At 32.3% G+C, this 57,816-nt stretch overlaps 4 protein-coding genes and 1 pseudogene across 7 annotated transcripts; 2 read left to right on the top strand and 3 right to left on the bottom strand.

Moving 5' to 3' along the window:
* The first annotated feature begins 15,509 nt into the window (after positions 1–15,509).
* On the top strand, positions 15,510–33,307 carry LOC107427131 (phototropin-2). 2 transcript variants are annotated; one of them, XM_025077784.3, is made up of 24 exons: positions 15,510–15,832; positions 16,272–17,001; positions 18,253–18,435; positions 19,519–19,610; positions 19,684–19,969; positions 20,126–20,342; positions 21,267–21,337; positions 21,579–21,685; positions 21,931–21,980; positions 22,081–22,185; positions 22,666–22,725; positions 23,198–23,287; positions 24,494–24,633; positions 26,239–26,323; positions 26,552–26,632; positions 27,602–27,705; positions 28,511–28,560; positions 28,939–29,045; positions 29,538–29,660; positions 30,202–30,253; positions 31,549–31,661; positions 32,225–32,365; positions 32,574–32,693; positions 32,814–33,307. In XM_025077784.3, the coding sequence occupies exons 2-23, from the start codon at positions 16,319–16,321 to the stop codon at positions 32,688–32,690; spliced, it is 3,057 nt and encodes a 1,018-aa protein (XP_024933552.3). In that variant the 5' UTR covers positions 15,510–15,832; positions 16,272–16,318; the 3' UTR covers positions 32,691–32,693; positions 32,814–33,307. The 2 variants fall into 2 exon arrangements, with proteins under 2 accessions (XP_024933552.3, XP_015892965.3); XM_016037479.4 differs by having other exon boundaries at positions 15,513–15,832; positions 24,557–24,633.
* A 1,132-nt stretch (positions 33,308–34,439) lies between these two features.
* Positions 34,440–36,530, bottom strand: LOC107427122 (putative pentatricopeptide repeat-containing protein At5g40405). Its single transcript, XM_016037468.4, has one exon. It carries the CDS (start codon positions 36,347–36,349, stop codon positions 34,502–34,504), a length of 1,848 nt encoding a protein of 615 aa, XP_015892954.3. The 5' UTR covers positions 36,350–36,530; the 3' UTR covers positions 34,440–34,501.
* LOC112492961 (CBL-interacting serine/threonine-protein kinase 8-like) lies at positions 36,409–38,102 on the top strand. Of its 2 annotated transcripts, XM_025077786.3 has the most exons (5): positions 36,409–36,545; positions 37,118–37,230; positions 37,450–37,506; positions 37,598–37,672; positions 37,841–38,102. In XM_025077786.3, the coding sequence occupies exons 1-5, from the start codon at positions 36,527–36,529 to the stop codon at positions 37,940–37,942; spliced, it is 366 nt and encodes a 121-aa protein (XP_024933554.2). In that variant the 5' UTR covers positions 36,409–36,526; the 3' UTR covers positions 37,943–38,102. The 2 variants fall into 2 exon arrangements, with proteins under 2 accessions (XP_024933554.2, XP_060667621.1); XM_060811638.1 differs by lacking the exon at positions 36,409–36,545 and having other exon boundaries at positions 36,906–37,230.
* A 3,450-nt stretch (positions 38,103–41,552) lies between these two features.
* On the bottom strand, positions 41,553–44,532 carry LOC107427123 (putative pentatricopeptide repeat-containing protein At5g52630). 2 transcript variants are annotated; one of them, XM_016037470.4, is made up of 2 exons: positions 44,340–44,532; positions 41,553–43,962 (listed from the first exon to the last, which is right to left on the bottom strand). In XM_016037470.4, the coding sequence occupies exons 1-2, from the start codon at positions 44,433–44,435 to the stop codon at positions 41,785–41,787; spliced, it is 2,274 nt and encodes a 757-aa protein (XP_015892956.3). In that variant the 5' UTR covers positions 44,436–44,532; the 3' UTR covers positions 41,553–41,784. The 2 variants fall into 2 exon arrangements, with proteins under 2 accessions (XP_015892956.3, XP_015892955.3); XM_016037469.4 differs by having other exon boundaries at positions 41,553–43,983.
* Positions 44,533–50,810: 6,278 nt separating this feature from the next.
* On the bottom strand, positions 50,811–52,334 carry LOC132799414 (uncharacterized; annotated as a pseudogene).
* Positions 52,335–57,816: the final 5,482 nt, after the last annotated feature.

The raw sequence follows: 57,816 nt of genomic DNA on the forward strand, positions 1-57,816 counted from the left end.
TACTGTGCCAAAAGATTCAGAGGTTATATTAATACTTTTTTAATACACATATATTCCAATTTAATCATTTTTCTCCAATATAAATGCTCAATTAAATTAAAAGCTACTTCATTCCAGGAGAGGTTAGAATGAATATCCAACACTTGTTATATTTTATGGTGAATGTCCTTATCAATGAAGTTATTGAATTTCAAAATAAGTATGTCTTTTTTTTTTTTTTTTTGGGGCAAAATGTTTGAGTATTGGTATCTTTGTTTCGTTTTACTATTATTATTGTTTTCTTTTGAAGATTGTGGAGGTGATTGCAATTCTTAAAGGATAAGTCAAATATCTTCTTCATCTACTTATGTTGTATCTAATGACTTAGAAGGTGGAGAAGCTATTGTGAAAACTATCGAAGAGTTGGTGGAATCTATAGAGGTAAAAAAGCAATAAAACAATAATATGACAACATATTTTTAGCAATATTGCTTCTTCTTTTTTTTTAATAAAATCATTTTGTTACTTTTTAAAAAAAGTTTTTTGATCATTTTGTTACTTTTTTAAAAAAGTTTTTTGTATTTCTTTTTTTATATATAAAACTATTTTGTAATTTTTAAATAGATATTTGAATAAAATTGTCTCACCTACTAATCAAATGAACAGATTTTTCTTTTTACTACTATTATTCCAACCATATTGTTATAACTTTTAATTTTAGGTTGGTAGTTGATAGGTTCAGTAGTATTAAGTTTGTAAGTATAGAGGTCAACTTTTTTTTTTTTTTCCCTCTTTACTGGTTGAGTTGCATGTTTGTGATGCTGATAATTTTTGGTTTATTTAACTATTTCTTTTCATCATTTTAGTTCACAAATTAAGTAGCTTTGGAATTTTAGCATGCTTTATGTTTGTTTGACCAAGTTATAATTTTAATTTAGATAAGGAGGGAAAGAATTTTTTTGTATGTGTTTATTTGTATAGTTAGATTTTATACTTTTTTATAACCATTAACATGAATATGTACATGTACACAAAGTTTGATAACAAGTTTTTTGTCTCTCATTGTTTTCATCAACCATTGTCAACTTTTTACATTTCTCACTTGGTGATAAGTTTTAAATAATTCTTAATGTCAGGATCCGTCCAGAATTTCTTCCTCGGAACCCTAGACAAGCCCTGATCCCAGGGAAATACCACCGAACCTTCCAACGGAAAATCCGGCAGCACCTCCCCTAAGGGATTTACTTACCACAAATTTACCTGCATTGAAAACACACTTCAAAAATATCCCCTTATTCCTCCCACAATACTACAAATTGATTCCACAAATTGCAACACTTCAAAATAAAACAACAGGAGCAACCCAGTGCATTAAAAACAACTACATGTCCAATACAGTATACAGAGCATTATACAACAAATGTGGAATTTATAAAATGACGGATAAAGAAACAATACAAGACAGAGAGGAAAAAAGGGAAGAAAAACTTTTTGAACATTCGGCAACGAACTGAGACGTTGGGCTCGCCCCGGACAATCAACGTCTCCAACCTGGACCTAGGGGAACGGAATTTAAGAGTGTGAGATGCTAATCATCTCAGTGAGTGACCCTATCTACTGTACACCTTTAATATTAATAATATAAAAATAAAGGAATTTAATTAACCAGTACCGAACAATTAAATAAATAAATAAATAAGCAATTGAAGTAATATTTTCTCTCAAAACCCTCACTATTCACTCCGTTGGAAATGTTCCCCTTTTAAAACATTTTCACAAAACCCGATATTCGTACTTCCCGAAAACCAAGGGACCAAATAATTTAATAAACAACAAATAAATAAATAAATAAATAAATAAATACCCCAAATATATAATTAGAATATAATAAATTATAGTAAATAATTTTTTGAACACCTTTGGGGTTTAAAACAGTTTACACCGACGCACCACACCATATACCGGTGATGCCCTCCGATACCCAGTGTCCTGAGCACCGACTGGCGGGGGGTTAAAGAGAGAAACCTACAACGGTCACTTCGGCGTCCCGACAGTACCGCTGCTAAAACCATCAACCCGGCCAAGAAGGGGGGCGGCTGTGCGCAACAATAACCTTGCCTGCCCACGGTCCAATGGCAACTCACGGGTGAAGTAATAACCGCACGCTAAACCACATAATAACCGCATGCTACCACGTGTCCATACACCATACACCAGAACACCAATACTGTATGAGTGCGTCTAAAAATAAACAATAATAACCAACCGTACCGTTTTTCCAAAAACCACCGTGGGAAATACATTAAATTCTCACACTTACCATCCCACATATTTTTATTCAATAACCCGGTACGAAACATTGATAACCAACAAACCATAATTTTCTAGAAGTACGAGATGCAACCATAAAAATACCGTGGGCATAATTTATAAAATTTAAACTAATATTTTCGTAAAATATTTAACCCAATTATGCCCAAAAAATATTACTTAAAACCATGTACAATTAATACCGAAACATACTTTGCTCATGCATAATAAATAAATTAAACCACAGTAAAATAATAATCGGGAATTTCTTACTGACCCCAAAATTTCATTTAGCACCAATGGATAAATATATATATAAAATAATATTTTTCCCGATTATATTTAAAATACGCCATATGAGCACAATTTTACAGATACCAAATTAATACCACATAAATACAATTAATTACCCCAAAAATATTTTTAAAGGTGGGTCACTCACCTGGAGCACGCAATTAAACCATGATCCACCATGGGATCAATTCCACGACTCACCGGTGCTCCTAGAACAAAATTCACAGACAGTCAAATAAATTAATATTTTAATCGGGTAAATAATACCCGGTACCCAGGGGGTCAAAACACAAACGATAACCAAAATGGTTGAATAATATACCGAATCGAAGCTCGTGGGACGAGGATCACAAATTAGGTCTCCATCGACCCCAATTCTGCCGGAGGTGGTCAGAATTTGGCCAGAAAGTTTCAGCCGGTTTTCAATCCCTCGTATCTCGCACACCGCTTCGAATTTTTGAGATTGAAGGCCATTTTTGAACTCAAGGGACCCAAAATAGGGGGAGAGGAGGCTTAATTGGGACTGGGCTGGCCGAAAAACACAAGAAAAGAGGAGAGAGAAATTTTACCGGCGGGCGACTTCTCCAGCCCGATCGGCGCGCGTCCGGCGGCCGGTCACCGTGAAAATTGGCGGCTGAGCTCGCCTCCTCCCTCTGCTCGTCACTGGCCGGCCCGTGTACTGTATGGGTGGCCAGAATTTAAAAACATGGGAGAGAGAGAGAGATGGACGGGAGAGAAAGAAAGAAAGAAAGAAGGAAGAAGAAGAAGAAGAAGGAGAGGAACAGGATCAGGCCTTGTGGCCTTTTTTCCCACGTGGGGAAAAGAAAAGAAAAAGAAAAAGAAAAAGAAAAAGAAAAATAAATAAAATTAAAAATAATTAAACAATATTAATAATAATATTATTATTTAAAATAATAATAAAAATAATTTGATTTTACACATGGTTGACATGTGGCATTTCACCATGGTGACACATGGTCACCTTCATTAAGTCACACGTGGCACATCGTTATGCGTGTAAAAATAATATTAAAATAATACAGTATTTGAAAAACTTTACAGGTTCATAACTTTCAAACCACATGTCCAAATCGGACGTGCCGCTAGTCTACGGACTCGTATTGACGAGCACTTTACAACCATGCATGAGTCAAAGCTCAACCTTGCATGAATAAAAAGTCAACTCCGGCACCCCTTGGACAGTTTGGACCTTAACTTGTTTTGCTCATAACTTTCAAACCGTAGCTCCGTTTTCAACGTGCTACCAGTCTACGAACTCGTGCCAATGTGTACTCCGTAACGGTACCTCAGTCAACCTAGAATTACAACCAGATCAAAAAGTCAACTTTTAACCCCTTCGGTCAACGATCAACGGTCAACCTCGGTCAACGTGCAAAAATTCCGACATGGTTCGGGACGGGGTGTTACACTTAATCTCTACAATATAAGTTATGTAGGATGAGCTTGAAGCTATGCAAAATGCTATGAGAATGAGCTCCCTTGGCAAGTTGAATTTGTTACTTCAACACCTCCATTTCAAACCTGTGGATTTCCCCCCTCAAAGAGATTCAGAACTCCTCTAAATTATATGCTGCTAATTGGTAAAACCATTTATGTTTTTCAAACCCTATAGTTTGATTCTATTTGGAACATATAAGCCTTATAACTTTAAGTAATGCATAATTTTGCTGCATATCAATATAATTCTCAATTCGTTTGATAATTGGAGAAGTAATTCAGTATATATATATATATATATTCTTTTTTTTTTCCTTACACACACAAAAAAAAAAAATAATAATAATAATAATAATAACAATTTTTCTTTTTAGTTTTGTCTCTAAAAAATATAGTTTCTTGTCAACAGTACACAATAACAGAAGAAAAGTTCTTGTTATAATGCAAAGTACTTTGTTACAGTTTTCACCCATAATCACATGGATTTGGTTTTTACAACCTAACAAAACTATATGTATGGTCATTAGCCAACAAGTTTAAACAAAATAAATAACAAAATTACAACAAAATAATAATATTAAATTCATATTGTTGATCCTTTTTATTGTTCTTCTAAATTGCGTAAAGAGTATGATTTGATCTTTCAACTTGCCAAGTTAAATGATGAATTTCTATTATCAATATACCCAATTTTTCAAGTTTAAATTCTTCTTCTTTTGCCCTAATGAATTTACTACATCCTTTTTTCTATGACCCTAATGAATTTACTACATCCTTTTTCCTATGACAATTAAACATATATAATTAAAGTAATTGACAATAATGTATGATTTGTTCTCCATCTAAGTATTTTCAAAATTGACAATTTTGGTTCTTATCTATCTTTGACATTTTTGATTTCGTATATTGCCCACTAGAACATATCTACATCAATTAAACTTCACCAATGCTTGTTGACATTCTTACATAATTAAAATTCTACCATTGGCCATGTGATAAAATAATGAAATCGCAAGATTTACCATTTTACTAGACAATTGAAATGCAAAATCCTGAAGTTATACAACATGCTAATAATTTTGCCTTCTATAGATTACAATTCCATCCCATTTGACATAAACATTGAAAAGAAAAGTGGTAAAAGGAAATTTACAGCACAAAGGACAATTTAAACACCCAATTGGGTTAAGAGCCAAAAGAGTAATAATATGTTAAAGGTTTCATATGTTCTCAAACTATAGTATTTACAATTAACCAATTACAATATTGTGGACTCTCATATAGAAAGATTCAAAACATGAAAATAGCTCATAATATTAAAATGATGCCCAAATATTTATCAGGGCAGAATATGTATCATGCAACTATTGGTGCAAACTCCACTAAATAAAAGGTTCATGAATGGAAATTGTTTTTTTTTTTTTTTTTTTTTTTTTGGTGTAATGAATGGTATTGACTCAACTAGGAGGAATCTGTGAAGTAAAAGAAAATTGAAAAAGTTTGGTGGAATTTGTTTTTATGTCATAAAAGTCTATTGAAGAAAAGTTACATTGAAAGCTTTCTTAGGTTTTATTACCCTGCAACAAATTAATATAGGAATCAAATTGTGATAGCAACCCTATAATTTGTTTTTAACTCAATATATATATATATATATATATATATATATATATATATATATATATATATATATATATATATATTAATTTAAGCTACAACTACGTACATAAACTAAAAAGATTCATGTTATTTAGTGTCCATTTTCATTGCAAAGTCATCTCAACCGATTAATGCACCCATTTGCCACAAAATCATACACATTACAAAAATATAATTCACAATTCTAGAAGCCAAAAACAATCAATACATAGAAAGTCTCCTAAAACATAGTAATCAATTCAAAATATAAGCGAATTTAAGAGAAATGTCTATTTTCAAATGTTTAAAAAATTTTAAGAACTAAAGGTTATTAAATATAGAGCTTGAAGAAGAAAAAAAAAGTTGGAAACATGTTAATAGAAGAAACAATCAAATCAAATTTTGTTTTTTCAAAATAAATTTCCTACAATGAAAAAAGAAAAAATTCTAACAACCTATTATTACGTTCTTGTAAACCACTAGAAAGATATTTTAAAAAATTAAATACAAAACAAAAAAAATCAAAACCATGACAATGTGAAAATTCAATTTTAAAAAAGCATTACTAGCATTGCACAGAAGTTGAATCAATCATAAACCTAAGGAATTATATATATAAGTAAGAAAAAGTTAAGGAAATGACGGAATCTCAAAATGGTAAGAAAAATCATATTTATGAATCAGAAAATAATAAAATCCCACCCCAAAATATCTGATAGACATAAGTGGAGTCTCAATCTATCTATTGTTGATAAACAAAATGTCGTTGGTGGGGAGCCTCGCTTGATGGGCATTGCTATTCTCATCTTTGTGGGAAGCTCTACTCTAGTTTTCATGGGAAGTGATGGGGAGGTGGATGCCGAGGCCCTGGAACCAATGGGTAGGATGGTTATCAATGTGGGCAATACGGAAGTGGATGACAACACCGTGGAACTTTTGGGGATCTAGTGCGATAGGGATCGATGGCTTTCAATCTGGTGACTTGCAATAGGTAGTGATGGGAGTGAGGGATGAGAACAATGGAGATGAGAACCTTAGGTGATCGATACTAAAAATGAAGAAATAAAATCTAGACCAATGACCAAAATAAAGCTTTTAAATTTTCCACATTTTTTATCTGCATAGTTTTCTTTAGGATGTCTACACCATAGCCCTATTGTGTATATATATATATTCTTATACTATTTTGATATATTGGGATTACAACTATTTTGGTGTAAGTGATTGAAACCTACTCATTGATTACTTGTATTTGCTCCTTTATTTCTTACCTTCACAAATTTTTAGTAAGTTTTAGTGGGGGTTGGCTCTAGTAGAAGAGTGGACAAGCCTTGGAGTGGAATAGTGAAAGCTTGTTGGTTTATTTTTGAATTTTAGTCTCGTTTGTATTTTTGTTATATTTTGTGGGGATATTCTTTTTGTATTTGATTGGGTGTTCTATTTTAAGTACCAATGAGGTTATTTATAAGTTTTACTAGAAGTTTGATTGGAAATATTATGATGTGTTGTGTTAAGTTTAAGGCATGCTGTAATGAGGGATTTGATGACTTGTATTGTAAATTTACATGATTTTGAAGTTGTTGTAGTATTCAATTTCTATTAGTTTGACTAAGTTTTCTTCTAGGTGGAGGAATTTAATAATAATAATTTGATGAATAGTGCTAAATAAGATTGGTACTTGGATAAAGTTTGGCCATTTAATGGCATTAGAATAGTTTGGAAAGGTTTGGTCCTGACCCAAAAAAGAATAATAAAAAAAATATTTTTGAATCAAATTTTAGGACTAACTAAAAAATAAAAATTAAATTTTGTGGGCTCCAAATTTAGGCTTTAAGATTTAAACTTAGAACTTGAACCCAAAGTTTGAGCTTGAGGCTAGCTTAATACCCAAAGGGCTAGATACTAGGTTTTAGATTTGGAACATTGGCTCAACTCCCAATTTCTCTCAAACCTAAAAAAGCCCAACCCAAATTTGCTCAAGTTCAAATTTTAATGTTGGGCCTGATTGAACAGCCTAAATTTACACTCTGTCCCAGAAAAAAAAAAAAAAAACAAAAAAAAAAGAACCAAAACCCATCCATCTATTAACCAGCCCATATCCAAATGAAGTTGTCCATAAATATCATAGCATTCTCTTATCAAGGTGTCCTTTGGTAATGCAAATGTCTAGTTTGGATTACTTTTGGACTTGCACAATCGATTATTAAAGTGTCCTTTGGTAACATAGCTGATTTTTATTTTCTTTCTGTCTAGTTGTATGCAATTTGTTTATATGCAATGTTAGTTAGTAGTTTTTAAAATTTGTTAGACATCCAAGTTAACTAAAAAAAAAAAAAATACATAAATACTAAATTGAACACGACTTCAAATTATATTGATAGTTAGCTTTTGTTTATCTATAGTTGTTTAAGATATCTAGCAAACTATAATTGTTATTAGTTAGCATTGATATAGGTAAATTACACGCAATTAAATAGAAAAAATTAAAAATATTATATATATATATATATGAAACTAAAAATTAACCATATTATTAAACAACAACTAAGTAATAAAAAACTATTTAGATGTTTACTAAAGTTTAAACAATTTGATTCTTCAATAATCTACATATATCCTTGATGGTTGATTTTGAAAAGCAGAAAAAAATGTAGCTTTTTAATTCTAATTTTAAATTTTTGGCTTTTGATTTTGGCTTATTGAATTGTTTATTATGAACACACCAATTTTAGCCTTTATTAATGAAGCTAATATAATTTTATTTAATTTTTAGTTTATAATTATTGAGTTTTCATATATTAAATATTTTCTCCTTTTAAAATTGTTATGGTGCATAAGAAAATGTGTTAGATAATAAAATATTTAATAATATTACATATGTTATTAAAAATTAGAATAAATATATTTTACAATACTATTAGACATGGCAGTTGAGTTACGGAAGAGTTGGGGCCTAGAAAACCTAACTTGACCAAGTCAAGAATGGGTAACTTTAAATGGTATTCGAGTTGGATTCGAGTTTATTATCTTATAAGTCAAATGTATTGGGAAAAATATAATAAAAAATTTTTGAAAGATTTTTAAACATATAACAGACTAGGTCAGTCCAAATAACCTAGTTGGTCAAGTTAGATAAAATCTAGTGATTAAGAAACCGGGTCAAGTTTTTATCAAGGCGGATTTATAATCGGGTCAATCGAGTTTCCATGAATTTCCATGAACTTGGATAACCTAACCTAATTGTCATTCCTAAATATTATTAGTAGGAATATTGTTAAGCAAATCATAATAATCAACGTTCTTTTTTATTTTTATATACGATCCCAACAATTAAATATTATTATTTGTCAAATGCTTGATTATTGATGATTTTAAAACATAGAACAATTTTGAAAAAACAAATGATTTTTACAGTTTAGTACAATTAAAATTAATTCTTTCTAAAAACTAAAACAATACCAAAACAAAATTAAGATAGAAAAGAGAGGCATGACATTCTTTTTAGCCCTCCTCTTAAACTATCTCCATATATTTGCTTTACAACATGACAGTGAAGCTGAGCTTCAATGAAGACTGTAGATGAAAGATTGTTAATGAAAAATCAAAGTTAAAGACCATTAAAGATATATTCCTAATGTTAGGCTTAGAAAATCTCATTTGGAATACCAAAGTATGGCGTTTTTAACCTTATATATATATATAAATATATATATATATATAAATGAATGATTAAGCATAATTAACCTGTCTATAAAATTGCATGCATATAATTCTAATTACATGACTTTAAAAAAAAAAAACAAAAGTTAATTACATTTTACCATTTTAAACTATTATATTTTTTGTACTTTGCCTTGCCTTTTTAATAAAAAAAAAAGGTTGCTTTTGAACTAAATTTATTTTTATGTAAAAATAGTTCAATAATTTCGATGAAATTATTCATGTATAGATAAATTGCATTTTGATACTTTGAAATTTTAAAATTGTACAATTTCAACCTTGAATTTTTAATTTCTGTGAATTAAATTATAAAGTTCAAAATCATTGCGAAATTATCCAATTTCAAATGATGATATTAAAAGCTACGGTGTTGAGTCAAGATGACATCTTTTTAAAAAATTTTGAAAAAGTATATTTATTATTTTTCCTCTTTTGTATTTATGGTTTTTCATTTAAAATATTGTATACATTTCTTTTTTATTTAAATTAAAATACTCACAATCATAATCAAATAATTTTGGACCTAAAATTACATAAAAAATAAAATTAGAATTTTTGGTCTAATAAAAATAATTTTATTTGGCCAAAAATTAAAAATATTTTTTACACCCAAACAAAAAAAAAATTACCAAAATACAAAAAAAATTAGACCAAAACTTAAAAAATGAATATAATTTTTTAAAAAATAAAGTTTTTTTTGGCGAAAAAAAAATATGTTGGTTATTTTTTCATTTTATATTTATAGTTTGTTATTTGGAAAATTATATTCATTTTTTTATTTAAATTAAAATATCAATAATCATAATAAAATATTTTTGGATCTAAAATTAGATAAGAAAATAAAAATTAAAATAAAATTGGAATTTTGTTCTAAAAATAATATTGTTAGACCAAAAATTAAAAATAATTATACCAAAATACCCAAACAAAAATAAGACCAAAAATTAAAAAAAATTAAGAAAATTAAAAAAGTTACAAATTTTTTTTTTAAAAAAAATAGATGATTTTATAAACAAAAATGGAGGCCAAAAATGGAAGGATTAATTAATATACAAAATGGAAAAATGAAAAAAAAAATCAAAAATGGAAAAACGACCTCCATTTATTTTTGTAACTTTAAATTTTGGTCTAGTTTTTATTTTTTTTCATTTTTAATGGTTTATTTTTTGATCAAATTGTTAAAAATTTTTGAAAAAATTGAACAATAGACTATATTTTTATTTCCATATTCGTATGTTGGTCTATAATTCTTAAGGTCAAATGAAAATGTTTCTCAAAAATGGAAAAATTAGGTCCTTTGGTTTAATTTTTTTTAGGTTTTATGAAATGAAAAATAATAAAAATTATTTTTTATTTTTGAAAAAAATTATGGTAAAAATTAGACAAAAAAATTATTTTTTTTTTTAATTTTGGTCTAATTTTTATGTTGGTATTTTTTTTTTTTTGGGTTTGGGTATAAAAAATTATTTTTAATTTTTAGTCAAATGAAATTATTTTGATTAGAGAGAAATTCCAATTTTATTTTAATTTTTATTTTTGATCTAATTTTAGATCCACAAATATTTAATTATGATTGTGAGCATTTTAGTTTAAATAAAAAGGAATAGATATAATTTTTCAAATAAAAAAATCAAAAATATAGAACTAAAAAATAACAAATATATTTTTTATTTTTGAAAAATAATCATAATAAAAGTATAATGTCATACTAATGTTAGTAGGGTTAATTTTAACATCATTAGAAGTTGGATCAATTTGTCAAAGTTTTAAAAATTTAGAATTTAGTTCCTGCGAATCAAAAGTTTAAGAGTAATAAATAAATATCAAAATGCAATTTACCTTAAATAAATAAATAAATAAATAAATTTTCAATAAAATCTAATTAGTTGTGTGGCAAAAAAACAATAGTTTGAGAATAATTTTAGACTCTCTATAATTTGGGGATAAAATTCAAAACATATAATAATTTTGAATACTCATGTGTATCTAACCAAAAAAAGAAAAAAAAAACTATTTATATGAGAAATTATTTGCTATACCGTGTTCTCTACATCATAACAAAGATTATACACATAACTAGTAATTACTATTCATTATAAAAAAAAAAAAAAAAAACCACCAATATATTGTTGACAACTGAAAATGCATCATTGCACGCAACAAAATGTATTTCATACTAAAACAAATTTCATGTAAAAACATAGCATAAAAGGACATATAAAATATTGATATCATTACCATACCGTACATAGGTAATAGTGAAATACAGAGGAAAGGTGCTCATGATAGAGATTTTTTTGCTGGTTATCGTGTGGTGGATGAGACTAATCACGGGCACCACATAAATCTTGGTAGCCTCCCTGGTGAGACCGACAGATACACTCGTGTCCACGTGATTCTTTGGATACTCTTGCGGCTGCAAATACCGCCACGTGTTTGTTCTTACCCCGTGCAAGACGTTTACTGCTTGGAAATACCTTTGCAAAGAACTTTTTGCTTTTGTTGTCACACTGAACATTGAAAATTTAATCTTTCAAAATAAAAAAATTAAAAAAAGGCATAAAAATTTATTTGGTTACTTTAATTTTATGACATCACATTTAAAACTCATCATATTGGGTTTTTATTTTTGATTTGCTAATATATTGAGCATTCCATAAATTTAATAATTATGGTTTTTTAACTTTGAATATAATTAAAAGGTATGAATTACGATCTTTATATATCTTCATAAATTATATTGGATATTTAAAATTTTACTAAGTTATGTGAAATATTTTAGAAATAATTCTTTACTACTTGATATTAAAGAAATTAATAATGATTGGATAAATATGCACCAAATTAAAAATAAAATAACTTAAAATTGTACATTTTGAAATTAAAAGCACTAAAATGCAATTAATGAAAAATTTTCATACACAATCGTTTCACAGTAAATGTGCTGTAGCAGATCTTTTATAATAAGATATTCAATTATTTTAAAAAAACAGAAGATGTTCAATTTTTTTTGTTTTTGCATGTTGTACATTTTGATTTGATGTTTTATGAGATTAATAAATTATTAAAAGTCATACAGTTAACATGTCCCAACTCACAACTACCGTATGAAATATTTCCCGTTAAAAGGATGGCAAAAGAAAGAACCATGATTGAATCTGATTGGAAGCAAAACAGGCTTTACCCTTTTTGCGGTATACATTTATCTTCATGGTCCGTTCTTTTTGTTTTTTTGGTGATATCACCTTCGTGGTATCTTACTCCTTTTGTTCGATGATACGTGCATATGGTACGCAAAGTGTATCCAAACCTTTACTTTTGGGCTTTTCTTATTTTGATTGAATAACAAATATGAATTTTCTTATGACACGTATATAAATAGGGATACATATGGATTTTTTTATGATACGTACATCCGTATTATATATGAAAATAGATTAAATTAATAAATACAATAATGGTTTACCAAAAAAAAAAAAAAAGAAAGAAAAAGAATACAAAAATGCTTTTTGTCTTTTGATATATATATATATATATATATAGTTTTAATCTAGTGATATTATGGTATCACATATTAATGTGGCTAAAATTAAATGGTGATGAAGAAGAAAATGTACAAAATTTTCTATATTTGTTATAAAAAAATTAATCTTATTTATATACTAATTTAATTGGCTTTTATTAGTAGGTTTATTTATTTTATTGGATTTTTAGTATGAAAAACAAAAAAAAAAATTATTTTAAACTAATATTGCTATATATAATTTATCAACCTTTCTCAAAATAGCCAATGATAAAAATGAACTAGGTCCCACTAAATTATTACTATATGTATTTAATAGTTTTCCTATAGAGAATAACAAATTTATTATATAAAGTTAGACTTTATAAAATAGCTTTTTATTTTACTCTAAAATAGAAAAATTCACTCTAGAGACATATTACGTGATAGAATATTACTTGAAAAAATGTCTATTATAGAATTTTGATTTTTCAAAAATAATGTTTGATATTAAATTTTTATTTTATAAAGTAAACTCGATTATCTCTATAATAAAACCATGTATATATATATATAATGTAATTCATAAATATATCTATATATATATATATATATATATAGATACAAAGTAATTTAATCTGTTAATTGTGCCTAATTCTCACATAGAGTAAGAACAACCATATTAACTGTCAAAAGGTAAATAATGCTTTGCCACAAAATAAAAAAGTTCCGTTAATGCTTTTTTTAAATTATTTTTTATTTTTTAATATATTATTATATTACTAACTTATTCTAATTTATTCAAGTACGATAAATTAATAAATACAGAAAAATCTATATCCTACCCCAGTCGATTATATTATTTCTTATACTTTATCTAAACACTACAAACTTGCCACAATGTTTCCAGAATAAAAAAATAAAAATGCTTGTCACATTGTTTTGTGAACTATTAATTTCTTATCAATTAAATTCCATAATATATTTTAAGAGATGGATTTAATGAAACTAAACATACATAACTCATAACTTTATTTTGATTTTTTATCTTTTTGTTATCAAAGGTCCACTAACGAGGTGGCTCATTATCTGGCTAAATTTGTTCCTTCTTTCAGCGAGGTTATTGTTTGGCTAGAAGAGGCACCTCCATGGCTCTCAAAACTATTTCCAAAGGATATTTCTCCTTCAGTTTGTTTTGAATGAAAGTTGAATTTTATTATAAATCTCTATTTAAAAATTGACTTATTCTATTTTATTTTATTTTTTTAATTTTTTTTAACCTAAATCGAAATAGAAACAAAATACCTATTCATACATTTAAAAGTATGAATATGAAGGACTTATTATTAAATCAATCTCATTTATCTATATTTAAATAATATGAATAATTAATTTTACCAAATTTATTAGAGAAAAATCATGACTAAATTAAAGATAAAATAATAATAATAATAATTCTTGGGACAATATGAGTTTATAGTTTGGGGAGCAAAGTGGACAATGTAGTATCGTTTAGGGAAGTAAAATGTAGCTATTCGTAAGTATATAAAAAATTAGTTATACACATTTTATGTAACTTCAATTGTTAACTTTTTTTTTGGGTTATATTTTACAATTTTATTCAAAGGTTGTGATATGTTTAGGATTTCATGAAAAACCTTGTAAAAAAGATTTTATAATTTTATCAAAATTTCGAAAAAAATATCAAAATTCGTGATTGTAGTATCATTCGAAATATATTTATACATCCCAATCTTCATTGGTTGGGAAGGAAAGTTAAAATAACTTTTTTTTAAAACAAAAAATTAAATATTTTATAAATTTTTTTTTTTCACCCTTTCAATTTTACTTTAATTACATTTAGATTTTACGTTTTTCGAAAAAAATATTCCTTACTTCTCATATATAAGTTTTTATCAATAGATAATTAAAAAGTCAAATATTTTTACAATATTATTTAATTATAAAATAATAATTTTTAATTTTTGTTTGACTTGTCAAAATTAACAAATGAATATGTTTTGATAGATTTAAAAAATTAAAAAAATTAATGATAATTTTTAAAAAGATAAAATTCGAGTATAATCATGGCATAATAAATCCGTTATACATATCACACATTTTTTTTTTTTAATCAAGGTAAAAAGATTCGTACGTTAAAACGGTTGATTTATGACTAGATTCTTCTAGATGGGCCAGGTATATTTTACTCGTATCTTTTCCTTTTTTTTTTTTTTTTTTTGGTTCGTTTTTTGCTGAAATATTTCTTATTCCATGGTGCTTTGCAAAGCATGCAAACAAATTACAGCATGTGCTTTTACCGGTACTGGCAATGCCATGGACACTTGTCTGGTAGAAAGAGGACGAACGACCCCATAAAGTGATGGCGAAATTTATCTTCAAATAATACCCATTCGCTATTTTGTGGCCTCACAAATCCCTTCGTAGGGTCTCTAAGTCTGAAAATTCATTTATTAACCAGATGTGACTTCCAATGGTATTATAACTTGTTATGAAAGCAAAAATAAAATAAAATATAAATTGGATAATTTTCAAATCAAAACAAAATCCACGGCCACAATGTATACGTACAAAACCAACATCCACAAAAACGAAGGCTTTGATCAGAACCCAGTTTCTTAATCTTGTTGCGTGCACATATATATATATATATATATGCGCATTTAATGGGAAAATTGAGCGTTATCTTCATGTCTGTTTTCTTCCTCTCTTTCTTACAGCAGAATCCATGCCGGAAGGAACAGTACAAGAAGAAAGGCGTAATTAAGAATTCATTCTTTCTGTTGTTTTGCCATTTATGTTAAGCTTCTGTGGAATCACAACAATAGCTCTATTTCCTATAGACATGCTTTTCTGATCAAACCTTTGAGAAGTACTTAGCTCGCTTTACGAATTCCTTTTCCAAAGCAGGTCTCTTATTCATCTTTGAGTACAACATGTTCTTTTTTTTTTTTTTTTTGGGGTGGCTCATGCTTTTTCCATTTCTTATGCTTATTGAATTTCTAAGCTATAACGTTGAACTTTGAAGACTTTAGTGACTGAATATTTTCATCTCCTTTTATAGAAGTTGTAGTCATTTTTCTATCCCGAAGTAAGAGAAAGAGTCTATGAAATTCAAGTGCAAATGCAACAGAGCTAAAATTTCTCTATAGTTTTTCTTTATGTTGAAAATATTTTCTTCTTTTGTTATGAGATTTATAGATTGTGAGAAGCATTTTCCTCTAGATTGGAGACTTTTTGTTCTGATGGCCATTTGTACAAAGTGCTTATTATTTCAATTGGACCATTTTCCAATATGTCAAATAAAAACATGTCTTTTTATTTATTTATTTATTTATTTCCTTCCCAGGTGGTTTTTTCCTTTTTCAATTTTTACCAATTGGTTTGAATTTGAAAATGGAGAAACGGAGTAGGCCAATATCTAATAAAAACCATCAACTGGGCAGTGGAGATCAGAATAACAGAAGACCAATTGAAGTCTTTAAACTGCCAGAAAATGATGAAATTGGAAATCCCAGTAACAGGATTGATGGTGCTCTACTGGAAACTGGGTCATCGAGCACTTCAACCAATACCAGTAGAGAACCTGTCAACAAATGGATGGCATTTGACCAAAAAGCCCCCAAGAATTCCAAAAACACCAACACCACTCAAAACGCTGCTTTTTATGATCCAAATGCAAAGTCTGCCTCGACTGGTAGTAATAACCAAATTATAAGAGAGAAAGTGAGCATAGCAGAGAGGACTGCAGAATGGGGAATCGTTGTGAAGGCAGACGTGGTGGAGGCGACCATAGCGAGGTCATCCGGCGAAGGAGAGAAAATCAAGAGCTCGTCGGAGAGATTTGTTGCGGCGGCGGCTGCAGGGGGTTTGGAATCGACGAGGACGTCGGAGGAATCAAATTCGGATGGAGGAGGGTTTCCGAGAGTGTCACAGGAGCTGAAGGATGCATTGTCCACATTGCAGCAGACTTTTGTGGTGTCTGATGCCACAAAACCTGACTGTCCTATTATGTATGCTAGTAGTGGCTTCTTCAGCATGACTGGTTATTCCTCTAAGGAGGTCATTGGAAGGAACTGGTAAGCTCCTTATCTATTTGCTCATCGCAAATCTAGTCACATTTATTTATTTGTTTTTTAAATTGCTAAGTTATTATTATTATTATTATTATTATCTTTTGATAAATTGGAAAAAAGACCTTAACTCGAGGCCTAACCCAACACTAATTCACATCAAAATTAAATATATAAATATTTTCATCATTCACAATAATTTATTTGATATTTCCAATTGATCATATAAATTATATACTAATTTAATCAACCTTATTTGATCAAATTAAATATATATAAACATTGTTATTAAATTTTAAACGTAAATGATATTGAATGAGAATATTTGACATTAAAAATATGAAATGTCATTCCAGTAATATTATAGTTGTTTTACAATTTGATATATAAGACTTTATATAAAAAAATAATGTTAAAAACATTTAGGCACTCTAAACTATTATATGTTGTAATAATTTAGCCTTTCATCCTCCAAATAGTAGAGAAACTCATATTTCCCATATACTATTGTTTTCTGTCTTTTTTTTTTTTTTCAATTATATATCCTTCAACTAATTAATTTCATTAAACTAACTATATACAACTTTTATTATGTTCTATTTCATTTTTTTTTATTAGTGTGTGTATGCTTAATTTTATCAAATTTATTACAAAACAATCACATGATTGAATGAAAGCAAGGATGAAAGAATAATTTAGGGGGCAATGTAACTGTTTATTTTATATTTTATGTTTTATTATTATTATTCGGTGAAATATTATTATTATTATTTTTAATTGGAATGCAAAATGCGAAAAATGCAACAGCTTAGGACGGTAAACTGCAATAAACCATAAATAAATTAAAAAAGAAAGAAAGAAAGAAAGAAAGAAACCAAGCACTTATATTTTATTTTATTTTACTAAACTTAAAACGAAAAATGGCGCGGCTCATGCGCAAAGTTAACCTCTACATCCAACAGTAGTATCCAGTCCGGACTCAGTGAGCCAACATGATGGACTCGTTCACGGGTAATGTGGGGGACAGGGAGAGCGCGCCATGGTTGGCTCATGAGTTAGAGTTTGAAGCTCGTGATTTTTGGGCATTTGGTCACTGTAATCGTCAGTTTTATGTTGATCTTTGTTTGGGTTTCAAATTCAAACGTCAAGCTCCAAAAAGAAGAAAAAAATAAATAAAAAAGAAATTAATGCATCGAAAATGGTGGATTTGGAATTTGAAAATGGTAAGAAAATGAAGGTGGGTTGTTTTGGTTGCAGCCGATTTCTTCAGGGACCGGAAACTGATGGGAAAGAAGTGGAGAAAATAAGAGACGCGGTTAGAAATGGGAAAAGTTACAGTGGAAGGCTGTTGAACTACAAGAAGGATGGCACTCCTTTCTGGAATCTTCTCACTGTCTCTCCTATCAAAGATGATTTCGGAAACACCATCAAATTTATTGGGTCAGTCTTCTCTTTCTCTCTTTTCTATTTATTTTGGGAATTGCATTGCCTTTTTTTTTTTTTTTTTTTTAATTTTTTGTTCTAAGTTTAGAAAATGTTGGATTCTAAAGTATCAAATGCCTTTTATCTGTAATCTGTATTAGATTTTGTGTTTAATCCTGTTCTTATTTAAAACTGGATCTTACTGTTTTAGCTCAGATTCTTCTGGGGTCTTACTGTTTTAGCTCAGATTCTTCTGTTTTGTTCTGTCTTTCTTATTTTTATTTTTCTGTTGTTTTTGGGTGTTCCGTACAAAAGCATAATAAAAGAATTGCATTAACTGAAGGGTTGTTTGCTCCAATGCCCCTAAACTTTGCCCTATGTTGCAAATTATTGCTTGAATTACGAGATTAGCAAAAGTACCAGAAATTTCCAAACAGTGCCATGCAAGGATAATTGTTTAATTATTATTATAATTAATATTATTATAATTATTATTATTTCCCTCTAGATTATAAAATTGGATAAGAGTTGAAGAATGTGCAATACTCAGGCATTTTAACAAAATGAGACAAGTTCTCAACCTCCTCCAACATTGTATCTAAAATAAGGGAAAAAAAATCATACGATTGTCCTCACATAGCATTGTTTGTAACGTTCATGGTTCAGGGGTAATTTGTAACACAGGGCATGGTGCAAAAATCCATAAACCCTAAACTGAAATCAGAATTGGGGTTAGAGTTAGATAGTTCAACACTTTTCTTTTGATTTTCTTTAGAAAGTTGCAGTGTTCACTTGGCAGTTGTAGACATTAATTACTAGTAAAATTCTCTATTTTAGTTTCAAAATTTTATAGTTTTGGTGAAAATGATCTTTTGTGTGTGTAAACTAAAGATTGGTGCAGACTAAGTTTAGCATTCGTGACGCTTATGTGTTCTTCATATTGTTTCTAAATTTATTAATTTCAGTTACATATTGTTTGAGTTACTAATTTGGAAATAGCCAAATAAATAGTCATGGACAATATTTAATTTCATTTTGGTGTTTTCTTTGAAGTATGCTATGATATTGTCTTCTAGTGAGTTTTTCAATGTTGTTTCACAGAATGCAGGTTGAGGTTAGCAAATACACAGAAGGAGTAGTTGACAAGGCATTACGGCCGAATGGATTGCCCAAGTCACTAATCCGTTATGATGGTAAGCATATTTTGGCCAGTTTCTTATTAAATGCCCTGGATTTATTTCTAATCATCACAGCTTCATGTATCAGCTCGTCAAAAGGAGAAAGCACTAGTTTCCATTACCGAGGTTGTGCAAACTGTGAAACATCCGCGATCTCACATTCGGTCTGTGAGTCAAGACACTAACAGCAAGCCTGAAGAGGAGGGCAAATTCAACCTTGATTATGTTCTACCAAGTTCTTCGGAACTTATAAATTTGGATATACCTAGTAGACAAACTCCTCAATTTGATAATAGAAGTGATATATCTCAAGTGAGTTCTTCACAAGATGCTGACAGGAAATCCAGAAAATCAGCACGCATTTCCATGCTAGGGTGAGATTTCTTAATCAATTTTATGTTGTTTCATTTGGGTGAGGACGTAGTATTCCTATGGTTTACAGCTATTTTCATTTTCATTCCATGTATCAAATGTATAACCAAAGTTGGTGGCATGGTTGCTTATTCTGGATGTTTAAAATCCTCCATCAGGTCTAAGAGAAGGTCCCTTAATTCTGGGGAGAGGAATGAGCCAAAACCAAATATTGAACCAGAGGATTTGATGACTAAAGACTTGGGACGCACTGATAGTTGGGAACATGCTGAAAGAGAGAGAGATATTCGCCAAGGCATTGATTTAGCAACCACATTGGAGCGCATTGAAAAGAATTTTGTGATTAGTGACCCTAGACTTCCTGATAACCCAATTGTAAGATATATGTTTCTCTTTTACAATAAACAAATATATGCTTTTTTGGTAAAAATACTCAAGTGCATGCTTATTATAGATACCAGTCAAACTTGTTATGTGTCAAGTTCTTTTTTCCATGCTTAATGGGCTACAAAAATGAACTATAATCTCAAGCCTCAAAACACGATACTCTTTATTGTTCTCTCTTCCACATCCATTTTAGCTTCTTAACCCTGTAACATTATACTCATTCACATTAACCGTTCGTACTCAGTCTTCACTACATTAATACTGCATGATTCCTCTCTTCACTACATTGATACTGCACGATTCCTCTGTATTCACTTCAAAAAACCTTCTATATTATTTTGGAGCCATAATGCATGTTGCTCTTCAGATCTTATCATGTCATGACATTTTTAAATTCTTTGTATCTATGTTATAAGAGAAATGTTAATACACATGTGTGTCTGTATGTATGTTTTAAAACAGAGAACAATAATTTTCTAGTTCATTGTTTGCTCATTCAAATTGTGTGAATTCAGTAGCACCTTATCTTTGAGCACTTCAGATGTGTAAAGATTCTTTTATGGGATAGTTTTGTACTGCAAACTGCTGACGTTTTGTATAATAATTAATATTACAGCTCTCATTGGATGTATTATTTAATACTCTGAATGGTCAAACTGCAGAACAGAAATTATGATTTTTCTAATACTAACAGACTGATATTTCAGTTTGTGCAAATCTTGTATGTGGTATTAATAGTATATCCATTAACACCTATTGTAAGCTTCAGAGATTCATACTAAAAAATTATTCCATCTATAACTTGCACATAAGCATATGGTCCTATACTAGAAACTCTTACCGATTATAAAATGCTTTTTCATGGTGCATGTTACGTTATGAAAGTGACTTCAATCACTCCTTTCTTTACAGATATTTGCATCTGATAGCTTTTTAGAATTGACAGAATATACACGCGAAGAAATTTTGGGAAGAAATTGTCGGTAAGATAATTTGTAATTTATCCTATTATACTGCTATTTTACTTCTTTTTCCGGTAATTTAATGCCAGATTTAAAAACATATCATTTATGATATTATATCTGGTAATCTGATGCAATTGTATAGAACCAAATGAAGTTAGAACAATATTTTATTTCATGATACTATTGATATAATCCTTTGTCTGGATGCAATTTCAATAAGCATTGTCAATTAAATATTGTTGTTTGATCTATTATATAGGTTTCTTCAAGGACCTGAAACAGATCAAGCAACAGTCTCAAAGATTAGAGATGCTATTAGAGAACAGAGAGAGATTACTGTTCAGTTGATCAACTATACTAAGAGTGGTACGTAAATGCTGTTTAGTTTCTGATGGTGCAAATATGACATATACTTCTTGTTCGCCATTTATATGTTCTTCCACTGGTTCATATTGCTGAGGAGCTAGGATAAATTATGGCTTTTAATTGTAGATATCTTATAATGTAGCTTCCATTGTAATTTTAAATGTTAGATCTTTTGTAGATTTTGTGTTTTACATTTCTTCTATTTAGTTGCATCATTATTATTTATTATCATTTATGATCTACAGGAAAGAAATTCTGGAATTTATTTCACTTGCAGCCCATGCGTGACCAAAAGGTTAGTTTTAGATTCTTGTTATAGACTAAATCCCAATTCAATTAGGCCTTAACTCCCTTATTGTTGATATTTCCTTTTGAGTCTCTTATACCTTTTTCAGGGTGAGCTTCAATACTTCATTGGTGTCCAACTGGATGGAAGTGATCACTTGGAACCCCTACGAAATCGCCTGTCAGAAAAAACAGAGATACAAAGTGCTAAGTTGGTAGATATTTTTTCAGTTTTTCTTATAAAGTTTTTATAATTCATTTAGCCATATTATTGATTTAATGCAGGCATCCTTGTGTAATTATTGATATGGGCATCTACAGTTTACCACTTACAGACAATTGCACACTGCACAGATAATTAAGATTTATGGATGCTTTCGAGTTTCTGATAATTTCTATATGCTGGAGAAAGATAAAGATACAATTATCATAACTTCCTCTCTCTCAGACTGAAAAAGCTATATTAAGAGACTACAACAATTGAATAGAATATTGGAGGTTTTTCTGTATCAGTATTATATATATTTCAAGCAGTTATTAGATAGAGTTAGCGAGAATGTTCTAATTATATCTACTGTAAAAAAAAATCTATAAGCAATGAAAGTATGATGGTATACTAAATTACCAGTAATTACTTTTTGTGTTTATTTTCCTTAACTGTTCTGATGCTTGAGCATATGTTTTTGTCTTATCAGGTTAAAGCTACTGCAGAAAATGTTGATGGTGCTGTCAGAGAACTTCCTGATGCCAACTTGGTAAGGTACTCTTCTCTGTTTAGATTGATAATTCATATGTTTATCATTGCTGGGTTTCCATTTATCAATGTGAATCATCAGACTAACTATTCAAGTGTTGAGCTGCATAGTTTTTAAAACATTTAAGATATAGTACCCCTTGATAAAAACTGATGGTTGTAAAATGGCATTCCTTCCAATAACTGCTTATACCAGATATAGAATATCCTTTCTTTAATCTGCCAAGATATTCTCTTTTACAATTATTTCTTAAAAATAAAATGATTTTGTTTGTGCATTATGATTTGTAGATTTTGATAGGTTCATCCGATATATGTAACCTAGATCTTTCAATACCTAAAGTTTTGACAGTCATACTCAGACTTTGATTTTCTTCTGTTTATTAATCTTTTGTGTCGTTGAAGAATGAGTACTAGTAGCTTTTAGCGTCCTAGTAGTCTCATCAGTGCAAGTATATTGTACAATTTTTCAGAGACCCGAAGATTTATGGGCTCCTCATTCTCTTCCCGTCTCCCCAAGGCCTCACAGAAAGGGTACTTCTTCTTGGTTAGCGATACAAAAGGTATTGACTGGGCAAGTTAAGATCATACTCTTTCAAAACTCTAGAACATTTTGTCATATCTGTAACTTGAAGTTGTTGAGATTTAGATTGGATGAGTTGACTATAAACTTGATATCTGATTCTTGCATAAAGCTATTTTGAATCAGGAACTAGGTAAGAGATAGGCATGACTAGGATATAGTTCTTTATCTCTAACTTTGACTCCATTTTAAGAGGTTCCATTGTCTTCTGAAACAAATCACTAAATTCTGGAAATGCTACAAAATAAAGAAAAGAAGGTTAATTTTCTCCATCAGGCAAAATGTGCTGAAATTGAGCCTAGATATTTAAATATATTTCGGATGATATCGAAAGAAAGAATCTAAAATTATACCTATCATTTTCTATGGTATTCATAGAAAGAAAGAATAAAAAATTATACCTATCTTTTTCTTTACTATTCTTATCCCAATTGAAACTATTTAATGGAAGAATGATTAATATCCCATCTTTTGTTATGTTTGACTGAATTTTTGGATGATTTAGGATTTTTGAGTTTGAAAATAACTTCTTAATAACCAATATATATTTTGGGTTGTTTTCCTGTTTCCATATGTTTTAGTCTCTCATCCTTAGAGTATCGGTATGATACACTTTTGTGTATTGGCCAATATTGTGATAATTCTGTACAGTTTATGGTATGTATTGGAATGGCTTTGAGATGGTACATGTTATATGATTTTGATTATTCAATGTTTCATGATATATTGGATTATAGAGAAAAGTTATTTGACATGATTGATATCTAAAAGTCCTATTGCCCTGCTACCATCCTATAGAACTGGGGTATTATGTCTATGAAATTGTCCTCGTTTACAAGCAGTTTTGCATGAAGTGGTTGCTACAAGGTATCAGCATAGTTCTGGAACTGTAACTTCACTCTAGAATGCTGCTGTCTTGAAAAATTCAAAAGAAATGTTCATAACGTGTTATGCAGTTACTATTTATATGAATATAAGATAAAATATGTTAGATAACCCATCAAAGTTGAGGCCATAATGACATGGTGAATCATCCATGTACTTTTGATGTGCCTACATAATGAGGCCATACATTAATTTACTGTGCTTTCTATGCTATGGTCTGAATGCCTGTAAGAGTTAATCTTAATTCCATATATTCTCGGAATTAAACTGTGGTAGTACAAACTTCATTGTCATCTTGCAGATGTCTTCCTTGATAATTTTTCACTCCTACTTTCATTGGCTGTTATCTATTTGTGCTAAGCAGATCACTGACTGTGGTGAAAAGATTGGTTTGCATCATTTTAAGCCCATAAAACCGTTGGGTTGTGGAGATACCGGCAGGTATTGCTGCTATTAATCTCTCTCTTCCCCCGCCCCCCTGCATATGTTAGTGAAAGGAGATATCAATTCTCAATAGTTTTGGTTTATTACTTATTGTACAACCTTTAGTTTTATCTATTAACCAAAGAATGCCTTGAATAGTTTGGTGTAGTTGACTTTCTTTTAATATATCAATTCAGCTAATTTTGATTCCATTCATATCTATCTGAACCAGCTATACTTGAATAGAATCTGTAATTAGTCTTAGTGCTGTCATCTGGACCAGATAATTCAATCCTAATTTCTTTTAAGAAACCCCAAGGGTTTCTTCCTCCTTACCTCTTTTAAAAGGATTGTTTAGATCTCGTTCACAATGTAGAAATGTCCTAAAACTGGAGCATGTTAGTTTCCATGTATGGTTACTTCCCGTCCCTCTTTTCCTCAGTTTGGATATGGCTAGATGATCATAAGAGGTTTGGATAGCATCTTAATTAGTTAACATCAAGGCATGGTTAAACATGGTGGAGTTTCTACTACTCTAGTTGTGGATCTCCCACCTGGTTCTGAATGGATGAGAATAGCATACACAGAGGACACTAATCCATAAATTACCACAAAAATTGCACTAAAAAATAAATAAAAATCCTATATTTTCCTTGTTAGAAGAAAAGGAGGTATTTCATTGTTATAGTTCATGAGTTTTATAATTTGTTGAGATCGATTGTTCAATAAGACTCAAAGGAGTAGTTGATAGGGAAGATTTTGAAGATTAATATGGGTTCTTTAGAAGTTGCATGACTGTTGTTAAGTTATTGTTGATGACTCAACTATGTACATCTTGCCAACTTACTGGACATAAAAGCAGAGCTTACATGCATGAGAAAAAATTACTAGAAACAGAAGTAATTTGGAACCGACCAGAGGATAAAAGAGTCAGACCAACCTAATTATGCATGTGAAGCCAACACAACAAACATTTAACCTAATTTATATCCTAACAGAAAAAATGCTCTCTTTGTGATTGAGTGAGAGCGCAAGATTTAGTAGACATGGTGCTCATATACCAAAAATAATTAATTGGAATTCGAAGTGAGAAGGAAATGAAAAGAGTTTGAATTGGGAATACACCATGCATCAGGTTATAGAACCTGGATACCAAATAATTACAGTAGGCGGGGAGAATAATAATAACACTATAACATGATGGATCTGCTAGCCTCTTGTGACTACTGAACTTGGTAACTGGAGGTGAATGAGGAAAAATGCTTATTTGAACTTGGTAACTGGAAGGAAAGATATCCAAATGTAAGAAACCACATTCTATTTGTTAGTAGTTCAAGCTTTTATGAATAGAAAGGCTTTTTTTGATTTCATTGACTTTGCTAGTGATTAATTGGTCATTCATTATAAGTAAAACCACTTGCATCTCTTAATAGTATTAATTACTCAAATGACTGTTTTATCTCTTTGTGCTACCAATATTGATCTGTTCACAACAAATGGTGATTTAATTTTCCTTTGGAACTGGTTACACCATATCTGCCTTTTACATGCAAAGCAAAATCAATTCGTTGTATGGAGCTTTAAATCTGCTTTTCAATCAAATTATTTATGATTTTTTTGCAGTGTTCATTTGGTGGAACTAAAAGGTACAGATGAATTGTATGCTATGAAAGCTATGGAAAAGTCAATAATGCTGAACCGTAACAAGGTCTGAATTTATAAAATCAGCCTATATTTTAAGTAATGCGAGAACAAATTTTTAATTAGTGTGCATAAATGTAGTTTCTGCAGATTTTTTTTTAGTATTTTTTCCACGTTACATGCTTAAAGCATGTCTTCACATAACTGCATTCTTTTTGTTTTTGTGCAAGAAGTTCCATTGCTATAAATCCCTAAGTTTGTTCAGAGATCATATCTTACTGTGATAGTTCTACAGGTTCACCGAGCTTGCGTTGAAAGAGAAATCATTTCGCTACTTGATCATCCATTTCTTCCCACGCTTTACACTTCATTTCAGGTTTTTCACTACTTTCTATTACAACTATTTCTTCTACTCTAGGATCTATGTGTGCAATACTTTATACATGCATGCATATGCAGGAATGGAGCTAGCAATCTTTACTAAGGAACAAATTCTTTATGCTCTCATATCTAAATTAAATTTTTACTTAAAATTAATATTTTCACTATAGAATAAATTTATATCTGTTACTGATAATATTATGGACAATAAGAGTTCTGATAATTATTGTGCAAGAACTATTAATAAAGAGTGGGAGAAACTGAACTTTTAAATGCATCTGTAAAGGTATAGTTGTTGCATGATTCTTCTATATTACAAACAAATCATCAAATGCACGTATAAAGGTATAGTTGTTGCATGATTCTTCTATATTACAACCAAATCCTCAACGCTTGAATGTGCCATCATGGCAATAACTTTGCTTACAAAAAACTCAATTAGACTACATATTTTTTAGCTCAACGATATATCAATATTTGCTTCATGAGGAATATTAGGTATCTGGAGCCATATTAAGCCCTCCTAGGGAGGTTTACTTGAACGGTCACATGCATGATGCATGGAAATCATGCCACATATATAGTGTGAGCCACATTCGACTTCCTAGAACCCAATAGATTGTTGTATTACTGCAATCCTAGAACAAAGCACCAAGGACGGACCTTGACAAAGATGGGTTTATTATGTTCTGTGATGTAACTTTATTACTATTAATGTTGTTTGCTATTTTGGAAGTGGGGGAGGGGTTGGGTTTCGATATATTGTTTTAAATTCAATCAGCTTAACAATGCCAAGAATATGTGTCTAATCCATTAACTTACTAATTTATACATATTGTTCATTACTTGAGCATTTTCCTTATCACTCGGTTAGTTCATAACTTATTCAAGATACATTCCTGATTCTTCTTATACTGATTGAATGAACTAATCCAAGCGCACTAATGTCTTTTTATCTCATCAGACTTCTACACATGTTTGTTTGATTACTGACTTTTGCCCTGGTGGAGAGTTATTCGCTTTGCTTGACAAACAACCTATGAAAATATTTAAAGAGGAATCTGCAAGGTACTTTAATTTGTGTACTTTTATTATATTAAGTCCCTAACTACTCCTTTCCTTACCTTTATTAGAAACTGGTGATTTCAGACAATATATCTGGTTATTGCAGTAAATACTCATGCACTCTCTGAACTAACCTTCAATTGAAGTATGTCAAGATAAAACGTAGCATATAGTTCTTATCATTTTAGTTAACAATGATAAACCAGTATCCATGCTTTCTCTTCTAACAATCATGAGCTAGTATCTATGTTTTGTCTTCTAACAATTACAAACCATTATTTATGTTTGGTCTTTTAATTTGTTTCTTTCACGTGAGGCAGAGTTCATTGATAGTTTTAACAGTATATAGCTTAATATGGATAGTTGGATACCTTCCTAATAACCTACATTTTCTGATTGATGGTAATTTAACATGGCATCAAATCCTAATTGTCTAACCAAATTTGCTTTAATTTATTGTGCTGCAAATTGAAAGCTAATTTTTTTAATTTTTTTTCTTCTTCTTCCTTTTTTCCCCCCCTCCCCCTCGCCGCCCCCCCCCCCCCCCCCCCCCCCCCCCTCTCTTGTTATTGCATGGATTTGCACATGATTTATTAAAGTTAAATGTCTACTTTGTCAGCTTGATATATGTAATTAGTCCCATTTCCTAATTGCTTTAACTTTTAGAATTGATAGCAATTTAACTATAATAAGGTGTGTTTTTTAATCTTATAATTGAAATACTGAATTACCTCAGCTTTTACATTTCAGTCCACTAGTTATATTGTTTACTTTTTACAACATGTTTAAATTTTTATTCCTTCTCCAGGTTTTATGCAGCAGAGGTTGTGATTGGATTGGAATATCTTCACTGCTTAGGTATTCTGCTCATGTAGTATCTTATTGTGATTAAACTATGTCACTTTCGGTAATCTTCTTTTGCTTGTGTCTGAACTTGGAGTAGAGCTTTAGAATATAGAGAAGTTGAATATAATGCAATATTGTTCAATAAAATGTATCACAACAACACTATATAACATAATCTACCAGAATAATACAGTAGCCCAGCTTGGAAAATAAACAGTTGTGAACTACATTGTTTGTGTGCTTGTAGCTTTAGTTGAATACTTGTGCCACAGGAAATTACTAACTAAACTAGTTTTGTAATACTAAATCAATTTTAAGGAAAAATAGTTAAAAAAATTTTGATTTTTTCTTAACTCTCTCAATTTTTTTGTCCTTGATTGCTTTATACAGGAATAGTTTATAGAGATCTGAAGCCTGAAAATATTTTACTCCAAAAGGATGGGCATATTGTACTAACGGACTTTGATTTATCATTTATGACATCCTGCAAACCCCAGGTATCACTCTTATTCCTGTTGATTTCTTAGGCCTACATTTAAGGATTCAGTTGAAAGAATTGGACTACCAGTTAAATCACTTGTTTGTGGGAGATGAGTTTACTGGTTGTTTCTTGTCTAAGGATTATGCATAGAAAATGTAAAATCCTTCTTAGACAGGCCATTAGGAAGAAAGAAAATTCCTCATTCATATTCTGTTGGAGGTCGGAAATTCTTTTTCATCAAATAGTGTGACAATGTTTAATCTTCTTAATCAATAGTGCAAATTATGAGTATTTTACATGTTTCTTACCACTAGTGTTTATCAATATATTTTATGATATTTTACTGCTCACCCACTGTTGTCACTTGAATATTGTAGTATTTATCTTTGAGAACATTTATGTCTATTCACGATGCATCTTGTGATATGGCCAGAATGTTTGCACATCTGCTTGAAATTTGAAATACTGCTGGTTCGTACATTCTAATTGATCTTATTGTGCTTTGTAGGTTATTAAGCATTCAGTACCTAACAAAAGAAGGAAATCTAGAAGTCAGCCAGCACCAATATTTGTTGCTGAACCAGCTACTCAATCAAATTCTTTTGTTGGAACTGAAGAATACATTGCTCCTGTATGATGAATCTTCAATTGTACTTGGTTATCTTTCTGGATTTTGTCTCTTTATTGGCATTTGAATGTTAGGTCTTTGGAAAGAGGATATAGAAAAAGTACATCTGCCTAATGTTTGGTTGCATAGCGCATGCACTTTCTTAGGCAATTTATTGCAAACAAGATATGACTTAAGCATCCAAAATCTATATAGGAGGTTATGGCAAGTAGAAGAAGCATCTCATGTCAAATCTATATCGCTTGCATAAGCACCTTTTTTTTTTATTTTTAAATATTTTCTAATTTTAGATTTTCATTATTGGTAAGCGATATATATGATCTTCAAATATGCAAGCTGCAGTCTATGGTCATCATGTTTAAGAGGAATTACTTGCATATCTAAAGTTCTTCTCAGCTATAATATTGCTATAATAAACTATAATAATGATTAAAATTGTAGTCGTATTGGTCTAATAACAGTAGTACTAACCATAATGATAATAAAAATTATCATATCCCCTACCTATGTCCTTTTAAAAGTTCTTATGGGTACTTGATTTCAGGAAATTATTACAGGTGCAGGACATAGTAGTGCCATTGATTGGTGGGCTCTTGGTAAGGACACATACCTATAGCCATTCTTGTAGCCCCTCCCACCTCTTTTTTGTGTTTTATTTTAATGTCCTCCTAACTAGCTCAGTAACAAATATTGGTACTTTTGTAATGCTTATCAAGCCATAGCTTTGATAATAAGTATTGTGTTACTTCTCTTATGAGCAACTGATGACCTTAAAATAATATGTTTCATGTTCCTTCTAAGGTGCATTATTTCCAGCAAACTATAGTATCATGAATCAATTGTCTAAAACTCTATCACCATGATGATAAAATTTGTGGTGTCATGATCTTAACGCACTTACTGACAGTTCTTATCTAGGAGTTTTTTACCAAATCGTGGTTATTATTGCATTGATTATGCTATTATGGTGTCTCTAAGTGGAGATTTGCATAAAGTAGTCACTCTTAGGAATCCGACCAACATTTTTTTTTTTAATTATTATTATTATTATTTTATTTGTTTACTAAAGAGTTAAAAACATATTAAGGATGCAACTTATATACAGAGAACATATTCAAATCTATAGACTGAACCATATGGCTTATGGTATAAGGAATAGGGATAAAATAGAGATGACAGGTTTATTTTTAAGTGATTTAACACATGACAGTTTCATCCCTACAATTTATTGTGGCGGTGGAATGCAATATTTACAGTCCATTTGGGAGTGATTTTAAAATTCCTAAAATCACTTGTAAAAAGATAAAAGAACTTCTTATGGTGTTTGGAACATAATGTAAAATCACTCTTTGGTGATTTTGTTCTTGGAAAATCACCTATTTGGTGATTCTAGGAGTATCAATTAGGTGATTCTTGAAAAATCACTATGATTCCTGGGGGGAAGTGGAATCTAGGAGTAATTTCCAAACACACTTTTAGTCATTTGAGTTCGACATTAGAAACCTGTCTGTTGTAGAGTACTTTCTCTTCACCCCTGGCATGGACCCTTTGTGATTCTAGAAAAACCACTATGATTCCTAGGAATAAAGATTCCTAGAGGGGAAGTTATTCCTAGGAATCATTTCCAAACGGACATTTAGTGATTTGCGTTCAGCCAGTTTATTATGGATGGTAAAACATTCATGGTGAAGTGTGGACCATTATGGACCTCTGTCGTAGAGTACTTTCTATTTACCCCTGGCATGAATCCTCTCTACTGCCACTGGTTGTTCTATTCAGGAAACAACATATTAGGTTGTTTAGATAATGTGTATATTTTCTGTCAAATAATTTTTTGAAAATGTTGTGAACATTGTTTATTACTTGCGGTTTTTAATATTTTGTGCTTCAGGTATTCTATTGTATGAGATGCTCTATGGTCGCACACCCTTCAGGGGGAAAAATAGACAGAAGGCATTTGCAAATATCTTGCACAAAGATCTCACCTTTCCAAGTAGCATTCCAGTAAGATATTAAATTTCTTAACGGGTATTTGCTATTTTTTATAAGCTGTTTTCTTCAAAGGATAGTTGGGAAAATCACCCTCTACTTTCAGACATGTCTGCAATGTCACCACTAAACTATGACATGCTGTCAGATTGATCCCTCCTACAACTTTTTTGTCTGAGTTTGAAGAAATTACTCTTCAAATTAGTAATAATAATATAAAAATTGATGAAATTTACTGACTCCTATTCAAATAGATAGCTGATATAGACACAATAATTAAATTATACATTTTCTAGGACCAATTAATGAAAAAGGAAAGAACAGATGCACAAAATATTGTTTCTATTCATTTTTGGCGCTTTTGTTTACACGAATAGGTTTTTATACATATAGCTGCTACTGTAGCACTTCTATAGTAAGTTTTTCTATTAAGATTCCTGTAGTCCTTGCTCAGCAGTATCCTGTGTAATCAACTTCTTGTTTTTCTCAATATGCTTCTTTGGAATTACTAATGGTTGGATCTGTTTTACACTGCTAACTTCTTATCATCCACCAACTTACATTGTTTAATATTCCAGGTAAGTCTCGCAGCCAGGCAGTTGATTAATGCATTATTGCAAAGAGATCCTACCAGCCGTTTAGGATCGAATTCAGGAGCCAATGAAATCAAACAACATCCTTTTTTCCGTGGAATTAATTGGCCTTTGATCCGCTGCATGGTATTCATTCATCTTTTCCTTCTGTTTGTTTTCCTTTTCCCAACTTATTACATCCGTCTCAGTTTGAGGAACGAACTCTGAACTTCAATTCCTAAAAATACCAAGGAGAAAATGATATAAGTCTAGTAGTTCTCCTAAAGAACAGATGCTAGGGCATTGTTTATCATGAAAGTTACATTTTTTGAAATATATTTGTGTCTGAATGCAGAGCCCACCTTCCTTAGAGGCTCCTCTTTGCTTAATTAGGAAAGATCCAAAGGCTAAGGATATAAGCTGGGAAGATGATGGAGTTCTTGTTAATTCAATAGATCTTGATATTTTCTAAAAGGTTTGCTTTAAATTCATATTACTAACCTAGAATACCTTCTTCTGTGCTTTCACTGCAAACACTTGTTCTTCTTAAGTTCAATGAAACTATATATTATCTTTACTACATTCAACTTTGCAGGACTACTTATTTGAATGGAGCAGAGAGACAATTCTCTGATGTAATGTTAGTCCTGCGTTTTTATAAGAAGATTGTCTATGTTGCCTCCGGTACAAGTGGTTGTATCTAAGTTTCATATCATGGACACAAGGGAAATGCCGGAAGGGTCTTAACGGTTTCTTGAAGTTCTTTGCTAGGACCAGGTTTGAGAGGGTCTGTACAAGAAAATCACCAGTGAATTTGTACTTGGTTACAGGAAGAATAGTACTTAGGCATGCAGTGAGTGGATAGAGTGAATTTGGCTATAAATAAATATTTTTATTTAAACGATTTAACTTCATCCAGGCCCTAATTCTTATGTAAATTTCTAAACATTCATGATCACTGTTCTCCAAACTCTCAGTCTCAAACGATGAATTACGGTATCATTTCCATTTTTCCCTTGATACTTATTTTTGTATCCTGAACGGTGAGTGTCTCAGCCGGTTGGTATTCAAGATCCTTCATTGTTACCACTTTGTTTAATTTCACTATCTGCTTTACCATCTCTCAAGCTTGGAAATTATTAATATGGTCAGAATGGTGAAATCAACAGATGAGATAATAATTTGAAAAGCCAAAATTCAAAAAACAGTTTTTTAATTAGAATTTAGGGTAAAATTAGGCCTTAGTCTGCTCATGAACCGAAACTATTTTCTGGTTTTAAAGACTAACAAATTGTCAAGAAATGTTTATAAAACCCATAAAGACAGTTCCTAGTTCATGGCTAAACAATTTAGTTTTACGAGAAACTTCCAGATGAAAAGGTCCCACTTATTTAGTTACTTTATATATCAAGGCATTGAAACAAAAAAGGCATTGAAACAAAAAATGGAAGAACTTCATTCTAAAGAAAGTAAAAGCACAAGTGGATGGATAAAGATTAGGCAAAACATAGAAATGCAACGTGAAGCTTTCTGGTTTGCAAATAATAATTAATCATACTGGTACAACAGTTACCGACATTTTACATGTACATGTTCGATAGAATTCCGTTACAACAATAGCTATAATTTACACCTCCGTGTAAATCAGTAAAATAGATGATGCTACATTTATCGGCTCCCTACTTGGTGGCCTGTGCGATTATATTACTTATCGAACTGGCTTCCTCTTTTGCAGTCTCCACCAAAGAATCCTAAACCGAACAGTGCATGTAAACTATGGAATTCAGATCAAAAAAAAAAAGAAAAGAAAAGAAAAAAAAAAGTCATGTACGTGCTACAGTTCTTGAAGTTCAGCGGCAATCAAAACTCATCTAATATAAAGTAGGCCTACCATGTTTAAGTAGACAATAATGAAGAAAAAGCTTACCTTGAAGTCCATGTACTTGAAAATTCCATCAGACAGGATTAATTTTCTTGGCTGAAGGATAATCTTTCATGTTCATTTCTTGCTTCAATTATTTAAAAGATATACTACAATCAGATGAAAATTTAGAGACGAGGTGCAAACTTTAAAGCTGTATTTATTTAAGCTTTACAATAAATTTTATGTGACACTACCAGATAGTAAGTATTATGTTATCACCTCCGAAGCATTCTGTACATTTGGCTGTAGAAGATTGAAGGAAGCTAGAAAAGAAAAACGAAAATCAAACAATATGTGGAATCAAAGATTAAAGACATTTTTTCTCCATTGAAGGGGACGACAGATTACACTTTGGTCTCTCACCAATAACCCTTACATGAACATTCACCATCTTTAAAATGATGAAATCTATTCCTATCTCTTACAATGATTTCTCTGTTAAAAAGTCTAGATATCAATTTTGTTACATCATGACAATCCCAACAAACTCTCAGGTTCTTCACAATCCTAATTGGCATACCTTCCCTTAAACTGATCAAACCAAAAGCAATTGCCACTTTCTCACTATGTTGACACAGAGCGTCTTCTTTCTCTTCTTCTTCAATGTCGAAGAGAACAGGGTTAGTATTGGCCACGTAGCCTGCTAATTTCAGCCGCCTAGAGATTTCTCCTAACATCAACTCAATTTCGTTGTACCTAGGATGGGATTTGTCCCCAACTAAGAACTCATGAACCTCACCATCAATCTCCAGGACACTACAACCAGGAAGCTTCCTTACACCTTTAGCCTTCATAATCTCCCGTACATTACTGACTGCATCCCAATTCTTTGAATCAGCATATATATTTGACAAAAGCACATATGCACCATGATTCTTGGCCTCTAGCTCTACTATCTTTCTTGAGGCAAGCTCACCTAATTCCCTATTCTTATACATTCTACAAGCATTGAGCAAAGCTCCCCAAGCACCAGCATGAGGCTTGATGGGCATGCTGTTGATGAAGTTTAAGGCTTCATCTAAACGCCCAGCTCGACTGTATAAATCAACCATGCATCCATAATGCTCTAACTGAGGTTCAAGTCCATAGACTCTTCTCATGGAGTCAAAATGCTCACGACCTTCATCAACTAGTCCAACTACACTGCAACCTCTCAAGACTGAAACAAATGTGACTTCATTTGGATGAATTCCATCTTGTTTCATCAGGGAAAAAAGTTCAAGACACTTCTTCCCAAATCCATTCATGGTTAGCCCACTCATGGCACTACTCCAAGTATATACATTCTTTTCACTCATTCCCCAGAAGACTTCCATTGCCTTGTTCATATCCCCACACTTTGCATACATGTCAATGAGAGCAGTCCCCAGCGTCAAAGTCATTGGCAACTTATTTCTCTCTATATATGCATGTGCCCATCTCCCCTGATCCAATGCCCCTAAGTGAGAACATGCCGATAAAACCGAAACCATACATACTTGATTAACCTTCACACCCTCCATTTGCATCAAATGGAATAAATTTAAGGCCTCCCTCGACTTCCCACACTGTGCATACCCTGCAATCATTGCATTCCAAGCAATAGGGTCCCGTTGTGGCATTTTGTCAAACAATTCCCTTGCAAAACCCACATCACCACATTTCGCACAGGCACTCACTATAGCCGTCTGACACACTACATCTGGCTCAGGAATCTCACCAAAAACCTGGTGGCACGAACTCAACCAACCCAATTCGGCATACATGAAAATCAACCCACTTTGAATATGTGGGTCATTCTCAAACCCATGTTTTACCACAGCACAATGAACGGAAGGTCCAGTCTCACGTGCGGAAAGCTGTGCGCACGTGCGAACCAAGAAATTGAAAGTGTAATTATCAGGTGAGAGATTATCATCAGAGCGGAGAATCCGTTTGTAGAAATGGAAGCTTTTGTGAGGGGTTGAGCTCTTGGAGTAAGCTCTTATCATGGAGTTGAAGGTGAAGAGGGTGGGGTTTGGACATTGGCTGAGGACATGATTGGAATAATAGAGATTGTTGGGGTTGTGGAGGGCAATGGAAGCGACAAATTGGCCTAAAAGATGATGGTCATTAAGTAGACTGTTAACAAGCAATTGGGTGTGGATTTGCTTAAGCTCGTTGAGGGTGGTGGACGATTCAATTAGAGAAATGGCTGGGTGTTTTGCAATGCATCTTAAGGAGCTCATCACTGTCAAATATCATATTGATTTTTGTATTGATTTACAATACCTTGACAAGCTCTTTCAAGTTTCAACTTGTATTTCTATATGTTCTCTCCACAATTAGCCAGCACAGAGTTGATCCAACCTTCCTAAGGGGGGAGTTGCTCCGCGAGCACTAGAAATGAGCTCTGCGCCATATATATGACAACTCTTGCAACTGGTGAATTTATAAAATTGCTATATAAAAATTTATATTTATATGGATAAAGATAAACCACATGTTGTATACCAAATATACTTTTAGCCCAAAAAAAAAAAAAAAAAAAAATGTTATATACCACTAATCTGTTTCTCCAATTTCTCTCTGGTTTTCTCTAATTATTTTTATGCTCTCTCTCCATTCTTTTCTTCCTTATATTTTGTCATTTACTTGTTTAACATATTACATATCACAAATTGATTCAATTACTTATTCATGCTTAGGTTCTATATTTCAACCGAACAAATAAAATGGATTCACTATTCCAATATATTCTTTTTTGGTTTCATTTCATCAATTATTCTCATTGCTCCAACTAAGTGTGCCCAAAATGGTTTGATCTATTTTAGTTTAAGGAACATGACCAATAATGAAAACTGTTGATTCTTATTTTCCACTTTGTGAACTGTTTCATGCTTGGAAGCTATTGCAAAGGCATTTCAATTTTACCTGCCTCTGGCAATGTTACAAGTTATTAGTGTTCGCTGAATGTATGTATTTGTTTCATGCTTCAATTTACTCCTCCTTGACAGGATTCTGTGAAGCACCAAACACGGTTTTGCAAAAACCAGCAAAGGTTGTCCTATCGAGCATGGAAGTTGTTGCGCAATCAATGGGATTTAAAACACATATTCGCAATTACAAGGTAAAATCTCTGGAGTTTTGTCGTATTTCTCTTACTTTTTCATTTATGAAGCTCTGTTCCTCTCTTTCTGGAATTCCATGTTGTTTCTTCCAACGTTCTGTAACGAGCCTTTGCTTATGAAGTTTTGTTCGTATTAGTGCATTGTTATTGTACACAATTTTCCTGGAAAATTCTGTGTCTAGTACTTACAGAGGTTTTTGAAATTATGTCAAATTTCAGATGAGAGTGGAAGGTCTTTCAGCTAACAAGACATCTCATTTTTCTGTTATCCTGGAAGTAAGATTTGCATATTTCTCCATATTGACGCTTACATGGCATCTCTTAATAATTTGATCAGCTGATTTTAGTATCTTTATTTTGGATGAAGATATTCGAAGTTGCTCCTACATTCTTCATGGTAGACATTCAGAAAGCAGCTGGAGATGTTGCTGATTATCTCAAGGTTAGTTTTCAAAAATGCTAACGCTGCGGTTAATACACATTATATTAGCAAGACTTGTATCCGACTGCCTTAGCTATTATATTATATATTAGATTCTTTTTTTCTTTCTCTCTTTTCTTTTTTGTTTTTTCATAAATTTAGTTAAGGATTCATTTCTACATCTTGCAGTTTTACAAAAATTTCGTTAGCAATCTTGAAGATATCATCTGGAAACCACCTAATGAATCAAGCAAATCAAGGATCTCTAAGAACCGGAGTAAGAGGCGCTGATTTTTACTTGTAACATCTTCATTCAGTAATGAATTACTACTTGCTGAAGTTCAATGTGTTTTGAAAAAGGCTTTACTTTCAAGGGTGATCTCAGCATGAGATTGTAATTTACAGTTTTCCCAACCATCCCTCAAACCTCCATCCCTGTTAACATCCCAATCCCAACAGGAAATCAAAAAATATATATATATATATATATATATATATATATATATATATTTATATATGTATATATATATAAATACTCATACATACATACATACATACATACATACATACATACATATATATATAGGAGTATAATATGTGATAGAACAAGATTATTACATATAATTTTTGTGTTATTTTTATGTATATTTTTTTTTTGTCTGTGTCTCTATCCTTGTACAAGATTATTACAATGCTTGCTCGAAATGAAGGACTGTAGAAATTGTTGAGCAGAATAAATGCAACTTGCACAGAGCCAATGCTTCGTGGCATGTTTGTCTTGATGAACCGGAAATACTCCGGAATACTTGTGGGTGTTTCGTGCTAATAAAGATAATATCACTGCGTTAATTATATTATAAGCTTGTTTTTGTTATAAAATCTTAGTAGTTAATAGATAACAAATATGTGAAATTATTATCAATATATATATATATATATATATAGTTCGTTATACCACTGTTTTAGACAAAGGTTTTTAACAAATAATTTGGACTCTTTATTAATCTAATCTAATGGTATATATTTGATATTTTAAGTATATATATATCTACGAACATTTTCAATGGTTTTTTTTATTGGAGTTTATGTGACATTGATTTTAGAAAGTGTTCATGCTTATGTGGTATTTTTTCTATTTAATAGATAATGTTTTAAATAATTTATTTTCAATAGGTTCTGTTTAAAATGTTCTTTAATGTTAATATGTAATTTTTTATTTTAAAATTATATCTAATTAAAAAAAAAAAAAACAAAAGCCCAAGCATGAGTTACTTTTCTTTTAACAAAAAGTTAATAAAAATAAATAAAATATTAACTTAACTTGTCTAACAGAGCTTACAAAAGTAAATAGTATTCTTTATAATTTCTTTTGTTAACACATAAGCTTGACAGAACTAATGCACAGAACCATTAAAGAAGATTTTTTTAAAATTTTATATATTTATCTGATGTGGTAAAAAATTTTTAAATGAACAAAATCATTGTACAGAGCCATTTGAGATACTCTAAACACCTTTTTTTTTTTTTTTTTATCTATCTAATACTTAAATAATTTAATGCTATCATAAAAATATTTATCTTTCCTAATTAGGCTCCCAAGAAGTTTTTCCCTCTTCAAGCCTCAATTATATTTGATTTTCAATTCTATATACATCCAAATTAAAAATCAGCCTTAAAATGATTACATTTTTTTTTTCTAATGTTAAAAAGGATTATATATATATATATATACATATATATTTACTTTCTAGAACAAATAAAATGTTAAATAACAATTATAATTAAATGGTTCATACTACATTAATTTTTTTTTTTTTTGGAAAAAAAGTACTACCTTAAAATTTTCCTTCAATTTCTCTATCAATTTTTACTCTTATGTTTTTTAAAAATTAGATTCTATATTATCAAATAGAATTTTAAATTTAAAATGCAAAGTCTAGGTACTGAATCTTTAAATTTAACATTTACTTTCATATATCCATAATATCTACAAATGTAATATATAATGACCGCAATTTCAAGTTAAAATATTTGTCATATTTGAGCTTAGTTTTTTTTTTTTTCTTTTTTTTTTTTCTTTTTTTTTTTTTACTTAAAAAATTTTAAATTTGATGTGTATATGGAAAAAAAAAAAATTGTCATATCAGGAAAATTTAAATTTAAATTTTCCGATATCTTTGCTATTGTTAACGCCATTTAAATCTGTTGAAGGCAAAAGGTCATTGACTTATCAAGTATATTTTATGTTTATGTGGTTTTTATTTATTTATTTTTTGTTCTATAAAATGTGGTTTAAATTACACCAATAGTTTTTTTTTTCTTTTTGAATTTTTTTTTTTAAAGTGATCTATTCTAAGGAAAATAATTTTCTTGTCGGAATTAAGAACCACAGTTTGGATTTGAGGAAAGAGAAAAATAGTTAAAGTTTAATGAGGAAAAAGATATAATATTTTTACAACATTAATTATTTAATTAAAATGGTGTTCGGATATAAATATAAAGTATTTGAATATGTATATAAGAAATTCAAAAATTTTTATAAAAGTGAAAGATATACCATTATTAGCCCAATTAATAGTCTTCTTGGACTTGATGTTTCCAAGCATAATCTTATAATGTGTTATAGTTTCAAATTTGACTTCATCTTTGGCATGGATTTCAGCTTCGGCCTGGATTCCAATTGTAATTCCAGCTTGGATCTTGACTTCAAATTCAATTTGGACATCAATTTCAACTTTAACTGTGACTTCAACTTCAACTTGGATTCCAATTTCAACTCCACCTATGGCCTGCTTGGACCTAGACTTTAGCTTCAAGTTTGTCTTCAATTTCAACTCCAGCTTCAACTCTGGTTTCAACTTGGAATTCGGCCTAGAATTCATCTTTGACTTCAAGTTGGATTTCGGCTTGGATTTGGCTACAACTTCAATTTCAACTCTGGCTTCAAATTCGGATTCAACTTCAACTTGGATTGGACTTTAGTTATTTCAACCAGATGGTGACCCCAAACTTGAACAACTTGATTCTCGACTGGTAGAACTGATTTGCATTACTTGTAAGTAAGTGACAGGACATGAGAAAATAGAATTCTATATTGGGCCATGAGAAAACAAAAGAAAATAAATAGAACGTTATTAATAAAAGAAATTCAACTAATAAAAAAGAATTGGAAATGACATAGGAAAAGCAAGATAAAATATAAATAACAACTAAATGAAAGCTATAAAATAATTAAGTTAAGGACAGAACTAAAGAAAATTTTACTGAAGCATATTGAAAAAAGAAGTTGATGGGTATCTGAGTGTGAGTGGTTCTTGAATTGGTACCTTCCACCCCTTCATATAGCCTCCACCCAAAGCTTGTTAATAGTGATAAAAATAAAATAAAAATGATAGGCTAAATTTTAAATCATGCAGAGTTATCCAATATCTATATATTTTATACCAATTTATAATTGTAGACAAATACCCATAAATCTACATTGATTATTTTCACTTCACTCCAACTATAATTTCATAAAACTTATCAAGATAGCTCCCAAACTTTATTTCTTATATTGATAAAAATAATATTTTATGATTCAAACACACGTAATAATTGAAGTTGTAAAGATAACATGGCAAATTGCATAAAATACGTTGTTTGTAATAATTGGTAAGTTACAAGAATGAAATGGAGGGTTGCATAAAATATTTTCTCCTAAAGATAAATAAACCATGAATGAAGTCTATTCATGATATGAAAAGGAAGATGTATATATATATATATATATATATTATCAACGACAACAATTTCGGTTTACGTTCGACGTAATAACTAAAAGTTGTAAAGATGACATGGCAGGCTGCATAAGATACTTTCTCCTAAAGATAAATAGACAATGAATGATGATCATTCATGATATCAAACAGAATATATATATATATATATATATTATAAATTACAACAATTATCCTCCAATCCGATGTCTCCAACCCACAGTTTTGGAGATGTAGATGTAAATGGCATATCAATTAAGCCAATGTTATTTGATAACATGAAAAAGAAGATTAATTAATAAATCACGTAAAAATTACGATATATATAGCATGTTTACAAGTTTTTGAAGAATGTTAGCAGTTTTTCCCTAGTTTTCATAGAAGACCGCCAAAATCCCCACAAGAGCATCGTCCATTGACAATTTTGTGAAGCCGCTTGCTGTCTCGTATGGTTATTTCCCTATCTGTCAGTAATGAAATAATCTTTACAAAGTTATGGCAATCCCTGCACATTATTACATTCTTCATCACCCTTATTGGTGCAGCACTAGGAGTGTTCAATAACCCAAATGCAACTGCTAACTTCTCACTATGATAATGTGCAGAAGAAGAAGACGATGTTTTTTCCTCATCCTCATCTGTTACCATCAAAGTTTCTAGCGATTCATATCCAAGACTCTTTGCTTCGTCAATCAAATTCTCCAAAGATTTGTAAATATCAACATTTTGAGGATGAGATTTGTCATTGGGTTTAAATGAATAAACCTTGCCTTTGATGCTTATCCAGCTCCAATCCTTTAGTTTTCCGAGTTTCTCTTCTTTCATCAATTTTTTAACCCTTGAAACATCTTTCCATCTCCCTGCTGAGAGGTACATGTTCAACAACAAGACGTAAGTCTCAATATCTTTTGGTTTTAGCTTCAGTAACTGTTCGGCAGCATAAAAGCCCAGTTCTAAATTCCCATGACTTCTGCACCCTGCAATCAGGATTGACCATATAAACTCACTGGGCTCAATATCCATTTTTTCGATAAAATTGAAAGCTTCGTCTAGCCGACCCAATCTCACAAACATATCAATTAGGCAAGCAAAATGATCCATCACGGGCTTAATTTTATATTCCTTTTGCATCATCTCAAAGTAACTGAGTGCTTCATCTACCATTCCAGCATGACTACAAGCCGATAGAACACCCACAAAAGTAATCTGGTTTGGTCTAACTCCAGCAAATCTCATATCCTCAAAGAGCTGTAATGCTTGTTGAGTCTTGCCATGTTGTGCAAGCCCCGTGATCATAGAAGTCCATGATATCAAAGTTCTTGTAGACATCTCAAGAAAAGCTTTACTTGCTTTCTCAATGCTTCCACATTTATTGTACATATTAATTAGTGCAGTTCCAACAACAACATCTGAGAGAAACCCAGTTTTAATGGTCTGAGCATGAATTTGTTCCCCCTGTTCTAAAGCCACCAAACTACTACAAACAGTTAAGATACTAGAGAAGGTGAAGAGATCTGGTTTCATGTCTGAGCGATTCAATTTCGAGAAAATGTTGAGTGCCTCATTTCCACTTTGATATGCTGAAAGATCGTTCCCTTCAAGATCCATCATTTGGGCATATCCTGCAATCATTGCATTCCACGTAATCAAGCTGACAGTTTCCATTCCCTCAAACAGTGTCTGAGCCTCTTTAACCTGCCCGCATTTGAGGTATAAATACATTATAGAATTTTTTATGGGCAAAATTGACTCATAGCCAAGTTTGATGCTTAATGAGTGAACCTGTGTACCTACACCCAATGTCAGCATTACACAACACAGGCTCAAAACACTAGTTAGGGTAAACTCATTGGGTTCAACATCTTCAGAAAGCATCTCACTGAAAAATTGTAAACCCCTTGCAGCTTCACCATTGTCACCACAAGCAGATATAATTCCAGTCCACGAGATCACGTTCTTTTCCCTGATCTTCATAAAAGCTTTAACAGAAGATTCCAAGTCTCTACACTTAGCATACAAAGTACAAAGGGAGTTACCGATACTAGTGTCGAAGTCAATCCGGTACTTGATAATGTAGGCATGGATTTGTTCACCCACTTTGATGGAATGCAATGAAGTGCAAGCATTTAAAGCAATTCCTAGAGTGTAGTTTGTAGGATAGGTACCCGCCTTCAACATTTCTAGAAAAACTTGGATGGCAAGCTCTGGCTTCAAATTATGTACATAACCCGTCATCAAAGTTGTCCATGCAACAACATTTCTGCTAGGCAAATTGTCAAAAACCTTGCGAGCATTTTCCATGGTTCCGCATTTCACATAGACATTGACAAGGAACGTCGATACAAATAAATCTCCATGGCTTCCAGTCTTTATGATGTGGGCATGCACCATTTGAGCTTCTGCAGCTGAATTCTTATCAATGCATTCTTGCAAGAGGCTGACATAATATGTCGATTCGACAGTAGAATTCTCTTTCATCATAGAGAGTGCTTCTCGGAAGTCCAGAGACTTTGGTTCAGAAGTTCCATCCAAATGGGTGGCTACATAACTTCTCTGATAGGAAACATTTGAGCTCTGAGATTCCAAATAGTCCATGCAGAGAAGACATACTTATCAATGCCAAAAAAACATAACAAACTAGAAAAGCACTAAATTTAATCATATGAAATGTTGAACTTCAAAGTTTCCAAGCTAATTTGTAAAAAGCAAAACTGAAGTTGGATTAGCCCTATAAAGCTAGATAACCACAAACTCTTTTGAAGCATATATTTATGTGTATATATATGGTTTCCAATACAACAATTAGTTTGTTCGACCAAAATAAATTGAAAAGAAAAAACATGTATTTCCATAAAGTAGATATTTATAAGAGTTAAGAGAAAAAACACAGAATTTGAGAAGGATAGGCAGAGTGGGTATGGAGTATATACCTTATCAGTGGGAAGAAAAGATGAGGGTTGTTTTCTGAAATCGGAGTCGAGCTTGAGGGTGCCATTGACAGCAACTGAAGGCAAAGAAGAAGCCATGAAAGAAAGAAACGCCTTTGGAGGGGTCGTTCAAAACACTCGCATTTCTTCGGCTCTCTGTTTTCTAATTCTATCTTTATTTTATCTGTTTCCGTTTGCACTTGTGGAGTGAAGCAACCCTCGTCTTATTTATATGTTTATTTACCTGAAAATGATTTATTATTATTATTATTATTATTATTATTATCAATTTATTTATTTATTTATTATTATTATGGAAAGGTTTTAAAAGTTTAAAATATCCAATATTTTTTTAATAAAAGTTCAAACAAAGTTTAAAAAAGTCAAAATATGAAAATATAGGAAATTTTTATCTCAAATAAAAAGGGACAAAAATTTTCATTTAAATTTTTGATATTTTTATAAATTTTTTATCAAATATTTACATCAATTTATAAAATTGGAATAGTTTCATATTAGTCAGTTGAAAGTATCAGCTCTGGTGTCTTAAGAAATAGTTTTTGAACCCTCGTCCAATTTAGGAAATGAGATGCCATAAGATGTGAAGACTGGAGAAGTATACTCATGCATGCTCATATGTGATATCTTTGTATACCACCTCTTGTCTGTTGGGGAGTTATTTAGATACTGTTTTAGATGGCTTTTAAAAATTATTTTTTGCCTTAAAGCTAAAGTTCTTTTTCCGTGGTTGTTTTGGTAATTGAGATGAAGAGGTTTGACCCTTTTATAAACTTTTAGTCAAAACTAGTGGGTTCTGGCTTCTTTAGCCTCTAGGAGGCTCTTCAAAAAGAACAGGTGAAATTGTTGTAATCTTTAATGAAACTTTCATAAATTTAAACCTTTTGTTTCTGATTAAAAACATAAAATCTCACGCTTGTCCCATTAAATCCCTCCAAGTAAGGTTTTCATATACTAAGGGAGAAGTTCTAGCTTTGTGTCCTCCCTTTCTGTTGTTCAAAAGAAGCAAAAATTATCCTCAAGGGCCTCAGCCAACAAAATTTGGTCTCTCTCTCTCTCTCTCTCTCTATATATATATATATATAGGATAGTGTACAGTCAAGTATATGTAAATAACTTGTGAGCAGGCAAAAGGGTTTTATTGTTGACTCATTTATTTTTATTTTAATGTCTCATACTCTTAGCAACAAAAAATTTGCTACTCTTTTATGTTCCGGACAAACTTCAACCAGAAATGCCTATTTTAGGGACATAAAAGATCCTTTTAACTGTGCTGAATAGATTTTCAAATACCTGATTAGCAGATGACTGTAAATGCTCTTTGTTGGTATGTCTGTGAAATGTATTGTCTTTTTCAATGAATACTTGTGGGTATACTAGTATTCAAAAATTTGACTTCCATAAACGTTTGAATTGAATTTGTTCATAATAACTTGGCATGCTTTCAATATCAGCACCTGGAATATTCTATTAGAAGTTACTATATGCAAGTGCATGTGTTTTTGATTTGTTGGTATACCTTATGTAAAATTTTAATAAATTTTTTTGATGATTCTGCAGACTGATACCAAGAAAATATCTGCTGTGTCTATATTCTTCGAGACAATGCCACACAGATTAGACGAAAGCACTGGCTATATTGACTATGACCAGGTATGTTATTGTGGAAGTTCTCATACTGCTAGCTAATCGTGTTTGCTACTTTTGTCTGATATGGTTGGTCTAATGCTTTTATTGCTTATTTTATCAAAGAAATATGATATATGAATAAAAAGATGTCTAATATACAAGTTACTTGCCCATGCAAATAAAAACTCTGCAGTTGGAGAAAAGGGCTACACTTTTCAGGACAAAACTAATTGTTGCTGGTGCAACTGCTATGCACGCCTTTATGATTATGCTCGTATTCGCAAGGTACTCTATGACAATTGAAAATAATAATAATAATAATAAATATGTGATTGAAAGTTAATGTACTAGTGTTCGAATTATAAGACAGTATTCTTGATGATTGGAACAGGTCTGTGATAAGCAGAAAGCAGTCATGCTGGCTGATATTGCACATATCAGTGGATTGGTTGCTTCAGGTGTTATTCTATCTCCTTTTGAATATGCAGATATTGTAACTACCACAACACATAAGTCGCTTCGTGGCCCTCATGGAGCTATGATCTTCTTCAGGAAGGGGTTGAAAGGTGTAGACAAGCGAGGGAAAGAAGTGAGTCTTGACAATTAAAATAAGGATGAATTGAAAGGAAAAAGTGGAAAAGGAACTTTACACGTAGAATCCCATATTCTGTTTCCAAACCAACGATAACCTGTCAGAGGAAATATTATAGAAGCAACGAATTTGGAAATTTGAATTGGAACAAACAGTCATGCACAATGCAGATAAGTTCCAACTATACTAGCCTTCCAAAGTTACAAGTTAATCCTCAGCTCCTTGTTTCAAAAGCAGTTAGATTCGAACTATATATTGAAATTCTTTATAACACTTGCTTGATAACAGGTAAATAAAGCAAGATTATGGAGTGACAGATTAAAGAATTGCAGCTTGAAGGGTAAAAAGGGGACAAGATTTGGCAGTTTTTAAAAATGGCTGCTTGAAAAGAAACAAAGGTAATGAGCACATACCATATATTTCTATCAGAAAGCGACTATCAATTTGTTGGTCAAGCTTCCCATGTGTCACGTTCCGCATGAATATGGAGGAATCCTTGAGGCATATCCGGAATATTCCAGACTCTCCATGAGAATTCATGATAATTCAAGAAAAATCTGGAGGGGTCCGGAAGATTCTAGAAGCTTCTAGGTAAGAGAATTCTAGAAAGTTATAGATGATTCAAGAGAAGTCTAGAAGGTTCTAGATGACTCAAGAGATCTCTGGAAAGTTCTAGAATACTATAGAACAATCTAGGACATATGTACCTTTCTAGAACATTCTAGGATCATGTAGTAAGATGGCTTTCTAGAATAGTCTATAGAAATATCTAGGAGAATTATCTAGAATCTTATCTAGGATAGTGCCATATGTACAAGGTCTAGAATGTTGTATCCTCGTATTACGTGCCAAGCCCTCTATATAAAGGGGGTGAACCCTCATTTGTAGAACAAACATCCAAGAATCCAAGAACATCCCAGCATCCAAGGATTCAAGAATCCAAGCTACACTTGTAAAGCTCTCTTTCAAGCAATATACTTTCATTCTCCCAAACTCTCTTTGTGCTCTAGCTTTCTCTTTTAGTGGGCAAAAAGCTTACTTAGTTGCAACAAAGGGTCGGAATAGCAACTAAGGCCGCACGGCTTGAAGGGTAAACAAACAAGTCCGTGACAAGTGGTATCAGAGCCAAGGTTAAAGCTAGCATCTAGAGCAACATGTCTTCATCAGAGGTTGTGGTTGAAGAAGCAAGGGGAAGGGAGGTCATCCCCGAAGCTGCAAGGAAGGGACGTGGGCATTCAAAGTCGAAGGACGTTCTCACCGCCATGGAGACCAAGGTGGTCAAGATGGAGTTGGCTGTTGCCGACATGTTGGAGCGACTTGATTGTGTGGAGCAAGGCATGGAGGAGCTCGATGGTCGTGTGGGTGACCAAGTGGGGGAGCTTAGAGGTACCATGCAATACACCAACGAGGCCAACACCGAGGCATGGCGTCATGAAAGCCAAGCTTTCCAAACAAAGGTAATTGAAACCTTGTCCCTTATGCAAGCTCAATTAGATGAGTTTAAGAAGAGTTTAGAGGAGACACGTGAGGATTGGGCGTTATGCAAGAGAGCTGCAACTAGTGGCACCGTCGCTACCCAACAAATAGTCTCTACTCCAAGGGTAGATGCTCCCAAGCCCAAGGAGTTTAGTGGGAGAAGGGATGCAAAGGAGTTGGACAACTACATGTGGCACATGGAACGGTACTTCGAGGCCTTGGATTTCCAAGACGAGAAGCAAAAGGTAAACACCGCTACCCTCTATCTTACTAATCTTGCTGCGGTATGGTGGCGTAGAAAGCATGAAGAAATGAAGAAAGGCATATGCGCCATCAATTCTTGGGAAGATTTAAAGAGTGAATTGAAGAAACAATTCTATCCCGAGAATGTGGCGAATGATGCTAGGAAACGCATGAAGGAGTTGAAGCACCAACGATCCATCCGTGAATATGTGGAGCAATTCTCTGGGTTAATGCTCCAAATTCCCAACATGAGTGAGGAGGACCTCCTTTTCAACTTCATGGATGGGTTGCAACCGTGGGCATGCCAAGAGCTTCAACGAAGGGGAGTACAAGATATTTCCACTGCCCTCACTACGGCCGAAACACTTGTCGAATATGGGCGAGGTGAGTCTTCCAACCCTAAGCCTAAGAATAATTATATTAAAGGTGGGGGAGCCAAGTTCCATAAAACTCCCCAAAGTAAGGAGTTTCCAAGAAGGCCACCACTACCTAACAAAGATTGGAAGAAAGGAGGCAAGCCCGAATTCAAGCCGAAGGAAAATTGCTTCTTATGTGATGGTCCCCATTGGGCAAGAGATTGTCCAAAGAGGAAGTCATTAAGTGCCATGCTCGAAGAGAGGGAAACTCAAGAGCAAACACAAATGGGTTGTCTACAACTCCTTAACTCATTGAAGGCTAGACCGATCCCAGCTCACAATGCAAAGGACAACTCCCTCATGTACATGGCAGCACGTATTAATGGTAAGGATACTCAAGTCATGGTGGACACCGGAGCATCTCACAATTTCATAAAGAGGGAGGAGGCCATGAGGCTTGGCCTAAAACTTGACAAGGGTCAAGGGTGGTTAAAGACTGTGAATGTTGCAGCTAAACCACTAGATGGCATGGCTCGTAACGTGGAGTTACACCTCGGTACTTGGCAAGGTAAAGTCAACTTCTCCATTGCTCCTATGGATGACTTTGATATTGTGCTTGGCATGGAATTTCTCAGACAATTCAATGTGGTACCACTCCCTCGCTACAACACGGTGTGTATAATGGAGGGAGGCCCTTGCATGATCCCAACAATACACAAGCCGAGAACTTCCAACCATCTCTCTGCCATGCAACTCAAGAAAGGAGTAAAGAAAGGGGAGCCTACATTCCTTGCTACTCTACGCAAGGAAGAAGAAGTTACTTCCAAGGAGCCATCGAAGGAGGTTAGCCAAGTCCTTGAGGAGTTCAAAGATGTCATGCCACCACTACCTAAGAAACTTCCACCAAGGAGGGAGGTGGATCATTGCATCGAGTTGGAGCCCGGTGCAAAACCACCTGCAAAAGCAACCAAGAAAATGAAGAAATGGGCCGACACAAAAAGAAGGCACGAGGAGTATCAAGTGGGAGACTTGGTGTTCGTCAAAATCCTTCCATCCGAACACAAGTCTACCCGAGGGCTACATAGAGGCCTTGTTCGCCGATACGAAGAACCATTTCCAATCATCAAGAAGGTGGGCAAAGTATCTTATAAGGTAGAGTTACCTCCAACACTCAAACTTCACCCGGTCTTCCATGTAAGTTGCTTAAAGCCATACTACAAGGATGAAGAAGACCATACAAGAAGGGAGTCCAAGCGAGCACCAATAGGGGTATACAACACTTATGACAAGGATGTGGAGAGCATCTTAGCTGATCGAGTAGTTCGTGGAAGGGATAACCATCCGAGACATGAGTACTTGGTGAAATGGAAGGGACTACCCGATAGCGAAGCAAGTTGGGAACCCGCTGATGCACTTTGGCAATTCAAAGATCATATTCAAAGGTTCAAGGAAGAAGGCGCGACGAGGGCGTTGCGAAATTAAGTGGGGGAGAGTGTCACGTTCCGCATGAATATGGAGGAATCCTTGAGGCATATCCGGAATATTCCAGACTCTCCATGAGAATTCATGATAATTCAAGAGAAATCTGGAGGGGTCCGGAAGATTCTAGAAGCTTCTAGGTAAGAGAATTCTATAAAGTTATAGATGATTCAAGAGAAGTCTAGAAGGTTCTAGATGACTCAAGAGATCTCTGGAAAGTTCTAGAATACTAGAGAACAATCTAGGACATATGTACCTTTCTAGAACATTCTAGGATCATGTAGTAAGATGGCTTTCTAGAATAGTCTATAGAAATATCTAGGAGAATTATCTAGAATCTTATCTAGGATAGTGCCATATGTACAACGTCTAGAATGTTGTATCCTCGTATTACGTGCCAAGCCCTCTATATAAAGGGGGTGAACCCTCATTTGTAGAACAAACATCCAAGAATCCAAGAACATCCCAGCATCCAAGGATTCAAGAATCCAAGCTACACTTGTAAAGCTCTCTTTCAAGCAATATACTTTCATTCTCCCAAACTCTCTTTGTGCTCTAGCTTTCTTTGCTTAGCTTTCTCTTTTAGTGGGCAAAAGACTTACTTAGTTGCAACAAAGGGTCGGAATAGCAACTAAGGCCGCATGGCTTGAAGGGTAAACAAACAAGTCCGTGACACCATGGCACCTTTTCAACAATTTTAAGAACACATCCAACTATAATTTACAATTAGAGCATATAATTCGTTCATACAGAACTTGTAATAAAGCACCATAGCATATGCCACATCTAAGCAAAGAGAGAAACCAACTTTTTAACCCCTCAAACTGGAAATGAAAAATTCTAATACTTGGTATGAAATTCTGGGAAATATGCTGACTTTAGTTCTTACTGTTCCACATATGAATTACTTCATGCATTGTTATGTTACTGTTTTCCACCAAAGTGAGTTTTTGTCACGGCTAGCATAGAAAAATTATCATAATATCAATCTTTGTTTATTCACAAACAATCAAAAACTCCTAAATCACATATACCCTGCACATTTTCAAATTCTAATTACATTACGAAAATAAAATACCAAGCACATAACTTGCCTCTCTTTTTGCAAAGACAAGCCCAGAGGTCCATATAACCTGATCACCTGAGTCTCGCCGATCAGGCTCCAAGGAATTCTTTTGTTTTTTCAACCAACACTGCAAGGACAAAAGAGAATGGCTAAGATATCAAAGAAAAGGTATTAATTTGCCTTTTAAATTCCACAACATTAATAGATAAATTCTTAAGTAATGTGAGAAAAGCTAATTTCCATAATGGTCACATTCATAATAAATGATTCCTTGTTATGATGACATTGGAACAGAATCATCCACTTATCAGCTGAGATATAGTACTTGTCAGACAGAGAACTTGAATTTACCCACAAAAAAAAAAAAAAAAAAAGAAAAAAGAAAGAAGAACAAAATCAGTTAAACGGATAGCTCATTTGAATTTCTTGGTTTCTTTTACATGAACAAAGAATGTTATTCAAGAATCACTGAAACAAATATAAATATTATTCTTCCTTTCACTAACCTATGTCTCCTAACTATAAAATCAAATTATTGATAAGCATGATATTGAAACTAGATGAACAGCGAGAAACCATACCTCACCAAATCTAGGTCCACAAGCCTCCGGATTCCCATAAAACACTCATGAATCACAAGAACAAGGCTCATCTCTCCTACACATAGCCTTATAATCCATGCAACATTCCTCGGAAGAATTAACCTTAGCGCCAGAATCCCATTTCACAGCATCTCCCCAGAGCTCCAAATGCTCAATCCCTCTGCAGCAAACTTCTTATTTTCCTTCTTCTTCTTCTTCTTTTACTTCTTTCTCGTCAGTCCCCAAATCTCCAACACCACCATATCCACCCAGGTCAGAGGTCGAAGTTTTTGCGATGCTGCTACTGGGATTGAAGACCACAGAGAGACAAAAATAGACCATGCAAAATGAGATTATACCCAACAAGAAAAGTATCAGAAGGGTAAAACAGCCGGCTTCTGACTCGGTTTGACGGTGTCCTATTTGAGCTTGGGACTGGATTGGAAAAATCCAGAAGTGGTTTACCTTGATTCCAATTCTTCTTGTGGGTACGAAGAATTTGATTAAACAGGAAAAGTAAAGCAATAAGATTTTTTTGGTAGAAATTGTGTATAGCAGTCATTCATGGCAAGATTTCGATGAGAATGGAAACTGGAATGCCTTTTTGTTGACATCCAGAAATGGAGACACGTTCAACCTCTTCCACCTTGTATTCTGCTCCAACAATAACATAGAATTTTTGGTCTTTCTTTTCTTTTTTTAAAGATCGGTTTTTCATTTTTTTGTTCCGTTATGGAATTTAGCATAAATGAATATAATATTGTTTTTAATTTTATTTATTCATATATTTTCCCCATTTTATGTGTTTGGTTAAGTTTCCTAACAGGATTGAGGCCGGAACGTGCGATTCAAAACTCATAAAAATAAAAAATAAAATATAATTTGTAAGCTCAGCAACTTGAGATTTTTAAAATGAGAACCTGATTTGATATCATAAATAAAATTATTTTCCATTATATTTTTATTTTTATTTATTAATTTTATGTTATATAATACGTTTCTGACAAAAATTATATTTTCATATTTATTTTATAGGCAGGTTCTATTTTAGTTTTAATTTTACAGCATAATAGAACACAAGTTTAAGCATGACTTGTTGTTTCTATTTAAATAATTATTTTATCGCATGATTTGTAACTAATATAGTCCGTGAGTAGTTGCCTCACTCTGCTACCAATACATTTCGAGATAGTTATCCATATTGATAGTTTGATCCCCTAAACTTGTAGACAATATAGTTACGAGGCTAGTTATTTATGGGCCACATCGGATCATCGTCCTCATATGGTGTGGTACATCCAACATAATATATATATATATATATATATATATATTTTTTTTTTTTAGGTGTATATATAGATATATATATATATATAAAGATACTTGATGCATTATACGATATACCAGGAGTGTCAAACAGTACTCGGTGTCCCACGTACTAGCTGATAAAGAAGTTAAAGAGAGAACCTGCAACGGTCGCCTTGACGTTCCGACGGCGCCGATGCTAACAACAGTCATCCTGGCCATGGAGGGGGACGGCTGATGCTCACTGTATAATACTTGCTAATCCTCAAGTCCATGACATCCCATAAGACAACTCTATATATTTGCATGCTAATAACAGATATAGTACATAACACCAATACATATATACCACTCTGATGGGGAGGCTAAAGAGAGAACCTACATTCGATTATCTTGGCGTCCAAATGACGTCGATACTATCAACAGTCATCCTAGCCATGGAGGGAGGTGGCTGATACTCACTCTGCATTATACCTGTCTACCCTCAAGTCCATGGCTCTCATAGGAAGACCATATAAACTTGTGCGCTAATCATATATACAATACAGAACACCATACTATATGGTGCATCTAAAATTATAAAAATCATAATTTTTTAAATATCAAAATCTCATAAATACCACTGGATTTAGCATTTCTATTCAAACCCCTAAAATCCATACTTTTTTTAAGCCATCATCATAAATCCATTGATTTAGATACATCAATTTCTACCATAGTGGAACAAAATCTATAACCTTTTAGATACATGAATATGTTTTTTAGCATACCAACTTAAAACAATTATTTTTCTCAAATCCTTAAAATCAAATTAAACTAAAAATAACATTAAATCGTATAATATCTATATATAATTAAATTCATATAAACACATTTCATTATGCATTACATATTCAATAATAAATTTAACAATAATTTGACAATAAGTTAAAACCAAAACTTCTTTAAAACCAAAGATATAAATTCTATGCAATGCATATTTAAATTAAAATAATTTTGGCATCATGAATTCAAATAGAAATTTTCTTAAATATTAAACACAAAATATTTACTCAACCCAAATAAATGCATTTTATTACACAAAATAAATATATGATAAATCCACCAATATAAATACACTAATTTTTCAACACCATAAAATCAAATCCATAATTATTTAAATACATAAATACGCATCCTTGAGCTCGCTAATTTAATACCAATATTTCATAAATTTCCTTGAAATTTATTAGTATAAAACATTATTTAAAATCACTTGAAAATTTAGATACAAATTTATTAATTCATAAAATAACATTTTAATTTGCACATTAATTTAACGACAAAGTTTAACATTAATTTAACCAAATTTAAATCCATAATTTCTTAAAAAACAAAATATAATTTTGGTGTAACATATAATTTTAATTTATCCCAATTTGACACCATAAATTCAAATAGAAATTTTATTAAATATCAACACATAAAATATATTTTTTCAAATATTTAATTAACACAAAATATATTTAGTTTAACAACTCAAAATAATTTTGAAGGAGAATCACTCACATACATTATATATATATACACTAGACATACATATATATATATATATATATACACTAGTATGTATGTATATGCATATACAAATATATTCAATATACATTTGGATTAAAGTGAACGGTCCAGATTAGAATGTCATTTTCCTTTTATCCCTTTCCTTTCTCACCGTTCCAGAAACGGCCATCCCATTGTTCTCCTTCTCTGTCTCCTTGTTCTTGTAAACTAAATTGGCCGACCCAAAAACCTCAACAGAGACCTCATCAATAGCCTTTTCGCACAACCTTATCCCCTCTAGAATGGACGAGCAGAGCAAGGTGATCCAGAGCCTCCCGAGCCCTTTTTCGAGCAAGAGCAACTTCCTTAACCCATCTCTCAGCCTTGGCTCGAACCACAATAAGGGCGTTGGCCATGGAAGTAGAAGCAATCTTGGAAGCACAGAGCAAAACCAAGGCAAGCCTTTTGTCAATGGCCTTGTCGGAATCAGAATCAAGGTCGAAGAAGGAAAAATTGGGAGTGACACATGGAGGACAGAGATAGGTGGAAGAAGAGCATTTGGCACAGGTTAAGCGCTTGGAAGAAATTGGGGTATTGGTGGTGTCGGAGCACTGGAAGCAGGAAGGGCAAAAGGACGAGGGATGGAGATGAAGAACGCAAGAGGTGTAGGTGTAGAGACGACGATGGATTCCTCTGATCCCAACACAGTGTAAGGCACACCGCTTCTAACACCCATAATTCCCACACTTTGCTGGTGTTGGTGCTGGTGCTGATGCTAGTGCTGGTACTGCTAGTGTTGGTGGTGCCTTTAGTAATGTTGTTTGGATTGGGATTCGGATTGCTCGTGTTATTGGGTTTTCTTGATGGCTGGTTAATTTGAAATAAAAAAGAAGAAGAAAGAAAGAAAACTTAGAATTGGAATTGGAATTGAAATTGTGATTGTTTCATTCTTGAAGGAGGATTGCCTTTTAGCACCATCAAAACCGATGAACAAAAAAAAAAAGAAAAAAAAAAGAAAAAAAAGAAGAAGATGAGTAATAGAATACAATACAAACAAACTGCAATGCTTGTCTGTTAGTATTCTAGGGTTTAATATTTAAAATTTGGAAATTTTGGGCTTCAATTGGTCACTTGAAAGTTTTGGGCTTCAATTGGTCACTTTTTTTCTACAAGCCATTTTCTTGTTCTATTCCATCTCAAATCCTGTTGTTCATACAGTTTTCGAATTGAGTTTTCATAAATTCTGGGAGCTCAGTGAAATATAGTGAAGCCTTTTATTTTTTATTTTTTGTGGATAATGGAGAGGTCACCACAGCATGGAAGAACCTCTAATCCTTATTCTTCGACAACGTCGAAGAACAGACGAAGTGATTATGAACCATCTGATACATTGTCAATGAAGAATTGTCTAATATGCGAAACAGACTGGAGAGAGCAAAGGGAGGGTTGGTAATTGGCCATAGGTTTACCGACTAAGCAAGTTGGCAAGTCGACTAAGTGAAGGAAAGGAATGGGATGGTTGGGATGGAAACCAGTCAGGATGTCCTGATATAGACTGTCCGTATATATATATATATATATATATTTATATATTCCCAAACATTTGTTCATATGCATATATATATATATATATATATATTCTTTCAACAATTAAATAGCTGTATACATATATTTATGTATTCACAAAATATATAAATATATATCAACCAAACACATACCAACAACATACCCGCACTTATGCACACATATACATTCATATACGAAACATATATACATATTCACAACATACACATACATATGTGCACATAAACATATATATACACAATCTAACTTTATTTTTCAATTTTTCACATTTAATATGATAATTTATTCAAAATGACATCTTTTTAAATATACCACCATAATCCACAAATAAGGTACCAATGGAAAGTTAAGAGGACGAGAAACACGAAACTAACCTTCATTGGCCTCAATTTCGTCGGCGGTGATCGGAAAATGATCGGAAACTTTTGACCAAACTTTCCTTTTATGCATCTTATAATCTGTTTAGAATTGGAACAAATGGAGGCTATTTTTTAGATCAGGGGACTCAAAATAGGAGGGATAGAGCAGGAATTCGGATTGGGTCTGTCAGAAAACAATGAAATTGCCGAAAACATGTTCATTGTCACAGCCGGCTTCGCTGGCCCAATTTGGGCACGTCACTGGCCGGCTGGCCACCAAATTTGGCTGTCGAGATCACCGAAGACTGAGCTTTGTCAGCTCATGCAACAAAATGGTGCCAGAAAAACTAAATTTCGATGGGACCCAACAGGAAGGAAGAGAGAAGGAACAAAGAGGAAGAGAGAGAAAGTGAGAGAGGAAGAAGAAAGGGGAAGAGAGAGAGGGGTATTTTCCCCACGTGGGGGAAGAGAAAAAAGAAAAAAAAGAAAAGAAAAGAAAAAGCAAAAGAAAAAAGAAAAATAATATAAAACAAAATAATAAAATAATAAAAAATAACATAAAATAATAAAATCATAATATAATAATATAATATTTACTAAGGATGATATGTGGCACTTTGTCAACGTAACACGTGGCACCAATCAAAGGCTCCTATGAATATTCCACTATCTGGTAAAGTTAATCCTGAAAAAAATAGATATCATTTTACACAGCTGTAGCTTTTCAGTTGTAGGTCCAAATTAAGTGTGCCACCAGTCTACAGACTCGTATCAACGAGTACTTTAATATAATATATAGATCAATACCAAAATCTGTGTAAATAAAAAGTCAATTTCGGACTTGTTGATTAGTGCAGATTGCATCTTCTTTTGACCATAACTTTCTATTCTTAACTCCAATTTTGGCATACTACCAGTTTACGAATTCGTATTGACGAGTTATTTGCCATAGTACCTTGGTTAACATGAAATTTCGCTCACAATAAAAAGAGAACCTTAGAACCCACTAGTCAACTCCGATCAACCTTTGGTCAAACTTGATCAAAACTTCAAACTTGTGATATTTTCTCAGGTCGGAGTGTTACATTTTCACTTTTAATGGGGACACCAACACCATTCTTATCATTTAACTTTAGATATCTACTGATGGGGCTTCCAATTGCATCTACCCTTCTTTAAAATTCATTGCAAAACTCACAAATATAACTCTCAGTAATATAACCTTCTAGAGATTTGTATTTTGAACATAACCTTTC

The sequence above is a fragment of the Ziziphus jujuba genome, chromosome 9 (genome assembly GCF_031755915.1).
Source record: "Ziziphus jujuba cultivar Dongzao chromosome 9, ASM3175591v1".
NCBI classification, from domain to species: Eukaryota; Viridiplantae; Streptophyta; class Magnoliopsida; order Rosales; family Rhamnaceae; genus Ziziphus; species Ziziphus jujuba.

Coding starts and splice junctions, on each gene's coding strand:
- LOC112492961 (XM_060811638.1), top strand. CDS start 36,955: ATGAAAACTGTTGATTCTTATTTTCCACTTTGTGAACTGTTTCATGCT. Junction 37,231..37,449: donor CACATATTCGCAATTACAAG/GTAAAATCTCTG, acceptor GTCAAATTTCAG/ATGAGAGTGGAAGGTCTTTC. Junction 37,673..37,840: donor ATGTTGCTGATTATCTCAAG/GTTAGTTTTCAA, acceptor TACATCTTGCAG/TTTTACAAAAATTTCGTTAG.
- LOC107427122 (XM_016037468.4), bottom strand. CDS start 36,349: ATGAGCTCCTTAAGATGCATTGCAAAACACCCAGCCATTTCTCTAATT.
- LOC107427123 (XM_016037469.4), bottom strand. CDS start 44,435: ATGGCTTCTTCTTTGCCTTCAGTTGCTGTCAATGGCACCCTCAAGCTC. Junction 43,984..44,339: donor CTTTTCTTCCCACTGATAAG/GTATATACTCCA, acceptor TTGGAATCTCAG/AGCTCAAATGTTTCCTATCA.
- LOC107427131 (XM_025077784.3), top strand. CDS start 16,319: ATGGAGAAACGGAGTAGGCCAATATCTAATAAAAACCATCAACTGGGC. Junction 17,002..18,252: donor GAGGTCATTGGAAGGAACTG/GTAAGCTCCTTA, acceptor TTTTGGTTGCAG/CCGATTTCTTCAGGGACCGG. Junction 30,254..31,548: donor CATTGATTGGTGGGCTCTTG/GTAAGGACACAT, acceptor TTTGTGCTTCAG/GTATTCTATTGTATGAGATG.